The sequence below is a fragment of the Macrotis lagotis genome, chromosome 2, assembly GCF_037893015.1.
Source record: "Macrotis lagotis isolate mMagLag1 chromosome 2, bilby.v1.9.chrom.fasta, whole genome shotgun sequence".
Classification (NCBI taxonomy): Eukaryota; Metazoa; Chordata; class Mammalia; order Peramelemorphia; family Peramelidae; genus Macrotis; species Macrotis lagotis.
This window is the reverse complement of record NC_133659.1, coordinates 236,684,529-236,756,617: the sequence shown is the minus strand read 5'-3', so window position 1 is coordinate 236,756,617 and position 72,089 is coordinate 236,684,529. Positions and strand designations below refer to the sequence as shown.

Below are 72,089 nucleotides of genomic sequence, written 5' to 3'. Positions count from 1 at the left end.
AACATTTCATTGACATATATTGACTAGTGCCAAGTTAGATGCTGCTTGTTAAACAAGGTTAACAACACTAACTAGTTGCGATTTCAGCATGCATTATTAACTTGGCAAGACTAATGTAGTTAAAGATGCCACAGTCCAGAATGCCATACAACATTAGATCTATGGTGGTACCAGAACAATAACCTGTGACATTCAAGTTATTGGACTGCAGATGATTGAAAGTATAGCTGAGCATTAGGGATTTCTACCAGATAGCATGCCAAGTGCATATATAAATTTTTTGACACTGAATTGATCCTCCTTGCCATAACTGGCTGCAGATGACTGGTGACAAGGACAAATGATTGATGGACTAAGAGAAGAAACACAAACCAAAAACAGAGTGATACACTACTCATCTGAAGTTCCAGATCGGAGAAGGTATCTTACAACTGAGTCAATGATAGAAATTAGAGATGTGCAACAGAGTGTTATACTGGACTGTGACTGTTCTCATAAACTGAATCATAAAGCAAGTATTGTTAACCAATTCATACTGTTCAATAGTCATGAATTCTTTATTCCAAAATGATTTTGGAATATATCCTAGAAATGCATCCTTTTCAGATCATGATGTAATAACAATTACATGCAATAAAGGACCATGGAGAAATAGACCTAAAACTAATTGGAAACTAAATAACCTAATTTTAAATAAGGAGTGGATCAAAATCATAGAAAGAATTAATGATTTTATCCAAGACAATGACAACAATGAGACACAAACAAGGCAGTTATTAGAAGAAATATTATACCTCTAAATGCTTACATGAATAAAATAGAGAAAGAGGAGATCAATTAACTGAGCACACAACTAAAAAAATTAGAGAAAGAACAAATTAAAAACCCCAATTAAATACCAAATTAGAGGGGGTGGAGCCAAGATGGCGACAAGAATGGATCCTGTCATAGGCGATCTCTCATAAAACTCATAAGCTAAGGACTCTAAATTTTTGAGAGACAGAACCCACAGAGGGATCCAGTGAGACAGTTCTCCTACTCAAGGTAACCTGGAAAGGAGCAGAAAGGTTCTGCTCCCTGGGGTTGGAGGGGCACCCACCAGAGGGGTGGTCAACCAGAATGAAAGAACTTCAGGCTCCCGGAGGCAGACCCAGGGGAGTTTCCTGATCTACACCCCAGGAAGCATCAGGCACAAATGGGGGGAACAATGGGGGGGACCTCTGCCAGAGTGAGCATGTGAAGCCCAGCCCTCAGGGCACACAGTGAGCAGCCTGACCAAGGCAGTCCAGATCCAGGGAACAGAAGCAGGTGGAGCTGATAAACAGGAACCCCCAGGGCATGAGCCTATTGAACCTAGTGAGGGGAGTGAAGAGAGAGACTACCAAGCTCTGCCCCTGGAACAGGACTCTGGGGCTCTGAACACATTCAGATCCTGATTGCAGTCTAGGCCCCCCCATAGAAAAGCAGGGCCTCCCCACCTCAGCCCCATGGCAGAGGGGGGCGCATATGGTCATTCAGAGACCGGGAGAGAGGACAGAGACTCACACAATGAGACCCTTGTGGGAGTGTCCCAAAAGCTCAGGAAGCACCTCCAAACCAAGCCCAGGCTGGGAAAATGAGCAAGCAGAGGAAAAAAGAGGAACACCATTGAGAAATATTTTGCATATGAGCCCAAGAAGAATCAGAATACTCAGTCTGAAGATGAGGAAGCACAAGCTCCTGCATCTAAAGACTCCAAGAAAAACAGAAATTGGGCTCAGGCTATGACAGAGCTCAAAAAAGACTTTGAAAATCAAATGAGGTTGTTGGAAGAAAAACTGGGAAAAGAAAGGAGAGAGATGCAGGAAAAACATGAAAATGAAGTCAGCAGCTTAGTCAAAGAAATCCAAAAAAATGCTGAAGAAAATAGCATGCTAAAAACCAGCTTAGGTCAAATGGATAAAACAGTTCAAAAAGTTATTGAGGAGAAGAATGCTTTAAAAAGCAAAATTGGCCAGATGGAAAAAGAGATAAGAAAAATCTCTGAGGAGAACAAATCCTTCAGACAAAGAATAGAATTCAGGGAGATTGATGAATTTACCAGAAATCAGGAATCAATACTTCAAAACCAAAAAAATGAAAAATTAGAAGAAAATGTGAAATATCTCATTGAAAAAAACAACTGATATGGAAAACAGACTTAGGAAAGATAATTTAAAAATTATTGGAATACATGAAAGTCATGATCAGGAAAAGAGCCTTGACATCATCTTCAAAGAATTACTACAGGAAAATTGCCCTGATGTTCTAGAAACAGAGAGCAAAACAGAAATGGAGAGAATCCACCGATCTCCTCTAGAAAGAGATCCCAAAAAACCAACCCCTAGGAATATTGTAGCCAAATTCCAGAACTCTCAAGTCAAAGAGAAAATATTACAAGCAGCCAGAAGGACACAGTTCAAATATCGTGGAACTGCAGTCAGGATCACACAGGACTTAGCAGCACCTTACATTGGAAGCTCTTAGGGCTTGGAATATAACATACGGGAAGGCAAAAGAGCTTAGAATGCAGCCAAGAATCAACAACCCAGCAAGGCTAAATGTCCTCTTCCAGGGAAAAAGATGGACTTTCAATGAACCAGGGGAATTTCAAATGTTCCTGTTGGAATGGCCAGAGCTGAACAGAAGGTTTGATCTTCAGATACAGGACTCAAGTGAAACATAGAGATCTGAGCAGAAGGGGAAAATATGAGGAACTTGATGATGAACTGCATGTATTCCTGCATAGAAAAATGACACTGATAATACTCATATGAACCTTCTCAGTTAATAGGGCAGGTAGAGGGAGCTTTTATAGTTGAGGCACAGGAGAAAGCTGAATTTGAAGTTTAAAATATCATGTAAAAATGGAGTCAATAGGGGCGGCTAGGTGGCATAGTGGATAAAGCACCAGCCTTGGAGTCAGGAGTACCTGGGTTCAAATCTGGTCTCAGACACTTAATAATTACCTAGCTGTGTGGCCCTGGGCAAGCCACTTAACCCCATTTGCCTTGGAAAAAAAAACAAAAAAAATGGAGTCAATAGAAAAAAGGGAAATGTAATGGAAGAAAGAAAAAGAAGAGGGGGAATAGGCCAAGCTATTTCATATAATAAGATTTTTCTTTATTACAATGAGCTATTGCAATTATATGGAAGGGTGGAAGGCAAGGGGGAATGAGGGAATCTTTGCTCTCATCAGTTGGCTAGGAGAGGAAACAGCATTTATACTCAAGGAGGTATAGGCATCTGGAGTAAGAAAGAGGGGGGCACAGGGGGAAGGGGACTGATGTGAGTGATGGAGGAGAGGATGGAACATGGGGGGAGAGTAGTCAGATATAACACATTTTCTTTTTTACTTCTTGCAAGGGGCTGGGATTGGATGGCCTGTCTGGTACTATAGGGCCAGGTGGATGCTGGGCCTAAGGGGTGGTATGGGGGCTCAGGGCCTCTTGGCCCCAGAGCTGGGTATCTGTCTGCTGTGCCACTCAGCTACCCTACAGCAAAGTCAAAGGAAAGGGACAATATAGTACATGGTAGTGGAGAAATATGAAAGGAGGGAGTTGCGATCAACAATGGCAGTGGTGGAAAAATATGCAAGTAACTTTTGCCATGGACTTATCATAAAGAATGTGATCCACCCATGACAGTGTTGTTGGTGTTGGAACAAAGACTGAAGCACATTTTTTATTATTATTATTTTTTGGGGGGGGTGCAGGGCAAATGGGGCTGGGTGGCCTGCCTGGGGTCGCATAGCAGGGTGATTGTTGGGTGTCTGAGGCTGGATTTGGAGCCAGGTGCTTCTGGCTCAAGGGCCAATGCTCCGTCCACCACCAAGCCACCCCTACTATTACTACTATTTTATTTCATTTTGGGTCTTTTTTTCCCTTTTCTTTTTTTTGGTTTTTGCAGGGCAGTGGGGTTCTGGTGGCTTGCATGTCACAGAGCTGGGTGATGGTTAGGTGTATGGGGCCAGATGTGGGCTTGGGTGCTTATGGCTCCAGGGCTGGTGCTCCATCCATTGTGCCACCTAGCCATACCTACAATTATTACTATTATTTTTTTATTTTAATTTTTTCTCTCCCCTTTACTTTATCGCTCAAGCAAGTCTATATTTATGGGGGGGGAGGTATTTCATTTACTCCTAAACAAGAATATTTTATTAATGTAAAAAAAAACATTATTTGTACAAAATGAGAATAAATATTAAATAAAAATACCAAATCAGAAATTCTGAAAATTAAAGGTTAAATTAATAAAATAAAAAGCAAGAAAACTATTGAACTAATAAATAAAACCAATAGATGGTTTTATGAAAAAACCAATAAAATAGATAAATCTTTGGTTAATTTAATTTTAAAAAGAGAAGAAAACCAAATTACTAGTATCAAAAATGAGAAAGTTAAATTCACTACCAATGAGGAAGAAATTAGAGCAATAATTTGGAATTATTTTGTTTAACTATATGCCAATAAATTTGATAATCTAAGTGAAATGGATGAATATTTACAAAATATAAATTTTCTAGGTTAAAAGGAAAGAAAAATAGATACTTAAATAAACCTATTTCAGAAAAAGAAATTCAACAAACCATCAATGAACTCCCTAAGAAAAATTCTTCAGGACCAGATGGATCCACAAGTGAATTCTATCAAACATTGAAAGAACAATTGGCTCCAATTATATATAAATGAATTGAAAAAAATAGGTGAAAAAAGGAGATCTGCCCAATTCCTTCTATGACACCAATATGGTTCTGATACCTAAAGAAGAGAAAGAAAATTATAGATAAATTTCTCTAATGAATATGGAAGCAAAAAATTTAAAATAAAATATTAGCAAAGCTATTACAGCAAATTATCACTAGGAAAATACACTATAAGGAGGACCTATACCAGGAATGTAGGGTTGTTTCAATTTTGGGAAAACTATAAACATATCTAATCATATCAATAACAAACCCAACAGAATCATATGATTATCTTAATAGATGCTGAAAAAGCTTTTAACAAAATACGGCACTCAGTTCTACTAAAAACACTAGAGAGCCTAGGAATAAATGGAATGTTCCTTAAATGATAAGAAATATCTATCTAAAACCATCAACAAGCATTTTATGCAGCAGGAATAAACTAGAAGCATTACCAATAAGATCAGGGGTAAAACAAGGATACCCATTAATATCACTATTATTTAGTATGGTAATGGAAATATGAGCTTCATCAAAAAGAAAAGAAAAATAAATTTAAAGAATCAGAATCAATAATGAAGTAACAAAACTTCCCCTCTTTGCAGATAATATGATGGGATACTTAGAAATCCTAGAAAATCATTTAAAAAACAACTGGAAGCAATTCAAAACTTTTTGCAAAGTCACAGGATATAAAATAAACCCTCATAAATCCCCAGCATTTCTATATACTTCTAACAAGTTACAGCAGCAAGAGATGGAAAGAGAAATCTAATTTATAAAACTTCAGACAATGTAAAATACTTGAGAGTCTATCTGCCAAGGCAGACTCAGAAACTTTATGAAAATAAGTATAAAACACTTTTCACACAAATAAAATCAGATTTAGACAACTAGGCAAATGCGAATTGCTCATGGATGGACCAAACTAATATAATAAAAATGACAGTTCTGCCTAAATCAAATTGTTTATTTGGTTCCATACCATTCAAAAATCTTCCAAAAATTAATTTTGAGCTAGAAAAAATAGTAACTAAATTTATATGGAGAAACAAAAGGTCAAGAATATTAAAGGAATTAATGGAAAAAATGGGAAGGAAGGCAGCTTAACCATACCAGATCTAAAGTTATATTATAAAGCATCAGTCATCAAAACCATTTGGCACTGGCTAAGAAAAAGAGTGGCAGATTAATAGAATTGATTATGTTCAAAAGAGATAGCAGTATATGAATATAGTAATATACTATTTGAGAAACCGAAAGATTCCAGCTTCTGTTATAAAACTCACTCTTCAATAAAAACTGTTGGGAAAAACTGGAAGATAGGATGGCAGAAACTAGGCATAGACCCACATCTCATACCCTTTACTAAGATAAAGTCTAAACGGATGCAGGATTTAGACACAAAAGATAATATTATTAGCCAATTAAGAGAACAAGGAATAGTTTAACTGTCAGATCTATGGAAAGGGGAGCAGTTTATGACCAAAGAAAGATAGAGAACATTATAAAAAAAAACAAACCAGATAATTTTGATTACATTAAATTTAAAAGTTTTTGCACTAACAAAATTACTGCAACCAAAATTAAGAGTAATGTAGTAAAATGGTAAACAAAGGACTCATTTCTAACATATATAGAGAACTGAGGCAAATTTATTAAACAAAACCAAGTCATTCTCAATTAATAAAGGTCAAAGGATATGAAAAGGCAATTCTCAGACAAAGGAATCAAAGCTATCTATAGTCATATGAAAAATTGTTCTAACTCATTATTGATTAGGAAAATGCAAACTAAAACATTTCTGAGGTACCACTTCATACATCTCAGATTGGTCAATATGACTAGAAAGGAAAATGATCAAGGTTGGACAGGATGTGGGAAAACTGGGTCACTAATACATTGTTGGTGGAGCTGTGAACTGATCCAAACTTTCTGGAGAGCAATTTGGAATTATGCCCAAAGGGCAATGAAAATGTGCATCCAGCAATACCACTACCGGGTCTATATCCTGAAGAGATCATGAAAAAGGGTAAAAATCCCATATATATAAAATATTTATATAAACCCTTTTTGTAGTGGCAAAGAATTAGAAATTGAGGGAATGTCAATTAATTGGGGAATGACTAAAAAGACCTACAGGATTTCAGAAAAGTCTGGAAAGACTTACATGAATTGATGCTGAGTGAAATTAGCAGAACCAGAAGAACATTATGCACATTAACAATAACATAGGGTGATGATCAGCCATGATGGATTTGTTCATTTCAGCAGTACAATAATCAAAGACAATTTAAAAAGATTTGTGAGGAAAGATATCATCCATATCCAGAGAAGAAACTGTAGAGTTTAAATGAAGACCAAATTTTATTATTTTCAATTTTGAAAAGTCGTCATACATTTTTTTCATTTTTTCTCTCTAATGTTTTCTTTCTTCCATTTGGATCTGATTTTTGTCTCACATGTTCAATATCAATCTATGTTACGCATGATTATAAATGTATAGTTTATATCAGAATACTTTCTGTCAGGGAGAGGGGATAGGGAAGGGAGGGAGAGAGAGAAAAATTGTAAAATTCAAATCTTTGCCAAAGAAATGATTGGCAAAAGTTACAGTTGCATGTAGTAGGGGAAAATATTTAAATTTTCTTACAAAGGACCCTAGAACTTGTAAGATACCAATTTTTTTTGGTCTAAGATGGTGTCAGATGTCACAGGAAGTTTGGAACTTGTGTCAGAAATGTATAAAGGAAAACATTACCAACTCATACTGCATATTTGGAGAACATAAATACCATCAGGTCTTTGGAGCTGATGTATTCTGACTTTCCCTTTGGCTGGTGACTTACCATATCACCAAGTATGCACAAGCACACTCAACTTCAAATCAAAAAGAACCTATTGTTACTAAAGTGTTATGAAAAAATATTTTTAGTATATAAATTTCTTGCCAGTATCTGTTCTGACCAGGAAAGAAACTGAGAGCAGACAACTTATAGAAATGTTAATCTTGAAAGGTATTAAAAGGTCTGACTGCTCTTTACCACCATTCTTTTACTATATTTACTACATCATCACGATATTTATTAACAGTACTACTTTTTATTATTCAGGCTGTGGGTCAAGGAGACCTGTGTAGAATGTTTTAATGACTCCTTGTTGAACATGTTAGGAACTTTGAGACAGAACAAAACAGTGGAGTCAACATGTCTCTTTTCTAGCATATGCATACAATTCCACCTGGAATTACACTGTAAGCTTTAACATCATACTTGCTTATATATGAATGAGAAGCACATCTGTCATATTGACTCAAATTTTAATACCTCAAATGAAGGAGGAGTTATAACTTCTCATAGTCAATAATTTCTCAGTTGAGAGAAGCTGAGATGACTACTAATTAGCCATAACTTCAGTTCAGATTTGTGACAGAAACAAAAAATGTATTGATGGGTTGGTTGGTTGGGCCTTATCCTCTGGTATCAAAAAAGGCCAAAATGACATCACAGTGTTTGGGACAAATTACAAGTGTGTCTGGCTGTGGCTGATCAGACCTATATGAATTCAGAATGCTCTACCACAGGTTGGGCAAATGTAGAACAAAGAGACAGAATTCTTTGAAAAAGCTTTCACATTCCAGAACTCACAAGTTAGCTGACTAATAAGTTAACCTATTCAAAGTAAATGAGAGACTGGGAAACCTGCCTATTTACAAAATAGTTCCAGAGTCATGGAGGGGGCCCTATCAGAACTATTCACCAAAGAAACTATAGGATGCCCATAGGATAATTAGTTGGACTTTGATGAACTGATGAACTTGATAATGTTCAGGAACTCATCATTCTACAAGATGAAATCAACTCTGAAACTCATCCTTCTTAGCACCCCTGCCCCTATAGCCCCTCTTCCAGAGAGCTCCTCCAGGTCTTCCATCATTTAAAGAAGGTGCCCAGGATATTCCTCTAATCATTCCCCCCTCCCACCTAGACTTCATGATCTGGAGAAACTCATCATTCTGCAAGTTGAAATCAACTCTGAGTTCACATCTTCTCAGATTACTTTCCTTCCTAGCTACTAATACAGTCATCACCTCCTTCCCTCATTATATTGTAAGCTCCTTAAGGGCAGGGTCCATCTTATGCCTTTTTTTTTAATCCCCAGAACTTAGTTCAGTGCTGGGCTCTCATTAGGCACTTAATAAATGCTTATTGATTGTCTCTGAATACTTACCTTACCTACCCAAAGACTGAGAAAAAGAATTGTCTGCCAACTGTACAAAGACTTTTTAACCCAGCTATGGATGCTGAAAGTGTTGCATTCAAGTGAAGAAAACTGTCTATATTAATATAGGATAGGAAAATTGAACCCCAAAATAACCCCAACCCCAAAGTGCTACTTCTAGGGTTCAGCTTCAATCAGCTAAGCTTGAGCCAGTCTGGCATAGGTGCCAGCCCAGGTTTGAACAAATAAGTCTATAATGATCCTGATGGTCAGCCCATAGTCAATTTGCCTATTAGAACTGTCACTAGGTTTGTTTATGATGCTATGGATAAATCTGAAAATATAGCAACACATAACATATAGTAATACTAGAGATTGCTCATGTGAAAAAAGCCCTGCATATGAACATAAATATAGTATTGTACATGTATTGGGGTGAATGTGGTGTTCAGGTGGATTAGTGTCTCTGGTGTTAGGGCTATTTGTCCACCTTTGGCATCCATCTGACTCACCCAGCTCTCACTATGGCTCCAGGAAGCTGTATCACATACAACAGCCATAGTTGGTAAACTGTTTCAGCAGACAGAATAAAACAGGTTGAAGCTAATCCACAGCCCTCAAACCTGATGGTGAGCTAGGGGGCTAGCTACTCCATGCATGTGAAGACTTCCTTACCTGATGGAAAGGGCATATGAGAACACTTTGTTCCAAAGACCATGAAAGTTACCCGATACAAGCATTATGTAATGCTTAGAACTTGGAATCAAAAATTCCACCTCATCCTGAGCCATCTTGCCTTATATCCTGCCACTGGATTTGGCTGACTCTGGAAGAGAGAATGAGGCTGGTAGCTTTGTGCAACTCTAATTCATTTAAATACAATTCATGCACAAATTAACATCTATAGTTGGCAGAGATGGCCACTCCCCTCTCCAAAGTGATTGACTTCTTGGGATGATGGCTGCCTGGGGGTGAGGAGGATAGGGAGGTGACAGGATAATGGAAGGGATGGGGTGAAAGGGGGGAGTGGGGACATCATTATGTCCTTAGGCCTCTTCAAAAATGAGGGGCAAGCAACAATTACTGCTAAACATGTGGATTATTACATGTTTGAGTATACTTATTTCTTATTTTGCTGTCAGTCATATTATTTCATGCTAAAACAATGTGGTTTTTTGTAAAACTTTTTCATACATATTACTGCTTATAGTTAAGTTGTATTTTAGATATAGATCTATTGACAGTCTTTATACATTGATGTATTGACCATATTGATAGTCAATATAGATATTGATAGATATTATTGTGAATTTGAAGGGTATAGTAAGGTATAGCTTCAGACTTTTTAACACCAGATAGAACTTATTTTAGTGTGCCTTGGTCCAAAGGGATCTTGTCAGGAAGCACATATGTTAAGAAATACTTTTCCTACAATGCCTTAAGCCATCCTGGAAGTTGTCTGGTTCCTGGCTGGGTATGCCTATGTATATTTTGTGAAAATGTCAATCACCACCAGAATTTGATTTGTTCTCATAGTTTCTTTTTGTTGTTGCTGTTGTTCTGTTGTTTTTGTTTTTGTTTTGCAAGGCAATGGGGTTAAGTGACTTGCCCAAGGTCACACAGCTCAGTAAATATGTGTCTGAGGTTGAATTTGAACTCAGGTTCTCCTGACTCCAGGGCAGCAGTGCTCTATCCACTGAACCACCTGGCTGCCCCATGGTTTCATAATTTCTTTTCAGAGAGAAAAAGTCATTGGAAAAGCTTTTAACATCCATATGAAAGTATTCTATAAATCACTAACAATAAGAAATGAAAACTAAAACAACACTGAGATTTTATCTCATACCTCACATATTGACAAAGATAACAAAAAAGATGAAAATAGTCAATATTTGAGTTTTTCTAGTGGCACTATGTACAATCATTTTGATTTTTTGTAATCATGGAGCTATTTGGAGATTATCTTGTTATAGGTGATCAAAATCTAATTACTGCTAGACTGACTTCCAGTTTTCCCAGAATTTCTTGTCAAATAGTAAATTGAGGGAGAAGAGACTTGCTTCTCAGTCATGTCAGACTCCTTGCGACCCCACTTGGGGTTTTCTTGGCAAAGATACTAGACTGATTTACCATTTCTTCTCTCTTTAATTTTACAGTTGAGGAAACTGAGGCAAATAGGGTTAAATGACTTGTCCAAGGTTCCACAGTGTCTGAGACCAGATTTAAAATCAAGAAGAGGATTCTTCCTGATCCACTGAGCCACCTAGCTCCCCAGAATAATAACTACCAAAGCTGAGAAAAAGACCAGGAAACAGCCAAATCAGGAGCCGTTTTTTTTCTCCTCCAGGTGCATCCTTTTATCCACACATCAAGCACTTGTGACTCATATACTTGACAGAGGTAAAACACATATCAGTTCAAAGCTTCAGGTCATTTTTTCCTAGCTCATCTAGTAACTGGTCTTTCCTCTTCCCTGATCCTCTCCTGATCTCCCCTCCTCCCCAGTCTCCCCACCCGCTATCCCACTCCCCCCCCTGACTCTTCACCCCCCCCTTCCATAACCCTGTCACCTCCCTATCCCTCTCATACCCAGGAAGCCATCATCCCAAGAAGTCAATCATTTTGGAGAGAGCATTGACCATCCCTGCCAATTACAGATTACCTGCCACCCCAGGGCAGGCAAGACAACCTCACTAAAGCAGTAAGACACCTAGAAAAGACACAGTACACTGTCTGTGCAAGATTAAGTCACTGAAATCTATATGGAGCACAACCTCCCCTCTGACTTCATTTTAGAGAACCCAAGTCCCTGAACTCTAGTGCTCTTGGAATAGCAATGTACCCAAGGTCAGAGATATCAAATACTGCTGCAATACTTCCCCCCAACATTCTAGAGTACAGACTGAACTAGATTAAAATGTAATTGGGAAATGTGGCATAAAATATAAAATACAATAGGACATAGATAATGCTCATGTGTAATTTTCCAATATCCTTATTTTGGATTCAAGGGCCCTGTTTCTATTTGAGTTTGAAACCACTGCCTTAGATCAGCAGCCCTATTTCCAGTCTATATTTTATAGCCTTTCTTGAGGGAATCAATCATTGTGAAGAAGTGGTTCAACTTCCTCACTAGTACCACCAATTCATTGTCCAATTGCCACCAGTGGGCAAAAAAAGTGCCCAAAAGTTCCAGGAATGACTGTGTCCCCCAAGCCACTGGCCCTACCTCCAAGCAAGCTCCTGTTGCCATCATCCCAATAATGTCTGCTGTGGATATGAAACTTGGCAATTGCTTCTGCAGGGTGTGAAGCCCCTATCTCCTTAGCAAACACAGATACCACATACCCAATAAAAAAAGTTGAAGACATCAATGCTCTTGGCATACCAAAGTTTCAATATTAGAAACAGATAAAATTATCATTCGAAATGATATTAAAGATGTATCACTCTCTGCTTTGCAGCTTCACCCTAATGACCATAGGGCCTTTTCATCTGTCCTACAGCTTAAATCTCCTGAATATATAATATTCCCTTAAGATAAGGACCGTTTCTACTATTCTCATATCAGTATCCTCAGATATTCAGATATTAACCCCATGGCTTGTATATTTAGTAAATACTTTTTTAAAAATTAATTTCATTCTATATGTTCTTCCAGGATCTTCCTAAAGACAATGATATCAAGGCACTTGTCAATAGTTCATATCTCCAACTATTGTTACTCTTCCATAGGAACCTGGTAGTAGTTACCATGAAAGTTTAGTAAGTATACACATCACCATTTCCACATGTAGTGATGCATATGAGCTACTAGACTCTATAATGATATTATTGACTAAGTAAGTCTTTAATATGGTTTCTGAAATCATCCATCATAGAAAAAGGATCTTCCTGGAATGGACAAGAGTCAGTAAGCTGAATTCAAGGCAGCTTCTTGAATATATTCCATGTAAAATTCATGTAGTTTTTGCCTGGATCATCCTTTAATTCTTCAAGTAAAAGAGAATAACCAAAATCACTTTTTGAGAATTCTTTTCTGAGATTGAATCAGCACCAGTACACTTCAATGTCATTGTTATTGCTGAGTCATTTTTTACTTGTGTCCAACTCTTCTTAATCCTGCTTGGGGTTTTCTTGGCAAGGATATTAGAGTGGTTTGCCATTTCCTTCTCCTCCTTTTACAGAAGAGGAACTAAGACAAACAGGATCAAGTGACTTGCCTAGAGTCACATAGTATGTAAGTGTCTGAAGTAAGATTTGAATTCACAAAGAAGAGTCTTCCTGACTGCGGACCCTGCACTCTAATCCCTTGCCATCTATCTGCCTACCTGTCATTACTTCCTTCCAATCGCCTATAAAGCTCTATAAGGCTACATGGGTGGTCAGAGTTGGTTGGTTCTTGTCTTTCATTATGGAAGAAGATCAAAATGATATTACTGTGTTAGACATGAGTTACAGTGTGTCTGACAGCAATTGATCAGCCCAATACTCCCTCAGAGTGCTCTATCACAGGTCAGGTCTATGTGAACACCCCGAATGGTTACTCTAAACTTATCTATGTCACATTCCTTTTGAGCTGCTTCCACTTTGCCTTGCTCATAGAGCACAGCATTCTTTCTGAGGAGAGTACACCATGCTGCGTAGTCCTGTGCCAGTCTCCCATGCTACACAATTAATTCCAAAGTTCTTAAGAGAGACCTTCTGGCTATCCCTGCAGTGCTTCTTCTGACCCCACAGAGAGCACTTACTCTGTGTGAGTTCTCCATAAACTAGCCTGAATTTAAAATTCCTTTTCTCTAGACTAGCAATATTGATATTGAATGGATATATAATTATAGCTTAGTACCCCCCTCTAATGGGAGTAGAATAGACAGCCTCAGGGTGCCAATCTCTTGCCTTTGCTCCTGCCCAGAATCAAAGTCTCCCTTGGAGAAAGGTGGGAGGAGATTCTAAAGATAGCTATTCATGCCTCTCAATTGGCTGCATCTAGTCATTCTCATGTGGACACACATCATCTAATGAACAACACAAGTACACACCTTACATTAAAACTTGCAATGAAACCAGAAATCAAATTAATTTAAAACACACAATATGAATACAATATTTTGCTGTTTAAGGAATTCTTTTCTTTATAGTCAGGATTTCCTGGATGGATAATGTAAATTAAAGCCAAATAAATATCTTTATTAGCAATTTATTCATAATGTGAATGATAATTCAACTTTTTGTAGCTGAAAGCATTACAGAGACATCGAATGGCAAAAATCAAAAGATCTTTTTTGCATGTGTCTTCTGATTTTTCTCCCAGTAATACATTTTTCCATTCCTCAACTCAGTATTGCTTACCAACATGTAACTGCCAAAATATTTCATGTAAATACCAACAGCAATGTTAATTTTCATTTTATTTTTTAAAGTTCAATCCAATCCTCTATGCACCAGTTTCAATATTCATTTGTTTTCTTAAAACTGTATATATCTGTAATATAATAAGTAATCATTTTCTTTTTACCTGGGATTTTTTCCTACCCAACAATTTACCAAGTATTTAATGGCAAGAAAATTCTGTAAAATTCCACAGTGAATTACTTGAATTTACATATTGATGTTTGTCCTTCATTATTTTTTTTTTCATGCTAGATAGGCTGGGAATATTTATTTTCTTTAAACAAGATCATAAATACCAAAGGAACAAAGAGGGTTCCAGATGCCTGACTGTGTAGTAGGACAGAGTGGCTTGAGGTGCAGAGCAGGGTAGAGCAGGAGCAGCACCTAAGACACAGAATAGGCATGGCTTTTGGGAACCTCCCTCCAACACTAGGGAAACATCTCCCCTTGTGGTGGACAGAGTGAGGAGGGCTCAGCTGTGCTGCTTCTATGAAAGGAAACCCATGGAAACTACCCAGGCTGTGAAGAGGTGGATTGGGAAAGGCAAACACACACTTTGCACCATATCACAGCTCAATGGTTAACAACAAATGGGCTTAATCCTGGCTCCCTGGATAGGCTACACTTGTTCAAGCAAGGCTAGTTAGTGGTAGAGGGGGTGGCACTGGGGAGGCAGTAAAGCCCAGCCAAGGGGAGCTGGTGGGTGATTACCCTCCTCCAGGAAGAGAGTAATGTAAGACATAGCCAGAGCTCAGTGTATGGTGTGGGCAATCTGTTGGTACAATTTGGTCTGGTCTCAGACTATCTGAGAGGTAGTACATTACCCATTGTATGGATTAAGTAGAAGGTGGTGGCATAATGTGTTTGGACTGGGCCCTACCTGGGTGGCTCTGGTACATGCAGCATCCTCCCTCCCTGATCCCATGTACCTGAACCACACTGAGGATTGAGCCTAAGGCTGGGTTGCTATCACCCCTGGGGCAAAAGCACATTAACAGCCTCTAGGGGTGTGCTGAAAGGATCAAACCCCAGAGAAAATAGTAACCTGATTGGTCATTTTATTTGAAGGAAAAAAAGGCTCCTCACCCCTAAACATGGCAATTAAATAATTTTCATATACATTTTGGATGTCTAAGGCTAGGTCAAAGAAAAATTCCTTTTCATTACCCTTAACCTTCCCATTCCCAACCCAAGTGTGGCAAAGAGAGTTCCCAGCATTAAACTAGGTTACCCCTTGCCTCCACAAGACTGGAAGGGTCCAGTTAGTCTCCCCAATACTGGAAGCAAAAAGCTCAATTGGGGCTTCAGCCCAAGTGCTACAAAAGTGGAAACTCCACCCTACAACTGGTCATTTTGGTTTTGGAAATATGGTCCCTTTTGGGAAAAGGGAAATGGGGTGAGATAGGATGAGATGGGAAGGAGTCTTGCTTTGGAGCCCATAAGAAGTTTGGAATTGGGGAGATGGATACACATTTGGGGTCCTGAACAAAATGCTTTGTCAAGAATAGGCGAAGAGGTTTTACATGTGTTGGGGACACTAGTTCTATCAATGAGCTGATGTCTCATGGCTGGGCTGGACTGGGGACAAGGTGAGGAAGATACAGCTACATCACAGTGGCCTCTGGTGTGGTGTATTTACAATGGATCTTGGTGCTGAAGGACATCAGGACACTAACAGCCAGGGAAGGCACACTGAAATCCACCAATGGCCTCTGTAAACCTGTGACAAATCAAGAAATTTGCAACAGCTTCAGCTACCTTGTCAGGAGCATCTTCATGAACAGCATGGCCACACTGTGGAAGTACCTGCATCTGAAACTTTCCTTGCATTTGGCCAATTGTGAGATCTTTATCAAGTCTGTCAACACCTGCTAGAAGCAGTAGCTTAGGAATAGGGCAGCTAGGGAAGAGATTGGATAAACCTCTGAACCAACCATCCCAGTACTTTTCTATTTTTGCCAGTTCAATTCTCCAGGTGTATGGCTGGTCCTTCTTGGTCTCAGTATCATCCTCCTTCTTTCTTTTATTAACAGATTCACTTCCTTCTTCATCTTCTTCTTCTTCCTCTATGATCCCTTCCACCAAGGCTTTAGAGACTTCAGGACTCAGTGTTCCTTCACACTGTTTGACTTGGCCAATGATTGAAACTCGAGCAGATTCCAGATTCCGTATCTGGCCACTCTTTACACTCCATTCTATGGCATTCTCCAGGGATTTGAAGGTTTTAGGGCGTCCTCGTAAAAAGTTTTGCATGCTGTTTAGAGCATCCATTGCCGTACCTTCAACAACATCGATCACGCAGAGACCCAGTAAACTTGGTACCAAATTGGATGATGCTGTATGCACTGCAATGGCACCTCCCATACTGTGGCCAATCAGCATGATAGGAGGAGGAAGATCTCCATACATAGCTTCAACAACATTCCCTATATCCTTCGCCATAGTTTCTGCAGACAAATCTTCAGAATTCTTAACTTTTGTCTCACCATGACTCCTCAGATCCAGTGCCACAACCTGACACTGAATTCTGGTAATGATTGCTGCAGTGAACACAGCCCAAGAAAGGGCAGAATGGCCTCCTTCCTGCAGCAGCAGCAAAACTGGGCCTTCTGAACCACTCTTATAAATTCGCAAAGTATCTTTGCCACTTTCATTCTCCACCACTACATCTTCCATGGATTCAAAGTACTGGTTCCAGGAAACAGGAGAAAAGTCTCTCTTTCTTCCAGGGCCCATGAGCAGCTTGGCTCCTCTCTGGCCACCCCCGCCGCCTGGCAGCAGGGGCCGAGAGGGCAGGCGGCCCAGGTGCATGGTCTTCTCGAAGGCCGACATGAACGGAGAGGGAGGCCGGGGCTGTCGCGCGTCGCACCCGAGGGTCGCGGCCGGGACAGGGGGCTCAGACCAAGCCCGAGCGGCTCCGCGTAGTCCTCGGACGGCCCTCAGCCGCCGGCAGCGCCTACTCCCGTCCTGTCCTTCATTCTTGAAGAAGACCATGACACCAGGGGAGGTGATACTATGACAAGCACATGAATTGGATTTGAATGAGGGTTGCTGTGCTAAGTCACCAGTCTCACTTTCTCTTCCAGAACCATCTGGGTCCAGTGGCCAGTGGGATGACTGGAGATGGAGGGTTTTCCCAAGGTCACATAATTAGTGTCATATGTCTGAAGCTGGATTCAAATTCCTATCCTTCTGACTCCAAGGCCAGTGCTCTATCCACTGTGCCACCTAACTTCATAGACCAAATCACTTTTGTAATATAGATGTGTGTGGTTTTTTTAAGTGTTTGTAGAAAAAAATAGCTGTAGTGAATTGACATCATGATTGCAAAATAATGATTATCCAAAAGCAGGAGAAACAAACATGACTTTAGAACTAATAAGCTCAGGCAACTTAAGAGTCTTGATGAATTTGCAGCCTAAAAATGAATGAATGAAAAACAATGATTAAATGCTGCCTATGTGCTGAGCCTTATGCTAAGTGCTGACAATACAGTTACAGAAGTCAGACAGTCCCTGTCTAAATCTCCTATAGGAGCAGGGAAGGGAGTTATATTCTGATAAATCATAAAGATAGTGATTACAATAAACTATTAATATGTTAGATTATTAATGCAGTTTTTCAGGGGCAATGACAATAGTGATTTGCTAAAATCATGTAAAAAACAAGTAAAAAGCAGGAGTGAAAAAGGACAAGGCAACACCTGCTCAGCCAGTCAACAGCTAGACAGAAAATGACTCTGCTCACCTGTGTCCTTTCTTGAACTTCCTTCTGCTATCTTCTATGTACAGAATTTTGAAATGTTTCTTTTTCCTTCTTTTACTAATATTATCAATACCCATATTTCCTCAAAGCAATAATGGGAAATTAATATCTTTCTTACATCAATTTTGACCCTCAAGCAAGTGCACAATGTCATCAGCATTTTTCCCACCAATTAGATGGCTATGCCAAGATTGAAACCTAGGTTATACTAGGAATATCTGAATCTAGAATTCATATACCAACATTCTACAGTCTAGGGCTACTCCTTCAATTTGTCCTAACAGCTCCAAACTCCATGATTTAACTGATGTTCAGTTTCTATTTCTCTAAGGTTAATCTTGGTCACTATAATTTTTGATTGTCTACTTGCTTTTTTCCTTTTTCTTCTACATTATTGCTATTATAATATTTCATTTGTAATGGAAGTTGCAACCAAGGGCATGCTGTTATTAACTTGAACAAGCTCATGAGAGTTGATTATTAAATTTTCAGTGGGATCATCAGAAATTGGCATTACACTACAAATTTGTTAATTTGATATTTTGTTGATATTGATGATTTTGTTATTTGTTTTATATACATCCTATCCCTCCACATACCCCATGCCACCCCATGTTCACCTAAAAGTTACTAAACTTTTAGACATACTACTGGTTACATCCCATGGAGCATAAGCTGAATTGTCCTGACTGCTTCTAGCTGACCATGCGTGGTTTGGTCAATACTCTGGATACTTTAGGGTGATGAAACATTCCTTGTCTGTCCCTTAGTTGGTCCCTAAGATTGTGGCAGGGGAGGGACTTGAGTTTAAAAGAGGAGAAGCAGCCTCTGGAGCCATTTCTTCCTCTTTAAATTGTGTAGCAAACAGTTAATTCTCCTTGGCCTTCCCATGAAGAGTGGGGAAGGAGCTTCTTTCCCCTACCCTGGCAGAAACTTAAGTTAGTCTAAGATTTGATCTCAGTGATCTGGCTGCCATTTTTGTTTTGTATTTTCTTTGCTGAGCAGAGGTGGCTAAAGAACAATTTTGAGATGGATGTGTCTAGTCTTTGAGGCAATCTTGTGGATTTGAGAAATCTGGAGATCTTGAGTCTTTTAGTAGGCATTGGATTTTTCTCTTTATGTACACTACAGTGAAGATCACCTGGCAAGATAAGGACACTGAGACCCTTTCTTGAGCTAAACTGCCAAACATTCAAATTCTACTGCAGAGAATACTACTCCAATGAGCTAGTCACATTGTTCAAATGCCAAATGTATGTTTGCCTAAAAGACTATTTCACAGGGAACTCACACAAGGCAATTGCTCACATAGAGGTCAGAAGAAGTAATACAAGGACACTCTCAAGATCTCACTGAATAACTTTAGAATCATTTGTGAGACATGGAGGACACTGGCAAAGGACTGCCTAGCATGACATGCCGGCATCAAAGAAGGTATGAGCAAAGTAGAATTGCAACAACTCAAAAAAAATGTGAAATGCACAGATTTAGAGAAATCTCCACTCCATATGTTCATGTGGCTTACTTGTGCCCAATCTATGGTAGACCCTTCCAAACTCATATTGGTCTGATCAAACATCACTGTACTTTAACCTCAACATAGTGATGTTATTTTGGTATTTTTTGAGAATGAAGGACAACAAACAATAGTGCTTCATAGGGAAAATGTTGATCCCAATAAGCTAGTCTGACTTTGCAGAAGACACAAATCTGGAGGGAATTCTTTGCACAGGCTGAGGTGAAGTGTAATATGCCTTTTTATTATTTCTAAAAAAAGCTTCATGCTTGTTGCTATTCAGTCATCTGACTTTTCATGTCCACATTGGGGTTTTCTTGACAAAGGTACTGGTCTGGTTTGCCATTTCCTTCTCCAGTTTATTTATAGATGAAGAAAATTAGGTAAACAGCATTAAATGATTTGCCAGGGGTCAACAGTTAATAAGTATATGAGATCAGATTAGAACTCAGGTAGAAAAGTCTTCCTGAGTCCAGGTTGGTACTCTATGCACAGTGCCATCCAGCTGTCCTAAATGTTTTGCGTGTGTGTGTGTGTGTGTGTGTGTGTGTGTGTGTGTGTAGTGGTATAATTCTTTGTTAATTCACACCTATAAGAGCCTTTTGTGTTTAGTATTTCTTTAATGTGGAAGAAATAGATAGCCATCCTATAATTGTCCCAGATTGTACATAGAATTAATTTTCTTCTACTTTGTTGTTGTTCAGTCATACCTGACTTTTTGTGATCTCATTTGGGGTTTTCTTACAAAGATTCTAGAATGGCCATTTCCTTCCTTACCATTTCCTTTTCCAGCTCATTTTACAGATGAGGAAATAAAGCAAACAGGGTTAAATGACTTGTCCAGGATCACAGAGTTAAGGAGTGTCTGAGGCAAATTGGAACTCGGGAAGATAAGGCTTCCTGACTCTGGGCCCAGTATTCTAACCAGTGTGCCACCTAGCCACCAACTTTCTGCTTCAAGACACTCTAAAGCCAGACTTAAAGTAATTTGCTCCAGGCTCCAGGATAGGGCTTTTATTAATCAAAGACAAGAGTTAGACTTTTCTAATTTGAAGGTTGTTTCCCTAGGCTGGAACTATACATAAATCCAGAGCTGAGAGGACCTTTTAATGGAGAGGAAAAGGGCAAATCCAGAGATTGTTTCACTTGTTACACATTGTTTTCCTGGATCTACTTACTTCATGTTCCATCAGAATTATATATAAACCCATATGGAAAGAAGCAAACAGAAATTCCATTTTTTTTAATTTATTTTTTATTTAAGGCAATGGAGTTAAGTAACTTGCCCAAGGTCACACAGCTAGGTAATTATTAAGTGTCTGAGGCCAATTTGACTCCAGGGCTGGTGCTCTATCCACTGAACCACCTAATCTGCCCCAATTCTATTGTTTCTTGATGTAATGTGTTTGATTTATGCCCAAACCATCTAAGATGGAGACACCCATATAGGAAATAAAGCAACCTGCTTTTAGAAGATATTCTGCAATCCTCTAGCTCATGAAGTTGCCTCTTTAATAGGCTCTATAGCTAGAACTCCATATACATACATACATACATATATATATGTATATACATATACATATATATATATATATATATATATATCTTTAAATCTATCTGATTGAAGCACAGTTGCTTACTTTTTTCAAGTGGCATTCAGGGCTAAAGGACTAATTTAGTCACACTAGGAATTTTATAAAGTAATAAGGAAATTAGGGCCTGAGGGCCACCTTTCTCTCTTCTTAGGTCCTGTGGTCTCTAGAAATGGACTTGTGGATTTGCTCTTCTTTTCTTTGTTCTTCTCAGATCAACATATGGAGAGTTCCATGATATATGGGAGCCATGACGACCCTGGAGCCCAGAATTTCTAGCAAGATGGTGCAACTAGTCATGAAGGGAAACCTAAAAAGTCTACATCAAGTCAACAAGCTTTTATTAATTGTTTAGCTCTGCAGATACAAATAGAAGTAATCAACCCTTTCCTTCAAGAAGCTTATTTTCTAATAGGGAAAGCTAACACATAAAGGAGCAGAAAAGAAAGTGGATGAGGTAAGATGAAGGTAGTTAGTAAGAAGAGTTTATCAAGAAAGTCCTAAAGTACATGGTTGGTTCTTGTCCTTCATTATAGAAGAAGACCAAAATGATATCACTCTAAGACAAATTACAATGTGTCTGACTATGAGCTCAGCTTGGATTGCTCTACCACAGGTTAGGCACAAATAGTCCATGTGAACACTTGAGGTGGGTACACTAAACTTACAGATGTCTTTTTTCCTTTGAGCTGCTTCAATTCTGCCTTCCTCATAGAATGCAGACCCTTCACTGATGAGGGGCAATCCTGTGCCAGTGCCACCCATACTGTACAATCAATTCTAAAGTTCTTCAGTGAGACTGTCTGGGTATCTCAGTATCACTTCTTTTGACCCCCTTGTGAGTGCTTGCCCTGTGTGAGTTCTCCATAAAAATAGTCTTTTTTTGGCATTTTAAGAATGTGACCAGTCCATCATAGTTGCACTCTCTGTAGTAATGTTTGAATGCTAGGCAGAGTAGTTTGAGAAAGGACCTCAGTGTCTGCCAGGTGATCTTAGAAACTTCCTAAGCTATTTTAAATGGAAGCGATTTAGTTTCCTGATGTGCTGGTAGACTGTCCAGGTTTCACAGGCATATAGCAATGAGGTCAACACAATGGCTCGGTAGACCATCAGTTTGGCAGTTAATACCTCTTCTTGCCACACTTTCTTTTGGAGGTTCCTAAATACTGAGCTAGCTCTGGCAATGTGTGTGTATCTCTCTGGAAAGGGCACTGCTAAGCTAAGTGAACTTGTTCTCAGTACTCAAAACTTCTCTATTTGCAAAAATCAATGAAGCACCTGTGTTTCTTGGTGCTAATTTTCAAGTCAAAATTAGCATAAACAGCAGAGAATCGATCCATACTCTGTTGCATCTCAACTTCAGAGACTGCATTGAGAGCACCATCATCTGCAAACAGAAGATCATGCACCAACACTCTTCCACTCAGTCTTGGCTTGTAGCCTTTTCAAGTTGAAGAGTTTATCAATGTGGTAGCTGACCTTAATGCCATGTTAATCCTCAGTGAAGGCATTTGATAACATGGCTGGAAACATGCTAAAAACATGGGAGCAAGGGCACAGCCATTGGTGACAGGGAAACCTCGAGAGCATCATCTACTATCCAGAACCTAATACAAATGAACTTCTCTGGGCAACCAAATTTTGACATAATTTTCCATAAAGCCTCCTGACTGACAGAATAAAGGCCTCGGTCAGACCTGCAAATGTTTTATACAAACCTCCTGGAGTTTTCAAGCAGCAAACACCATATGGATTGTTCCTTGACCCTTTCTGGGAGGTGACCATCCTTCCAGGTGAGAAGACTCTGGCAAGAATCTTACCAGCAATGACTAAAAGAGATTCACCCCTGTGATTGTCACAGAAAAGTCTATTCTCTTTACCTTTATAGAGATGGATGATAGAGGCATCCTTGAATTCTTGGGGGGGAATAACCCAGTGGTGGGATTCAAATAAATTAACAACCAGTTCACTGAAATTAATATAAAATTAGGTATTGATTTTTTTTAGGTTTTTGCAAGGCAATGGGGTTAAGTGGTTTGCCCAAGGCCACACGGCTAGGTAATTATTAAGTGTCTGAAGTCGGATTTGAACCTAGGTACTCCTGACTCCAAGGCCAGTACTCTATTCACTGTGCCACCTAGCTGCCCCCAAATTAGGTATTGATTTTATTGAGCCAGTACAAACCAGCTGAATCCCACTATTAGGAAAGCCTCTTCATGCCATATAACCTGGACAATTCCAGTCAGTTTTTCGATGAGCAATGGACCTCCCCACTTTGTAGGTCTCAGCTTCGCCACTTGAAAGGAGCCCAACAGCATTCAGAACCTCTTCTTCAGTTGGACTTCAACTTGAGGTACGCTTATACTCTTTTTGTACCTTGATGATAAAGGTCTCCCAAGTCTTCATAAACTTTTTCCTTTGACTTCATCAGGATTTGTCATTGTTGGATCATAGGCACTGTTAATATGGCATGATGTTTTCCTGCAAGTGGCAATCTCATTGTCATGAGCCGTCATTCACTCCTTTTGGTAGAAATTCAAGCTTGTTGACAAGAATAGTTTTGATAGGGCAGCTAGGTGGCACAGTGCATAGAGAACCAGCCCTGGAGTCAGTAGTACCTGAGTTCAAATCTGGCCTCAAACACTTATTAATTACCTAGCTGTGTGGCTTTGGGCAAGCCACTTAACCCCATAGCCTTGCAAAAAACCTAAAAAAAATTTAAAGAATAGTTTTGATTATAAAAACCTACGGCAGTTTCACAATGCTCCCCTTCACTGTGTTCACTACAGAAAAATGTGAATCCAGAGCCAACTTGAGCAAGCTGGCCTTCATTTTGCCAGCCTTGTTTCATTCAGGGTTGCTATTTGGATGTGATACCTGCTGGTTCCCTTTCAACAAGAGTTGTTGGTCTTTCAGTCTATTGAATCATGTGTTGTCTATGAGTGTGTGCACCTATGCACCAATGGTGAATGGAATCTTTGAAGAAGTTTTTGTAGATTTTGGGAGGTCTTGACCACACTGTGGGATCCCTGCCTGCCACAGTAATCAAGCCAGGGCTGGGTAAGCAGACAATTTTTGGACACCATTTAGGGCACCCTGCACACAGGCAACCCCTTTCTCACATCAGTGCAATACTTAAAAGAGTTTCTGATTCTCACTGCTGCTTTCAATGGGAAAATAACCCTATGACCTGGTCTGCCTGTGTGCAGGGTGTTGACTACAGCTACCAGTGAAATCCACACCTGTTGCTTTGTCACTTGTCTGTTGCCACCAGACTTTGAGATAGAAATGGTAAAGTGAGGAATGAAGACTCATAAGAAATGAAGTCATAACTGGGCTGGGATTTTTCATTAAAATGAAGGCTCTGGGAGATAATAGAGAGAGAATAAATATTCCTTTGTAAAAGCCAATCTATTTAATTGTTAAATGGAACCAGGGTTTTTGGAACCCTAAAATTGGGGAAGTACAGATAGGGCTTGAGTCAATGAGACTCCCCAACCCCCAAGAGTACTGAAGAACCCCAGTGGAAAAATGGAAATGAAGCACATATGACTTTCAGGCAGTGGGAAGTCAGAATAATCACTTATATATAGAAAATAGCTTTAGTTCACAGACAAGGTTAGTCCTAGTCTAGCCTTCCTTGAAGAGATGTTATTTCCTTCACCTATGCAGCAACTCTACACACAAAACTGGTTTCACCAGCAGGGATACCAGCAGGAATCCAAGCAGAAATGCCCTTGTGGTGCAGTACTAGGAAGAGACACAAAAGGAACAAGCCAGTGAATAAGCATGGTTCCCAGGGCAGAATTTCAATAGGAGAAGAAAAGAGTGAGGCGTTCCCTTCTGTCTCCCCACCTTTCCCCCCATCCCCCTTCCCGGTCACTCCCACCCCCTGTCACATGCCCCATATTTAAGTGTGGGTTCCAAGTCGAATGCCATCATCCACTACTTTTCCTCATCTAACTGGTGTTCTTCCACTACCTCCACAAGGCTCTTAAGGGGCGGGAAGAGGTTGGGGGAGTGGCCTGGAGATAAAGCTGGAGAAGGGAGAGAGAGCCAAGCCACAAGGCAAAGCAAGTCAGACTGCCCACTGCTCTTGGGAGTTCTTGGGAGTGTCAGGCAAAGTGGCAGGGCAGCTCCTGACCTCAACGGCAGTTTCTAAATTAGGGGCTAGGGCAGGGCAGGCTCGGCTTGCCGGTGTCCTCCTAAGGCAGTACCGGATGCCCTTGTCTGTCCAAGTCACTGAAGAGAGTGGAATCCTCTTCTGTCTGGCGCCTTCCCTGGGACAGGGTTGGGAGAAATGCATTTTTTTTTCTCTCCACTTCCCCCAATCTTTTATTCATCCCACACTTAAATGGCTACTGTGTGCAAAGCCATGCTAGGCTGAAGGGTAAGATACAAAATTCACAGCAGTCAGCCCTTCCTTTCTGTGTTTATTCTTCAGCTACACTGGAGCACAAGGGAGAGAAAGAAGTCAGCTACCCGACTGCCCTGAGTTGTGGAGCATTGGGCCTTCTGGGGAAGATGACAGGGAGGGAGAGTCTTATCCTGGCATCAAAACGATAATTATACTGAAACTATTTCAAGTACTTCCCAGACCTCATGCCAAAAAGAAGACCTTTGACTATTTGGCCTTAGTTAAGCTACTTTATCTCTATGAGTCTGTTTCCTCATCTGTAAAATGAGGAAGTTGACTGAGATACCCTCTAAGATCATTTCTAACTCTCAAAGACTATGTTTATATATATACAAATCCTGGCTCTGCAGGGAAGGGGAAAAAAAGGAGACATGCCAGAGTTCAAAAGATGGGGACTTGGGAAGATTAAAAAAAGTTCTTAAAGCACAGTTCTGTTTTACTTTCTGATGAAGAATCTTCACTGGGACCTATACCCTCCAGGTCTAGGATGAAATATAATCTCCCCCATTTGTCATTAAAAAAATTGATGCTTTTTGTTTTCTACATATTGATTTCCATATATATTATATAATATATGTATATATGTCTTTCCTTAGCCACCCTTCAAATCTTCCTTTAAAGTAATGATTTTAAAAAAACAATTTGGCAAAACTAACCAACATAAGTACTGCAGATATGACTTTGTAACATTCTATACTTAAAGTTTTCTGCCTCTGACATAAAGGAAGATTCTCCTTGTCATTGAAAGCCCTTTACAGGGGCAGCTAGGTGGCACACTTGGGTAGAGCATCAGCCCTGAAGTCAGGAAGACCTGAGGTCAAATCTGGTCTCAGACACTTAACAATTACCTAGCTGTGTGACCTTGGGCAAGTCACTTAACCCCATTGCCTTAAATAAATAATTTTTTTTTAAAAGGAAGCCTTTTACAGTCTGGCTCCAGTCTACCTTTCCATTATTAGTACCCTGTTTTCCACCAACATTGGCCTAGTTTGGACCTCAGCATTCCTTTTTCCACATTTGTGTCTTTGTATAGGCTGTCCTCCATATCTTTGGCTCTTAAATTCCTTAGCTTCCTCCAAGAATTACTTAGCTCAGGTGTAACCTCCTATGAGAAACCTATTTTAGGCCTTCTCTAGTTGCTAGTTTTCTCTCTTCAAATTATCTCCTATTTACCTCTCAGTGTATGTATTATATACTCCTCCCCCTTCTCCCTTTACCTTGTATCTTTACCAATGAAATTGAAGGTCCAGTTTCTAGTCCTGAGTTAAATTAAATTGAGAATAAAGTAAAATTCTAGAGAATTAAGATGGGGGAGCAAGAGGGAAACAAAAGAAACTGGCAATATTTTTAAGTGGGAAGGAAGTAATGCATATTTTAATTACATACATAGTTCAGCATTTGAGTTCTTTTCTTAGCTAGATGTACATGAAGGAAAAATCATCAGAAAAGCACTATCTGAACAAATATAGATATTAGTTTATATTGCAACTCAGATGTCTCAGGATGTGTAAGAAGGGAAACATTTTCCAATGTGAAGTGTTATTTATGTGTTTTATCCAGATTTGGTGAAGATGAAAGTTACTCTTAGAGTGTTCAGAAATTAGTGTTATATAATCAAGACTTTGACTAGCTAAAGTTTTCTTCCATAAGAGAAAGCTTGTAATACCAGTTAAAAGATGATGGAAATCCCCTGCTTGTCATGCTTTGGGGCAGGGGGAGAGAAAACAGTTTGTGCAAATGAAAAAGACTAGATTATATGTTAGGAATCCGTGGTTGTCCCTGAAGGAAACACTGATTTCAGAAAAAAACAGAAGTCATGGGGATTTTACTGGATTTGTAAGCAAATCAGGGTGCACTGTGAATATAAAACTTTCTCCTTAAGTTCTTTACTTAATAGACAAGGGTCTTTTGTAATATGACATCTGTGACCCCTTCTCTATCAAGAAATTTACTTGTTCCCTTCCTGAAAACACAAAGATTATCATTAAAGAACAGTGTTTAATTATTGACACATTTCTAATAACAGCAGATGAAACAGAAGAAATAACTTGTATTATTTTAAGACTTTTTAAATCAAGAACGAATAGTTTGATTAGACAAACTATTATTCACCTTAAATGAAGAGTATCATCCTCTTTTTTATAGGCAAATCATTCTACCTGATTGTTTCATTTCCCTCTTTCCATGGTAAAGTAAAAACAGCATTTTAAGGGAACAGTTAGATAGAAGAACAGCATTATGAATGAGAGATGTGAACAGTTTTCTAGCAAAGTTTTTCAAAGACCATGTGATGGCAGAATATGGAATATTATAATGATGTCATTTTAACATAACATTGGTCAGAGTCATTTGGTGTGTTCTGTACTATTTATGGCATGTATCATAAAGTGATAGTTATTCATATACATCATTTTCCTTATGAGATTATAAGATCCTTGAGGGTAAGGTGACATGTATCTTTTCTTTTTGCAAGGCAAACAGGGTTAAGTGGCTTACCCAAGGCCACACAGCTAGGTAATTATTAAGTGTCTGAGACTGGATTTGAATCCAGGTACTTCTGACTCCAGGACCGGTGCTTTATCCACTACGCCGCCTAGCTGCCCCTATTTTTTTTTAAGATCATGTTTGCTCATAATAAATTCTCAGTAAATGTTGGTTTAAGTGAATACATGAGATTGACTTTGTATGTACCTTATAACTGATGTATTATTTTATAGCTACACCATCTTCAATTTTGCTTTTCTCAGATTTTGTACAATCATATTATATAATATAAAGCTTAATGGAAGAAAAGAGTTTAAGAGATACAAGCAAATGAAAAAATTAACTTTTATAGTACAGTTATACAAAGATTTCAGTGTTACTCATAATTAAATTTGTATCCAACCAAGAAAATAAAATCATAAATGATACAATTTTCATGATTAACATGAGTCATTGAAAGAGTAAATAATGTCTGAGTTGTGTTCTTAAATATTTAGCTAAATTAATCAAATATTCATTGAATGCATAGAATTAAGACATTGAGGTATACAAACCCAGTATAGTTTCTGCTCTAACTTTAGTTGGGTAGACAATATTTATTCAAAACAAATACTATTTATTATATTTCTTCTGTTTCCATGGCATTGTGTTTGGGAGATGAGTAGTTTAGATAAGATGCAGTCATTGTTCTTCATAAGCTTAAAATTAAGTGGGAAAGAAAATATTGCTTTAGATCACCAGAATGCAGACAACTCTTAAAACATCTATTGATTAATTGAAAGGCAGTATGGATTAATAAATGGAGTGTTAGACTTGAAGTCAAGAATAACTGAATCTGAATCTTGTCATTAGCTGTAACAAGCCATTTAACTTCTCAGAATGCTGATTTCCTCATCTATGGAATGAAGATAATGATAACAACATAGGATTGTTATGGTGTTCAATGAAATAATGTGTGTAAAATATTTTTTAGAATTTTAGGTGTTATTATAAATATCAATTAATACTATAAGTATAAAATCAAGTGCTTATGAGATCTGAGAAATATGATTATTATAAACCTGGATAGAGAAACAGAAATTCTTAAGGGTAATAGTAAGTGAAATTTTTCAGGACTTGACTTCTTTGGGGCTCAGTTAATGAAAAGGGTTTGGAGTACATGACCTTTGTCATCCCAGCTCTAAATTTCGGATCATATGTACATTTTTTTTAAGGTACCAACTGCTAGGGCAGCTGGATGGTTCAGTGGATAGAGCTGAAGACCTGAAGTCAGAAAGACTTGAGGACAGATACATACATTGTGTGACCTTGGCTAGTCATTTAACCACTTAAGCCTTAGTTTCCTCAGTTGTAAAATAAGTTGAAGAAGGAAATGGCCATTATCTCTGCCAAGAAAATCCCAAATGGGGTCATGAAGAGTTGGATATGACTGAAAAATGACTGAATATTATCACCAATCTATTCATTAAAATTATAGGGTTTTGATGAGGTTAAATTGACATCATTTAGCAGAATATGGCATGTTACATTTAATACTGTAGAATTAAATACTTCATATGCTTCTTAGGGAAAAATATGTTTAGAATTTAATTCAGTTCAGCCAACATAAACTTTAGGCAAGACATTCAGGTTATGAAAGGTTTTAAAAGCTAAACAGAGTGTTTTTATTTAATCCTGGAGGAAAAGGGAACCATTGGAATTTATTAAATGGGGTAGGTAGGTGATCAAAACTATACTTTAGGAAGATCAGTTTGATCAGCTGACTAAAATATGGATTAAAATGAAAAGTGACTTGATTTAGAAGACCAATCAGCAGATTATTGCAAAAGCCCAGGTATGAGGAATTCCCGCACAAGAATAATTATAATATCAGGAGAGAGGGTGGCATATACAGGAGATGTTGTGAAAGAATAGCACTTGAAAACTGATTTAATATGGTGGGTGGAAAAGAGTGTGAAGTCAAAGAAGACACCTAAATTTGGTTGACTAGGAGCATTACTCTTGACAGAGTAGTTGTGCATACAGGAGGATTTGAGTGGAAAGATAATGAATTCCATTTAGGATGCTTTATTTAAGATGCTTAAGAGACCAACAGTTCTAGATGCCTGAAATACAATTTGAGGTATAAGAATGGAGATCAGAAGAGAGCTTCCTGAGAGAGCAGACTATGGAACAACCAGTCATCTGCATAGAGATCATAAGTGAGACTATGGAAGCTAATGAAATTAGCAAATGAAATAAAATAGACAGGAAGAGAAGAGGAACCAAGTCAGAGTCCTAGAAACACTCACCACTGGCAAGTATAACCTGGACAAAGATCCAACAATACTGCCTAAAATAATTACTTATTTAGTATCATCCCAATCAAATACCAAAGGATTGCTTTAATAGAACTAGAAAAATATTGTGACAAAATTTATCTTGAGAAGCAAAAAAATCAAGAATAACAAGAGACTTAATTAAAAGGAACAAGGAAGAAAATGAGCCAACACACCTGATCTTAAATTATACTAAAGGTTATATTATAATCATCAAAACAATTTGGTCTATAGTAAAAAACAGATTGGTAGAACTAATGATTAGGTATACAGTGTATAGAAACAAATGAGTAAATAGAAACAAAACCAGAAAGAAATACTTAGTGTTTGATAAATCAAAAGATCCCAGAATGTATTTTTTGACCACAATTGTTGGGAAAACTACAAAATAGAATGGCAAAAACAAGGCACATATTCATCTCATGGCATATACCAAGTTGAACTCTAAATGGGTACATAATTTAGATATGGGTGCTATTATAAGCAAATCAGAGGAGCATTGAAGAAATTACCTGTCAGATCTATGGATAGGGGAAGCATTCCATGATCAAAAAAAGAGATAGAGAAGTTCACAGGAAGTAAAATGGTAATTTTGATTTTATATATATTTTATATATATATATATATATATATATGTGTGTGTGTGTGTGTGTGTGTGTGTGTGTGTGTGTGTGTGTGTGTGGTTAAATGTAGCAAAAATGAGAAGAAAAGCAAGAAACTTTGCAGCATGTTTCTATGATATCATGGGAATTGAATCAATTATAAAAAGAGCCATTCTCCAATTGATAATTGCTCAAAGGATATGAATAAGCAGTATTCAGAGAAAGAAATCTAAGACATCAATAGTCACATGAAAAAATGTTCTAAATCACAAATAATTAGAGAAAAACAAAACAGAGCAACTTTGAGGTTCTAGCTCACACCTATTAAATTGACTAAAATGACAGAAAAGGAAAATGAAAAATGCTGGAGGTGATGTGGGAAAAACAGGTGCACTAATAGGTGAAGTTGTGAATTAATCCAACCATTCTGGAAAGCAATTTGAAACTATGTTTCAAAAGGTGTTAAACTATGCGCCCTTTAACTCAGGGATACTACCAAGAATCCCTGTCTTACACACTAAAGAGATCAAAGAAAGAGTAAAGGGGCAGAAATATTTAAAGCAGTTCTTTTTTTGTGGTGGCAAAGACTTAGAAACTAAGGGGATGCCCATAAATTGGGGAATGTCTGAACAAGTTATGGTGTATGAATATATTAGAATACTATTGTGGTATAAGAAATGATGAAAAGCAATAGTTTCAGAGAAACCTGGGAAAACTGGTCTGAACTGATGGAAGAACTTGATGCAAGGAGAAAAATTTGTCATGCCATAATATTGTAAAGACTATCAACTCTGAAAGATTTAGTAACTCTAACTGATACAATGTTTCACCACAATTCCAAAGAACTCATGATGAAATATGCTATCTACCTTGAGAAAGAGACCTATTAGACTTGAGTGCAGATTGAAGCAGTTTCTATTTCTTTCTTTTTTCCCCTTAGAACATGATTATTGCAGAAATTTGTTTTATCTGTCTATAAATATTTGTAATGGGTTTCATTTATCTTGCCTAATCAATGGGTGGGAGAGTCACAGGTGAAGGGAGAGAATTTGGAACTCAAAACAAAAATTTTCTTTTTTAGGTTTTTGCAAGACAAATGGGGTTAAGTGGCTTGCCCAAGGCCACACAGCTAGGTAATTATTAAGTGTCTGAGACCGGATTTGAATCCAGGTACTCCTGACTCCAGGGCCGGTGCTTTATCCACTACTCCACCTAGCTGCCCTTAAAAACAAAATTTTTAAGAAATAAAAAAAAATAAAATAAAATGAAGGAATGAGATCTCTAAAGTATCTTAAGTTATTTGATCAAAGGCCAAACTTCCTCACAGAGTAATCACAGAAATCTTCTAATTCTGACACTCTATGATTCTAAGCTATTCAGTTTTTATATTTTCATCTTTAATAATAAAATTATGTATCCATTTGGACTGTATTGTGCAATGTGATGTAAGGTTTTGGACTGAGCTTAATTTCTGCCAGACTGCTTTCTACTTTTCCGAGCTTTTTTTGTTTTTGTTTTTGTTTTTGATGAGGCAAAGGATTCAAGTGATCTGCCCAAGGTCACATAGCTAGTAAGTATCAAATGACTGAGGTCAAATTTGAACTCAGCTCCACCTCACTACAGAGCCAGTCCTCTATCTACTACACCACCTTGCACCCCTCATGGATATTTTTTAAATCAAATAAGAAGTTATTTCCTAAGTAATTTATGATTCTCATTTGTAAAGTACTGAATTATTGAATTCCATTATTTCAGATTCTCTCTTTTCTAGTTTGTTTATTGATCTATTTTTTTAGTCATCAATAAATGGTTTTAATGACTGCTACCTTGAGGTCTGGAAATGCTTTTACTCCTTCATCCCTACCTCTTTTTATTACTTCTCTTAATAGTCTAGATTTTTTTTTTCCAAATGAATTTTGCTATCATTTCATTGAGTTTTATAAAACATCCCTAAGGTAATTGGCATAGCACTAAAATTGTAAATTAACTAGTAGTATTGTCATTTTTATTGTTATTGTCATGGCCCATCTATAAGGACTAAATACCCTTCTAATTCTTAAAGTTTGTTCTTATGTATTTAAGGAATATCTTATAATTAAATCTATATAATAACTTGTGTGCTTTAGTTCATCAATCTCTACATATTTCATGCATTTTGTAGTTATTTTGAATGGATTTCCTTTCCTATTATTGTCCTTGGGTTTTATTACCATTAACTACAAATGCTGTTGATTTTTGTGGGTTTATTTTATAACTTGAAAGTTTGCAGAAGCTATTAATTACCTTAATTAGTATCTTTTTTGATTCAATAGGACTTTCTGAATGAACTCTCATATCATCATAGGAATAGTTTCATATACCTTTTATATCCCTTAATTAATCTCCATGCCTTCAATTCATTTCTCTTGTCTTATTGCTATTGTTACTTTATCAAATAATGGTGGGAAGAATGAATATTATTGCTTTGTTTATTTGTTTGCTGGGAAAATCTGTAGTATAACTGCATCACATATGATGGTATTGGCTTTTGTTTTTAGATAGATACTTATGATATATTTTTTAAAAGGTCACTCTTTGTTTATGCTTTGTGTAATTTTTAGTACAAATGGGCATTGTACTACATCAAAAGGTTTTTGTGAATCTGTTGAAAAACATATGGGTTTTGTATTTTTAAAAATCCATAATTTTATTATTTTCCTAGTGTTAAACCATTTTGGTATAAATCAAACTTGGTCAACATGAATGATCCCTGCCTTCAAGGAATTTCCAATCTGATGTAACTCATTTATGTAATAAACAGAAAAGAGCCAGAGAGAGAGAGAAAGAGAGGGGGAGAGAGAATACCCTAGTTCTTTTATGTTCAGTTTAATAATATATAACTGGGACAGGTAGGTAGCACAGTGGATAGAGTACCGATCCTGGAGTCAGGTGGACTGGAGTTCAAATTTGACCTTAGACATTTAATAATTACCTTGGCAAGTCACTCAACTCTGTTGTTTTGAAAGAAACCCAACATATAACCATAGATGGCAGCTTCTGATAATTCTTTTTATTTCTTCTAGTTTGGTTATGATTTTACTTCTTCATTTGCTATTTTATTGACTTGATTTTGAATTAGCAAAGTACTGTAGCAAAGTACTGGTGCCAATTCTATTCCAACTGAGATTTACAAGGCAGGGGGTCCACTGCTAATACAAAACTGTCTGAAATCTTCTAGGTGACATAGCAAGAGGTAATCACATGGGAGTCCAAAGATGCCTCCATTGTCCATCTCTATGAAGGAAAAGGAAATAAGTTGTCCTGTGACAAACATGGCAGGGCGGGGCTGAAAGGGAGTCTTCTCTTTTACTCATTGCCAGAAAGATTCTTACCAGAGTCCTCTCTTACAAGCTGATCCTTCAACCTATACAGTCAAAAAGAGCCAAGAAATAGTTGATTTGGTGTTTGCTGCCCAACAATTCCAAGAGAAATTCCAGGAGCAAACCTGGTCTGTACATAACATTTGTCAATATGACAAAAGTCTTTGATATCGTCAGTCATGAGGGCTTGTGGAAGATAATGGCAAAATATAGTTGCCCAGAGAAATTTATCATACTTGTACACCAGTTCCATGTTAGCATGCTTGCATGGGTATTTTCCCAGTCACTAATGGAGTGAGGTAGAGCTGCCTGCCTGTGCCTGTGTTTTTTAGAATGATGCTTTTGGTGATATTGTAGAGCACCTTCAAGGAGGATGAAAACAGCATCACTGGTGGTAAATTATTTAACTAGGAAAAAGTTATAAGCCAAGACTAAAGTGGAGGGAGAGCTGGTGTGCAACATTTTGTTCACAGCACTCAATAAGTCTCTAAGGCTTGAGACACAAACAAATATGGATTGATTCACTGCCACTTGTGCTAATTTTGGCCTAATAATCAACACCAATAAAACAGAGGTTCTTGACCAGTCAGCACCACACCATTCTTATTTGGAACCATAAATTACAGCAAATGGAGAAATTTTGAAGCTGTGGATGAGTTCACTTACTTTGACAGTATACTTTTCAGGGTGTATGCACATAAATGATGAAATTAGCACATTACTAGAACTAGTGTTTGGAAGACTCCAAAGGAAAGTGTGAGAAAAAAGAGGTATTAGACTTCCTTCCAAACTGAAGGTCTATAGAGCTATAGGGCTGATCTCACTGTTATGTATGCCTGTGAAACCTAGATAATATTCTAGTGCCATGTCAGGAAATGGAATCACTTCCAAGAGTCTTCCTGACTCAAGACCAAGCACTATATCCACTACACCAGCTAGTTATGGTGCAAACTTAATATTGAAGTTATTAAAAAAAATTTTAATTTTTTTAAATTTATTTAGGGCAATGGGATTAAGTGACTTTTCCAAGGTCACACAGCTAGGCAATTAAGTGTCTGAGGCTGGCTTTGAACTCAGGTCCTCCTGACCTCAGGGCTTGTGGTCTATCCACTGTGCCACCTAGCTGCCCCAAGATATTAAAATTCTTATTAAATTATTAAATTCTAGTTAAAAATTAAAAGAGGAATAGATCACTCCTAGCCTTGCATAGGAGATGTATTCTTTTTTATTTTAAAGGGAAATGGCTTGTTTATTCAGAAAAACAATACAGTATGCATTTATTCATTTAATCCCCATTAAAGAGAGTTATACATCAGAAGTGTAGAATCAGTAGCTTAATAGGTACAGCTTTATGATCATGATCAATAAGTTCCTTATCAACAGTTGGGTAATGAAACCAGGGTCCATCCCCTCTTCCTCACATAAGTCTTTCTGTTTTCCAATACTTTAACTTCAGATCAAACTTTTCAGCTTCTATCTGAAACTGCTCTTTCTAAGATGCCTCCATTGTCCATCTCTATGAAGGAAAAGGAAATAAGTTGTCCTGTGACAAACATGGCAGGGCGGGGCTGAAAGGGGGTCCTCTCTTTTACTCATTGCCAGAAAGATTTTTACCAGAATCCTCTCTTACAAGCTGATCCTTCAACCTATACAGTCAAAAAGAGCCAAGAAATAGTTGATTTGGTGTTTGCTGCCCAACAATTCCAAGAGAAATTCCAGGAGCAAACCTGGTCTGTACATAACATTTGTTAATATGACAAAAGTCTTTGATATTGTCAGTCATGAGGGCTTGTGGAAGATAATGGCAAAATATAGTTGCCCAGAGAAATTTATCATACTTGTACACCAGAGGCATGGTTCTTTCAGAATTCTTTTCAGGAGGCTCATAAACATAACGTGTAAAGCACCTGGTTATAGGGTGCTTGAAGTATTCCCAATGTTCTGGAACCTAGCCTTCGGGGATTTCTACTAATTCACCTTGATCAATGAATAGATTCACCAATGTTATGCCCATTGCTACTGGAATACCAGTCAACAATAAATAAAATCTCAACAACTTCAAAAATCTCTTGTCATAATATTCAGAAGGTTTGATGACAAACATTTTCTTCCCATGACCTCCACTACGTCGGACTGGGGCCACGGGCCCGCGCTCAGGACACTACGGCTCAGCAAGACTCCGAGGCACAGCTGCAGCCCGAACTCACTGCGACTCAGGGCCAAGTCGGCTCCCATCGCTGCAGAGTCTGAAGCCCGCAGCAAGAGGCTCAGCGCCCTCTGTCATAGCGAAAGTATTCTGAACCAAACAAGAGAGAGAGGCAATTTGAAAAGTAATGTGAATAACTTTGATTACTTGAAACTGAAAATCTCACAATTGCATCTAGGATAAGAAGGGAAATTGTCAAATGGGGGAAAGTATCAAATTTCTTTGATTTGGTATCCAAGATAGATAAGCAGTTAATAAATATATAAATACACCACTAATAGTCATTCCCTAGTAGATAAATGGAAGAACATGAAAAATAGTTCTCAAAAGAATTATAAAGTATAAAATATTCACAACCACATGAAGGAATGTTCCAGATCACCAATAGTAAGAGAAATGCCTGTGAAAACAACCCTGAAACTTCATCTCACACCCTGCAAATTGTCAAAAATGGAAAAAATGGCAAAAATTGTAACAGTCAATATTGTAACAGTACAATACTGTAGAAGGATACAACTAATATATTGTTGATTAAGCTGTGAAATAGTACAACCATTTTAGAAAGCAATTTAGAAATAAGCAAATCAAGTGACCAAAATGTTCATATTCTTTGAACCAAAGACACCATTGTTAAATTCATACCCAAAGAAAGCCATCAAAAAGAAAGTTCCAATATATTTCAAAATATTTATGGCAGAACTTTTTGTAATAGGTAAGAACAGGAAACAAAGTATATGCCCATCAATTGAGGAAATAATTCAACAAATTATTATTCATGCACATAATAATGAAGAGGAGTTACAGATTGAAGATGTTTTCCAACTTTTTCCCCTCTCTAAAAAAATGCCATTTGTTATATAGAATGACTCTCTGAGAAGAGGTAGAGAAAGTAATATTTAGGTATTTAGAAACAGTATCAATAAAAATGAATAAAAATGTCTCTGCTGACTTTATCCTTTAAACTGCTCTTTCTAAGACTCACCAGTAAACTCTTAATTGCTCAATTTAATTACCTTTTTTCTCCACAGCATTGTTGATTATCCTCTTTTCTTTGACCTTTCTTTTCTCTAGGTTTTCAGGACACTGCCATCTTCTAACTCTTTTCTTAGTTGTCTGACTACTTAGCTTCCTTTACTGAATTTTTATCTAGGTCAGGTCTGCTAGCTGTGGGGACTCCCATTTTCTGTCCTTAGCTCTCTTTTTCTTTTCTATACTATTTCTCCTAGTGATCATTAGTGTGGTGACATTTCCAACAACCTGGACCTTTATCACCATGTGATTGTTCTATTGAAATAAACTTTGGTTAGCCTCCCTTAAGTTCTCTCCACTCCAGATGATTCTCCAGCAAGCTGTGAAGTGATTTTGGCAGAAGTAACCATATCATTCTCCTATTCAACAAACTTCAATGTTTACTATTATATCCAGGATCAAATACAGCATCCTGAGTTCATTTCTTAAAACTCTTCACAAAAAACCTTTCATTAAAGTTTAAATGAATGCAATTATTTTCTCTAAGTAGATGATTCCCTGCTTTATTTATTTTCCCCTAACTCCTATCCTGACTTCCAGTCTCCCATGTCCAATTGTCTATTGGGCATCTTAAACAGATGTATCATAGACCTCTTAAACTCAACATGTCCAAAATGGAACTCATTATCTTTCCTATAAAGCCCTCACCTCTTTCTAATTTTCCTACTGCTTTTCAGGGCATTTGCCATCCCCTGTTTCTTGATACTTTAATCTCAGATCAGCCTTTTCAGCTTTGATCTGAAGGATTGCCATGGTTCTTTCACAATTCTTTTCAAGCAGGGTTAAAACATAGATGTAACCTTCAGTTCTTCCTTTCACCTTCATACATCCTATCTAGTGCCAAGTCTTGTGGATTCTACCTCTGTAAAAATCTCTCATCTATGGCCCCTTCTTTTCTTTGACACTTCCACCACCCTGGTTTCCTTCCACCCTGGTTTCCTTCAAGTCTCAGCTAAAATCCTACCTTCTGCAAGAAGCCTTTTCCAGTCCTTAATGCTAATGTCTTTCTTCTGAGATTATCTCCAATTTTTCCTGTGTATATCTTGTTTGTACATAGTTGTTTGAATGATATGCTCCCTTCCTTCTGCCTCCCCACATCCATCTTCATCTTCACTTCATCTTTCTTCAAGACTCAAAGCATCACTTTTTGTATGAGGCTTTTCATGATTCCCTTGATCACTAAGGCCTTCCTCCTCATCTTGGATCTTGGATCTATTTTATTTATTTATTTATTTATTACCTCATATCTATTTTATATCTGGTTATATGTACCTATATATGTGCATAAAAGTCAGGGTTATTTTGCTTTTGTAGCTTCAGAGTCAAGCACAGTGCCTTTCATATTGTAGGTACTTAATAACTGTTTATTGATTGTTTATTCTACTGTCCCTGAGTCACTCAACTGCATTTGTCATTACTGTAGGGAGCAGTAGAATTGAAGTCAAGGCAAAATCCACTGGTTTTCACAGCTTGATCCAATAGTAAATATGGCAGAATAATGCAGAGTAGAAGAATTGGCTCAGATTTCACCTTAGGAAGAAGAAAAAGTCAGTAAGGAAATCTAGGAGCGGAATTAGGATGATGAGATCACTTAAATAAAAGGAGGCCCTACTGGATTGCATGACTTTTTGTTCATCCAAATATTTCTAATATCACTGGGACAGCTCTGACTCTGGTGTGTGACCCTGAACTGGATGCCTATAGTACTGATAAAGTGGAGAGCTTAGAGAAGTATTCGAAGAAGAAAGATGTGGAGTACCTGACAAAAATATTTTTTCATATGAATAGGGAGATCATATCAGGCTTGCAGTACATTTACTACACAATTTTAAAAAGTCATCAAGGGGGCAGCTAGGTGGTTCAGTGGATAGAGCACCGACCCTGGAGTCAGGAGTACCTGAGTTCAAATCCTGCCTCAGGCACTTAATAATTACCTAGCTGTGTGGCCTTGGGCAAGCCACTTAACTCCAATTGCCTTACAAAAAAAAACCCCAACCAAATAAAAAAAAAGTCATTAAGATTGACACAACTAATGGAGAGTTATAGACCTTAGGCAGAAGAATATGAATTTCTACAACTATGGAGAAGACTCCCAAGGGCATTGCTGGCTGACTTGTGGTGGCTATAGCATCAAGTCTAGATTCACAGATGTCCTGGGAATGAAACCTCACTGTCAAAAAGGAGTAAAAGGATTGAATTTATGACCCTAGATGGGGAGGCAAGGATGGAGGCAGTGAGGGAGAGGGGCTACCCCAGATTTTTTGACTACAGAAGAGCTTTACCTTTACTTTGAATCCTCTTCTTTCCACTTTCTTCTTCAACCCCCAGTCCCATGCCAAAATGTTGAGGAGGGATCCCTTAAACTCACCTGTCTTCTCACAATTCTAGCCTTTTTTCTTTGGCTGGAAGAATCTTATTTCTGTCCTCTTGGTTCCCTTCTAAATTTAATCATTCTTCATCATATGCTTTAGGTCAGAATTTTGTTCAAATATGGTTGCTTCAACCGAAGTCTAAATTTCTCTTCAAGTACTTTTTTCTTCTCTTGGGTCAAAGGAAAGGATTAGAGGTTATAGAATATGTTACACTGGGAGGCAAAGAAGCTAAGACTACAATCAAGAATCATCTACCTAGTGAAACTGAACATAATTCTTCAAGGGAACTAGAAGGCTATCAATGAAATAGAAGGCTTTCAAACTTTCCTGAGGAAAATACCAGAACTGAACAAAAAAAATCTGATTCTCAATATCATGGAAAATAAAATGGACATAAACTTTAAAAGGTTTTTATACCAAACAAACAAAAACAAAATAAAAGCCAATGCAATTAAAATGAAAGGAAACTAGTGAACTGGGGAAAATTCATTGCAAAAGGGGAAAAAAAATCCAACCTATGAACTAAGATAAAAAAATGCATGAAAACACTAATAAAGAGAAATGTAAATGAAAGTAGCCTCTGAAATCTACTTCACACCTAACAAATTGAGTAAAGATTGCAAAAAGAAAAATGAAAATTATTTCGGGGGGGAATATGGTGAAAACAGAAAAATTCCTTCCTTGTTGTTATGATTATGAATTAGTATGGTCTTTCTGGAAAGCAAAAGTCACAAAACTTGTATATTCTCTGACCTAGCTATACTTTTTATTAGTGATAATTCTAAAAAGAACATTCTCTTTGTTCAAGTTTGATATTAAGATGAAATGAGATATTTGAGAGTCATTGAACAGTTAACAAAAGAAAATTTAATTTGCCTTAATAGCAAGGGTACAGTTGCACTTAACTTCACTGGATTTAGTATCCCTTGTCTCCATATTGAAAACTGTTTGATCATCAGAGGAAGACATGATGAAGGATATCTTGACTTGAATGGTCTTCAGAAATCCACCAAATCTGAGGATATTAGACTTTCTTACTGGAGTTTTTTAGATGACCATAAAGTTATGTCAGGTAAAGCAGGTGTGAATTAAAAAAAACACTACATCAGGGAAATGCTGGTCCTATTATACCATTATTAGGTCTACACCTCCCCCCCCAATCAAAGAAAGTAGAAAAGGATTTATTTGGGCAAAAATATTTAAAGCAGCTCCTTTTATAAAGGTAAAATACAAACTGGAAAATAAGGGGAATGACTGAAAAATTGTGGTATAAAAATGTAATAGAATCTTATTGTGCTACAAGAAATTACAAAAGGGATGGTTTCAGAGAAACTTTAGAAACTTAAATGAGCTACTGCTAAGTGAACTGAGCAGAACCAACACAGTTTATAATATATCAGCTATACGATGAAGGAAAAACAACTAAAAAAGACTTGAGAACTCTAATCAATACAATGAAAAGCATTCCAGAGGAAAAATGATGAAGCATGCCACTCCTGACTGAGAAGTAACTAGCTTAAAATGCAAACTGAAACACATTTCTGGACATGGCCATTATAGGAACTTATTTTTCCTGATTACATTTATTTATTAAAAGGGTTTTACTTTTTCTTTTAAACTTTTTTTTGTTCAAAGAATAAAAAAAAGAAAGAAAAGTGGGTCACTGATGGACTTTTTAAAATCACTTTTTTAAAATCAGAGTATATTAGAAGGAAGGCCAGAAGGAATCCATGAAAATTACATATTGAATTTAATATATGCTTAAAAGGAGAAACAAACTCTAAATAATAGAGATTTGCTATTTCATTTTTTAATGTCTTATTATGCATATGAAAATATAATTTAACTTGGTGGTTTTTAGGTTCAGAATTTAAAAAACAATCTATTAAACCTCTATGTCAATGATTCCCAAATCTATCTTTAACTCTAAGTTCTTCCCTAGGTCCAGACTATAAGACTTCTCTATGTCCTGTTGGCACCTCAAATGTGTAACAAACTGAAATAATCTTTCCATTCCTAACTACTTATTTCTATTCATGATAGCAACTCAAAAATGTGGCATTATCATTGACTACTAAAATCCCCCTTCTCCATCCAATGAATTGCCATGTTCAATCAAGTCTACTTTTTCATGGTCTATCTAGTCTCTTCTTTTCCATTTCTCCTGCTACCACTATTCAGACCATTATCGCTAGCTTGAGCATGCTTGAGTAGCTTCAATTCTTGTTTCCAAGTATTTCAAGGAACTTAAGTCCATTCTGCACATTGCTTTCAGAGTAATTTTCTTGAAGCACAAATATATTTATGTGACTCCCTTGCTCAGACAACTTCAATTCAGATTTCTCTCAGTCTAGAATTCAAAGACTTTCACAAAATGACCCAATCCTATCTTTTAGTTTCTTCTTCTATTATTTTCTTCTAATTTTTATGCAGTATTATTTCTCAGTGTTCCCAAAATATGCCATGTGATTTTCTGCCATAGCATTGCTCATGTTCCTCTCTATCTGAAACACTTTCCCCTTCATCTAACTATTAAAATCCAAATCATTCTCCAAGTCCCAGCTCAAGAATTATCTTTCATGAATGTTTCTCTAATCCTTTCTTTTTTTAATTATTTTTTTATATTTAATTTATTTATTTTTATATTAATACAATAGTCTTGTTGTAAAAGTAAATATAATCCTCCCATCCCCCACAAAGATAGAGAAACCTCAAGAAAAATAAGGTGAGAGAAAAAAATAAAAAGTTTAGTTCACTCTAAGTTCAGATACTATTGGCTCTGTCTCTGGGATGGATTACATTCTTTATATAATTCCATCAGAGAAATTGCTTCAATATTTTTTCCCAAGTTGCTATTATTAGCTGTATTTCCCTCCACCCTATTCCTCCCCACTCTCATCTGTTCTATTCTCTCTCCTTTTATCTTGTTCCTCCTCAAAAGTGTATTGTTTCTGACTACCTTCTCCCATGATCTTCCCTCTCTTCTATCACCTACACTGCCCCACCCCTCCCCCTGTTCCTTTTCTCCCTTCCCTTTCCTCTCCTTTTCCCTCTAGGGTAAGATAGATTTTTAATCCTATTGAGTATGTATGTATGTATGTATGTTATTTCCTCTCTGAGCCACATCCAATGAGAATGTAGGTTTACTCAATACCCTCACCTTCCTCCCTTCTGCTTAATTGCAAAAGCTTTTTCTTGTCTCTTTTGAGTGAAATATCTTAGCCCGTTCTACTCCTTTCCCTTCCCTTTCTCCAAGTATATTCCTTTCTTGCCCTCTGACTCTTTCTTTATTATATATTATACCTTCATGTTCAGCTCCCTCCTGTGCCTTGTCTATATATGCTCCTTCTAATTGTTCTAATAAATGAGAAGGGTCATATGAATGATCAGTATAATTTTTCCATGTAGGAAAACAAGTAGTTCAACATCATTAAATCCCACATAATTTGCCCTCTCCATCCACCCCCTCTATGCTTCTCTTGAGTCCTGAATTTGAAGACCAAACTTTCTGTTCAGCTCTGGTCATTTCAACAGGAAAGTTTCAAAGTTCCCTATTTCATTGAATGCACATCTTTTCTCCTGAAAGAGGATGATCGAGTTTTGCTGGGTAGTTGATTCTCGATTATAATCCAAGCTCTTTTCTTTTCCGGAATATCATATTCCAAAGCCCTATGGGCCCTTAAACACTGCTAAATCCTTTGTAATCTTGACTGTAGCTACATGTAATTTGAATTGTTTATTTCTAGTTGTTTGCAATATTTTCTCTTGGACTTGAGAGTTCAGGAATTTGGCTATAATAGTCCTGGAAGTTTTTATTTTGGGATCTCATACAGGAGAATATCTGTGAATTCCCTCAATTTCTATTTTACTCTCTGCTTCTAGGATATCTGGGCAATTTTCCTGGAGAATTTCTTTAAAAATGGGGTCAGCTAGGTGGCACAGTGGATAGAGCACCAGTCCTGTAGTCAGAAGGACCTGAGTTCAAATGCGGCCTTTAATAATTACCTAAATTACCTAGCTCTGTGACCTTGGGCAAATCACTTAACTCTATTGCCTTGTAAAAACAAACCAAAAAATGAAATCTAGGCTCTTTTTCTGGTCATGACTTTCAGGTAGCTCAATATTTTTTTAGATAATTATTAAGTGTCTGAGGCTGAATTTGAACTCAGGTCCTCCTGACTCCAGGGCCTGAGCTCCATTCACTGTGTCACCTAGCTGCCCCAAGCCCAGTAATCTGTTTTGAAGGTCAGTTGTTTTCCAGGGAGATACTTCACATTCTCTTCTAGTTTTTCATTCTTTTGGTTTTGCTTGATTATTTCTTAATTTCTCACAAAATCATCAGCTTCCCTTAGCTCCATTCTACATTTGAAGGAATTGTTTTCTTCAGAGAGCTTTTTTAATCTCCTTTTCCATTTGGACAATTCTGCTTTTGGACTACTTTTTCCACTTGATCTAAATTGGTTTTAACATGTTTTTTTCTTTTTTTTCTTTTTGTTTTTTTTCAAGGCAATGGGGTTAAGTGACTGGCCCACAGTCACACAGCTAGGTAATTATTATTAAGTGTCTGAAGCTGGATTTGAACTCAGGTACTCCTGACTCCAGGGTCAGTGCTCTATCCACTGCGCCACCTAGCTTCCCCTTAACATGTTATTTTCTTCAATATTTTTTATATCTCCTTAACCAAGTTGCTGACGTGGTTTTCATGATTTTCCTGCAAGGCTCTCATTTCTCTTCCCAATTTTTCCTCTACCTCCCTTACTTGATTTTCAAAAATCTTTTCTGAGTTCTTCTATAGCCTGAAACCAATTCCTATTTTTCTTGGAAGTGTTGGATACAGAAGTTATGACTTTATCATCTTTTGAATATGTATTTTGATCCTCCATAGGACCAAAGTAATTATCTATGGTCAGATTCTTTTTCTTCTGCTGTTTGCTCATTTTCCCAGTCTAATCTGACTTTAACACACTTTCCCAACCTTTTGAGGGGTTTGGGGGATTCCACACCCCCCCCAAGGGACCTTAATTCTTTTAACATCTTGTGAGAAGCTCTGACTGCTCTCCTGATTTGTGCTCTGGTCTGTATATGATCACATGCACTCCCCACTGCCCTGGAGCTGTAAGGAGTATTTCTGCTCTGCCATGGGATCCCAGACTATAATCTGGATCTGAGTATGGGCAAAGCAACAGAATTCTGTCCCAGGGATAGTGGAGAGACCTCTGCAGTCTTCCCACACCCCCTTAACTATCATGGGTCGAGTGCTCTGGAAGCAGCTGCTGTGTGACTCCACAGGCTCCCGGGGCAGGTCTACAGAAGACTGACATGTCCTGGGCTCTGAACTCACCCTGGTGTGGCAGAGTTTTCCTGCTGACCTTCCAAGTTGTCCTTGGTGATCCCTGGGCTGAGAGGACTGGAAACCACCCCTGCTTCCAGGGACGCTAGAGCCCCCAGGGACCTAAGCAACATGGGAGTTATTCCTAGAAGATTGGACTTGGTTTGCTCTGGTTCCGGTAGACCAGTCTGCACTATGGCCCTTTCCAGTTCCGGTGGAACAGACCCTTCTGGTGGATCTTCCAAGTTGTCTTGGGTCAGAAAATTGTATCTCTCAGTCTTTCTGTGGGTTCTGTCACTCTAGAATATGGTTAGAGTAATAATTTTAAGGCATTTGGAGTGATCTTGGGAGAGTTTCTGAGAATTCCTACTTCCTCTCCATCTTGTCTCCATCCCACCCCACACAAACCTCCTTCCAATTAATTATTGTGGTCTACACTTTCTGGATCTTCATTAAACTTAGACCAATACTTTTTTTGTATTGAAAAAACCAACTAGAAACTAAGGAAGAATCCATCAACTGGAGAATAGCTTAACAAACTATAGGATATTATTGCCATAAGATATTATTTCACTGTAATAAATAACAATAGAGATTTTTTTTTGGCAAACCCGAGAAGTGGGACAGCTAGGTAATGCAGTGGATAGAGCTCTGACCTTGTAGTCAGGAGGACCTGAGTTCAAATTTCACCTCAGTCACTTAATACTTACTTAGCTGTGTGACTCTGGGCAAATTACTTAACCCCATTGCCTTCAAAAAAAAAGAGAAAGACCTGAAAAGAGTTATATGAACTAAAGCAGAATGATGTAAATAGAAGCAGGAAGATGATGACAATTTCATTATAAAGAAAAACAACTAAGAAAGACTTAAGAACTCTGATAAATGCAGTGATTAAGAATGATTCCAGAAGATTATACCCTAACAAAATATTAAATTTTGACACCTCTTCTGGGGTTACTCCCTCAAGTACACTCAAATGTTGAGTCCCCAAAGAGTTGACTAACATATTAGGAGTGAGATTTTTATATATGGAGACATCTTGAGGTTGAACATGACTGTACCCAGAATTGATGCACAAGGAAAAGACTGATTTCACAGATATCTAAGGAGGCCATATTAAGAATTTGAGAAAGAGGAAAAGTCAGTAGGAATATAGATTTAGTGGTAGAAGGGATCTTAGAGATAATCTAGCTCATGTGATCTACCTGTGATAAAAGGTGATCTACCTGTGACACCAGATTGAAAATGGTGTCACCCAAAGTCTTTAGACTTGAAGGCTAAAGAGTTGCCCATAGTTATAAAATATTTTCCAGTGTGTTAGATGGAAGCTGAAGAGGGTTGTATTATATTACTGCTGTAAACCTCTTTACCTTGAGACCACCCTATGAAAATCAAGGGAAAGGCTGCAGGGATTTTAGTCACTGCTGTCAGAAGACCCTGAAACTGGCAAGATTTAAACACTACCTTAGAACCCAAAGAACGTACAATTAGCTTTAGGGGCATTGTTCTAACATAAAAGTGGAGTTTTAAAGGCAAATAACGACAATATTCAACGAATTAGTATCCAACCTAGGTCTTTTGACTACAAAACTAGTGCTTTGCACTGCATCATACTGCCTCAAAAAATGTGAACCTAAGTCTTAAATATATAGATCAGCTTACAAATCTACCATCCATCATTAAACTAGATGGGACTGTCCTTCCTTCATCTCCTTCTTACCCCCCACCCCACCCCTAAGCTTCATGTTCTACTTCTGTGACTTCTTCAAGGGTTCCCATTAAAGTTCATCAGGAGCAGGCGGCTAGGTGGCACAGTGGATAAAGCACCGGCCCTGGAGTCAGGAGTACCTGGGTTCAAATCCAGTCTCAGATACTTAATAATTACCTAGCTGTGTGGCCTTGGGCAAGCCACTTAACCCTATTTGCCTTACAAAAAAAACCTAAAAAAAAAGTAATTCTGGACTTTATCCTTCACAAAATTTAATTATTGAAATATAAAGAACAGAAGTGTTATATTTTCCTGTTCATCCACATTGATATCGTAATATTTTATTTAAAATGGAATTTTATTTCTTATTCTCTTTCTCCGTTCTACCTCTTGAACTACAGAGGAAATGTTGCAACTGATAACATTTTTCAAGGTGCCTTTATTGTTAATGATGAAGATATTCTCTATTTTCTTAGCAGAGTTTAAGTACAATATCTTGTCAGGACACTCAACATTAGCTGAAGAAAAATACAGAGTTTAGTATACAATGAGAGGAGAGAATACTATAGAGATATCTCTGATGACAATTTTTTTCCCCAACTGATATTTTATTTTATTTTTCCAATTACATGTTATGAAAGTTTTCCAACATTATCCACATTCATATGCATATTTATGGGTTACATAATGCAAATAGTCTGGTGAACATTGTACTTATACATTTATGTTTAACATGTTTATAGATTAGTCATTTTCTGTATGAGGAATTAGTGCTAAGGGAAAAGAAAAGAGGACCATGAAATATGACAGAAAAATATAAGAAAATTTTTTTAAAAAAATCATTCAGATTCTGTAGGTTTCTCTTTGTTTTATTTTATTTGTCTTCCTCAGGATGTGGATAGCATTGTCCCTAACGGGTCACCCAGGGTTGTCTTAGTTCTCTGTGCTGCTGAGAGGAGCTGCATCCATCAAGGTCGATCAACTCACAGTGTTGTTAATGTGTACAATGTTTTTTGTGTTTCTGCTCCCTTCATTCAGCATCAGTTCCTTTAATTTGTTCCATCCTTCTTCTGAGTCTGATCATTCGTGGTTTCTTTTTTTTAATTTAATTTTATTTATTTAAGGCAATGGGATTAAATAACTTGCCCAAAGTCACACAGCTAGGCAATTATTAACTGTTTGAGTTTGGATTTGAACTTGGGTCCTCCTGACTCCAGGGCCAGTGCTCTATTTACTGTGCCACCTGGCTTCCCCCCATTCACAGTTTCTTTTTTTTCCTTTTTTCTTTTTTTTTTAGATTTTTCAAGGCAATGGGGTTAAGTGGCTTGCCCAAGACCACACAGCTAGGTAATTATTAAGTGTCTGAGGCCAGATTTGAACTCAGGTACTCCTGACTCCAGGGCCAATACTCTATCCACTGTGCCACCTAGCCACCACCCATAGTTTTTTACAGAACAAAAGTACTCCATACCATTCATATATCATAACTTGTTCAGCCATTCCTCAATTGATGGGCATCCCCTAAATTTCCAATTCTTTGCCATTACAAAAAAGAGCTGCTATGAATCTACAGAGCTAGAGTTATAGATGCTATTAATGCATCAGTTCATAAATCCAGATTGGTTTGGCTTGGAATGTTTAAGATTGGATTAAACTTAATTTTTTAGAACATAATTGCTTTGGGGTGGCTAGGTGGAACAATGGATAGAGCACTGGGCCTGGAGTCAGGAGTACCTGAGTTCAAATCTGGCCTCAGACTCTTAATAATTACCTAGCTGTGTGGCTTTGAGCAAGCCACTTAACCCCATTGCCTTATAAAAAAAAAAAATCTTAAAAAAAAACATAATTGCTTGGGTTGGGGCAACTCAGGTTTGAGTACTATTCTTGGTTACTATTTTTATGATCTGTTTATAGATGTCCCAAAATATTAGTGAAATTTTAACCTATTGAAGCTTTAAACTGTATCAGGACTTGTAACACCTTGTATACAGCATCACTGGATATGGTAGCCCTTGGCTGCAATCAATCAACAAGTATTTATTATGTCGTGCTAACTACATGCCAAGAATTGTGCTAAGTTCTGGGGATACAAAAACAAAAGCAAACAGCTTACATTTTAATGGGGGAGACAGCATATATAGATATAAATACACATATATGTTATTATATGCAGTTACTAGTCAACATCTTTGGGCTCCAAGGTACTGTTGAGACCTTGCCAATCTCAGTGTCTTCTGATAGCAATGACTAAAGTCCCAGCAGCCTCTCATTTTATTTTTAGAGGGTTACACAGAGGAAAGTAAGATTCAGATTTTTAAAATTTTTAGTTTTAAGAATTTTATTTATTGTACATTATGACACTGTAGATTTCATATATTATGAATAGGAAATATTGTCTGAGATAATTTTTTTATTGAGAACACAAAAGGTCTCAAAATTCTAGGGAAATACTAGAGAGAAAAATGTTTTGCATGTTACCAATTTTATTTTATATACTCTACTTTTTTGGGTTATTTCATAGTTACTGTATTAGAAAAAGTACCTAATAATCAGAATTAATGTTTTGTTATAAAGAACTGTATGCAGAAAAGCAAATATTCAGCTATCTCTCCTGAAAGATTATAGTTTTTTGGTGGTCATGGAGCCTACCTCCCTATTTCCCATAGGTTCAATATATGAATAATCATCCCATAAAAGTTGAGAATTGACTGTACATTTACAAATGATTACACACAAAAAAATGGACATAAGGCAGTTTGGGGAGTGTATTCTCTAGCAGCCAGAGGGATCAGGAAAGATTTCATATGGGACGTAGCATTTGAGTAGAATTTTGAAGGAATCCTGAGATGCGAAGGAGTGAAGGTAAGTAGAGCATTCTACACATGGGAAGCAAGCAAGTGGATAGGTGCAGAGAAGACAAATGGAGAATCATGTGTGGAGGATAGTAAACTGGCTAGTATGAAGAACATATGAAGAGGAATAATCTGTAAAAATACTGGAAATAAAGGAAGGAAATGAGTTTGTGAAGAGCTTTAAATGTCAATCAGACATTAAAACATTTAAGAATCATGTTTCTAATGAAAAGGAAAATTCCCAATGTTTTTGTGGTATAGCAGGGAGTTGGTCCCAATATAATACTTAATGCTTTTGTGCATTGCTCAATGCTATGTCCTGGCTCCACTTCTTCCACCCCTACAATTCTTCTCTATATTTACAAACATACTTTGCCTAGAGAGCAATGCAGTTACATGTGGTAATGTCATACAGAAAGCATATGTTCTATTTGCAGTCCTTGATATCACACATTCATTTTATCAGCACCATTCAAGCTAGTAGGAGAATGGTGAAGGAAGTCACAGCTGGAGCCCTTTCCAATTGAGAAACTTGCATTAATCTTCTTTAATTTTGAACGCAAGGGCTTCCATAGGTCTTGATGACCAGAACCTTCTGGATTTCCAAGTCAGGATAACCAACTGTAGACATTTGAAATGGAATACCTAGATTATCTGTTGTCACTAATTTGAAGTTGAAACTGAAGAGATATGATGCTTTCTTGGGTATCTATAGAAACTTTATTTATTTTCTATAGTAATCACAAGTTGTTGTTTTTAACTTTGTAGTCATCATTTACCACCAAAAAGACTGGCAATAGAATAACTGTATCAAGGTCTCCCAAGGATCTTGGAAGCTTAGACAACGCAATATAGAATATATCCTTTAACCTCATCACCAACTGTCTCTTTAAAATGAGTTCTGGAAGATTTTTTTTCTGACTAAAAAGTTTAAATTTTATCTAATACAAGTTCCTTTTAAATTCCTTACATTGTAGAAATACTGAAGTAAAGGGCTCCATTTTGTGACATTTCACAATAAATTCATTTGTTTTACCTCTAATTGGCTTATATACATTACAAAATTTTGTTTTTTCTGGATGTATTTTTATTGAATATTTTATTTATCTGAATAACCTGCAAAACACTTTTCGATATCTATTTTTTTTAAATCTTGAGTTTCAAATTCTCTACCTATCCTTATCCTGCCCCTTCCCTTAGACAGCAAGTAATTCAATATAGATTAAACATGTGTAGCCATGCAAAATACATTTCCATATTAGTCATGTTGGGAAAGAAAACATAGAACAAAATCAAGAAGAAGCAAAAAAGGAGAAAAGAAAAAGAAGAGGAATAAAAAGAAGAGAAAGGAGAAGGAGGAGGAAAAAAATAAAGTTTTAAAAAGTATGTTTCAATCTGCATTCAGAATCCATCAGTTCTTCCTCTGGAGATGAATAGCATTTTTTTATCATAATTCCTTCAGAATTATCTCAAGTCATTTTATTATTCAGAATAGCAAAGTCATTTACAGTTGATTATTATATAATATTGCTGTTTCTGTGTATTTGTGTATTGCATTGTTCTATGTGCTATGTACTGTGTTCTCCTTGCTTCTGCTAATTTCACTTTACATCAATTCATGTAAGCCTTTCCAGGTTTATTTAAGAGCATTTTATTCATCATTTCTTATAATATAATCATATTCCATCACTATCATATACACATTTTGCTCAACCATTCCTCAATTAATGGGTATCTTCTCAATGTCTAATTTTTTGCCCCATCAATTGGAGAATGGCTAAAGAAGTTATGGTATATGAAAGTGATACAGTACTATTGTTCTGTAACAAATCATGAGTGGCTGGACTTCAGAAAAGCCTGGAATTGATTGTTGAGGGAAGTAAGCAGAACCAAGAGAACACTGTACACAATAATAGCAACATTGTGATATGATCATCATTGATGGACACAGCTCCTCTCAGCAGTCCAATGATCAAGGAGAGATCTGTTATGGAAAAAGCCATGCATATCCAGAGAAAAGTCTATGGAGTCTGAATGCAGAGCAAAGCACACCATGTTAACTTTTTAAAATGTCTTTAAGTTTTTTCCTTTTTTTCTCATGGTTTTCCCCTCACCCTTTATTCTAATTCTTATTTCTCAACATGACTAATGTGGAAATAGCTTAAACATGATTATACATGTATATCAGTGGTCACTGCTATGGGGAGGTTGGAAGAAAGGGAAGGTGACAAAAACTCAAAAGTTTGCAGAACAGAAGTTGAAAACTATCTTTGCATGTAATTAGAAAAATAAAAATAAAGAGCTGCTATAAATATTTTTTTTAATATTGGTTCTTTTCTTTTTCTTTTAAACTCTTTAGAATATAGACGTAGTAGTGATATTGCTGACTCAAAGGATATGCACAGTTTTATGGTCCTCTGGGCATAGTTCCAAATTCCTCTAAAATAATTGAATCAGTTCACAATTATACTATGTAATAGTGTCTTAATTTTCACACATATCCTCCAGCAATTCAATAATTTTTCTTTTCCATTATATTAACCAATCTGATAGTTTTAACTTTATTGAATCCCTTAAATTCACATTTCTTGTTTAATTTTTTTATGTTTCTTTTGAGTTTATATTTTAAAGTCAAATTTTCTGTTCAGCTCTGGTCTTTTCATCAGGAATGTATGAAACCTTTGTTTCATTGAATATTCATTTTTTTTGTCCTGAAAGATTATATTCAGTTTTATTTTGGTAAGTGATTCTTGGTTGTAATCCTAGTTCCTTTGCCCTTTAGAATATCATATTCCAAATCCTTTGATCCTTTAATGCAGAAACTGCTAAAACTTGTTATCCTGACTGTGACTTTGCAATATTTGAATTGTTTCTTTCTGATTGCTTGCAACATTTTCTCTCCTTGACTGGGTAGCTCTGGAATTTGGGGATCTCTTTCAGGTGGTGATTAGTGGATTCTTCCAATTTCTATTTTGCCCCATGGCTTCATTTTCTTTTTAAATATATTTTATTGTATCTTTATTCATTTTATCAAATATTTCACAATTATATTTAAAATTTTTTTCACATTACTACAATAGTCATGTTGTGAAAGTAAACATAACCCCACCCACCAAGAAAGAGAAACTTCAAGAAAAATAGAGAGAAAAAAGTGTGCTTCAATCTGTATTCAGATACCATCAGCTCTGTCTTTGGGATGGATAACTTTATAATAATTCCATCAATTAATTGCTTCAATATTGTTTTCCCATAGTTGCTGTTGCTATCTGTATTTTCCTCCATCCTATTCCTCCTCACTCCCATTTATTCTCTCTCCTTTCACCCTCTCCTCAAAAGTGTGTTGGAACTTTTCTGGAGAGCAGTTTGGAATTATACCCGAAAGGCAACAAAAATGTTCATACCCTTTGATCCAGCAATGCCACTACTGGGGCTATACCCTGAAGAGATTATGGAAAAGGGTAAAAACTTGTACAAAAATATTCATAGCAGCTTTGTTTGTGGTGGCAAAGAATTGGAAATTGAGGGGATGTCCATCAATTGGGGAATAGTTTAATAAACAAGTTGAAATGACACATTACTGTTCTATTAGAAACCAGAAGGGATGGGAATTCAGGGAAGCCTGGAAGGATTTGCATGAACTGATGTTGAGCGAGATGAGCAGAACCAGAACAATATTGTACACCCTAACAGCAACATGGGAGTGATGATCATCCTTAATGTACTTGTTCATACCAACAGAGAAACAATCAGGCACAATTTGGGGGTATCTGCAACAGAGAATGCCATCTGTATCCTAAGAAAGAATTGTGGAGTTTGAACAAAGACCAAAGACTGTTATTTTTTTAAAAAAAGTTATCTTATTATGTAATTCTTCTATATCTCATACTTTATGTTTCTTCCTTAAGGATATGATTTCTTTCTCATCATATTCAACTTAGATAAATGCATACCATGGTGGGGGGGGAGGGAAGCGAGATTGGGGGGGAAATTGTAAAATTCAAAAAACAATAAAAAAAGATGTGTTGGATCTGTCTACCCTCACTCATGATCTTCCCTCTCTTCTATCCCCTATACCTTTCCTCCCCTCACCCAGTCCCCTTTCTCCCATCCCTTTCCTCTTCTATTTTCCTCTAGGATAAGATGGATTTCTATACCCAACTGAGTGTGAATGTTATACCCTCTCTGAGCCACTTCTGTTGAGAGTGTAGGCTCACTCATCCCTGCCCCCACATACACACTTTCCTGGCTTCTACTCCATTGCAAAAGTTTTTTCTTGCCTCTTTTATATGAAATAACTTATTCCAGTCTACCTCTCATTTCCCTTTCTCCCAGCACATTCCTTTCTTGTACATTAACTCCATCTTTATAATATATTCTACTTTCAAATTCAGATTTTGCCTGTGCCTTGTCTATATATGCTCCTTCTAATTGCCCTAATAAATGAGAAAGTTCATATGAGTTCCAGTATCATCTTCCCATGCAGGAATACAAACAATTCTACATTATTAAATCCTTCATAATTTGCCCTCTCCATCCACACTCTCTGTGCTTCACCTGAGTCCTGAATTTGAAGATCAAACTTTCCGTTCAGCTCTGGTCATTTCAACAGGAAAGTCTGAAAGTCCCCTGTTTCATTGAATGTCCATCATTTCCCCTGAAAGAGGATGTTCAGTTTTGCTGGGTAATTGATTCTTGATTGTTATCCAAACTCTTTTGCCTTCCAGAATATCATTTTCCAAGTCCTACAAGCACTTAATGAAGAAGTTGCTAAATCTTAAATTATCCTGAGAGTAGCTACACATAATTTGAATTGTTTCTTTCTGGCTGCTTATAATATTTTCTCCTTGACTTGGGAGTTCTGGAATTTTGCAATAATATTCCTGGGAGTCTTCATGTAAGATCTCTTTCAGGAGATGATCAGTGGATTCTCTCAATTTCTATTTTACCCTCTGCTTCTAGGCTCTCAGGGCAATTTTGCTGTATTATTTCTTGAAAAATGAAGTCTAGGCTCTTTTCCTGGTCATGACTTTCACGTAGCCCAATAATTTTTAAATTATTTCTCCTGGATCTGTTTTCTAGGTCAGCTGTTTTTCCACAAGATATTTTCACATTTTCTTCTAGTTTTTAATTTTTTTGGTTTTGTTTTATTATTTCTTGATTTCTCACAAAGTCATCAGCTTACCTTAGCTCGATTCTATATTTGAAGGAATTCTTTTCTTTTGTCTCTCCTTTTCCATCTGACCAATCCTGCTTTTTTATAAGGCATTCTTCCACCTTTTGGACTGCTTTTTAAAAAAAGATGTTATTTTCTTCAGTATTTTTTATTTCTCCTTCATCAAGCTACTGGCTTGCTTTTCATGAATTTCCCACAGTGCTCTCACTTCTCTTTCCAACTTTTCCTCTACCTCCCTAACTTGATGTTCAATATCTTTTTTGAGCTCTTCTAATAGCCTGAGACCAATTCAAATTTTTCTTGAAGGCTTTGGATATAGAAGCTTTGATTGTCTTTCCTACTGAGTGTGCATTTTGATCCTTCACAGGACCAAAGTAATTGTCTGTGGTCAGATTTCTTTCTTCTGTTGTTTGCTCATTTCCCCAGTCTATGACTTGATTTTAAGTTTTTATTAAGGTGGGGCTCTGCTTCCAAGGTGGAGGATTCACTGTCCCAAGCTTTTGAGGGGGTTTTGCAGCTGTCTTTAGGGACACCCTCCCCTACCAGGGACCTCAATTCCTTTAAGTTCTTATGAGAGACTCTGACTGCTCTCCTAGCCTGTGCTCTGATCTGTAGATGACCACAAGCATGCCCCTCTGCTCTGGAACTATGAAGAGGGTACCTGCTCTGCTATAGAAGTAAATATCTTTTTCCTGAGACAGGGGTCCAGACTGAAACCTGGATCTGAGCACATGCAAAGACACAGGATCCTGTCTCAGGGATAGATAGCAGAGAAACCTCTTAAAGTCTTCCCTGAACCTCTTACTCTCTGTGGGTTGAACACTCCCCAGTCCTGCTCTTGGTTTCTGGGGGCCAAGTCAGCACTGGGACCTGTGCTGGACTGGGCTCCCCTCTCACCTTTGGGAGGCAGAGTTTTCCCACTGAATTTCCAAGCTGTCCTTGGCAACGTCTGAGCTGAGAGGCCTGGAAAAAGCCACTGCTTCCACTGATACAGGTATCCCCAGGACTGTTCCTGCATGTTTGGAGCCAGTTTGCTTTAATGTGGCCCAGACTACACTGCAGCCCTTTCTAACCCCAGTGCAGATCTTCCAACTTGTCTTGGATTGGGAAATTGTTTCACTCAGTCTTTCTGTGGGTTCTGTCACTCTAGAATTTGGTAATAGTCATTATTTAATGGCATTTGGATTGATCTGGATGAGTTTGTGTGGAATTCCTGCCTCCACTCTGCCATCTTCAATAATTTCTTTAACAATGGTGTCTAGGTTCTTTTTCTGATCGAGACTTTCAGTTGGTCCAATAGTCAATAATTGTCCCAGGTCAGTTGTTTTTCCAATGAGATATTTCACATATCACCTATTTTTTCATTCTTTTGGTTTTCCTTTGCTGTTTATTAATGTCTCAAGTGTTATTAGCTTATATTTGCCCAATTCTATTTTTTAAGGCATTTTTTTCTTCATTGAGATTCCTTCTTTCCTATTTGATCAATTCTACTTTTAAGGAGCTCTTCAGTGAATTTTTGCACATTTGACTAATTCTGTTTTTTTTTAAGGAGTTTTTCTCTTCAGTAGATTTTAATGCCTCTCTTTACCATTTGGCCTATTTTAAAAAAAAAATTTGGAGGCAATTAGGATTTAAATGATTTGCTCAGGGTGTTAGTTTCTTCAGTACATTTTTTGTGCCTCCTTTGCCAAGCTGTTAACTCTCTTTTTATAATTTCTTACATCACTCTCATTTCTTTTCCCAATTTTTCCTCTGCCTCTCTCGTTTTTCAATATTTTTCAAGCTCTTCAAGGAATGTTTTTGGGGGCCTGATACCAATTCACACTTTGAAACTTTAGATGTAGCAATTTTGACTTTATTATCTTCTTTTGAGCTTAAGTTTTGATTTTCTCTGTCACTATGGTAAGCTTCTATGGTCACATTCTTTTGTTGTTGTTATTAGTTCATTTTCTGGTCTATTTCTTGACTTTTATATTTATGATAAAGTCAAGCTATGGTCTCTGGGCAAGCTTTTTTATTCAGCGGTTTTCAGAAGTAGTTTTGGGAGTCTGTGAATTTTCAATTCGTTCAAGGAAGTATGATCTAAAAAGTGTGTTTACTATTCTCCTGGATTGTACTCTGGTTTATGAGTAACTGCAAGCACTCTTTTCTACCCTGGAACTGTAAACAGGGTTCCTGCTCCCCTGTGGATGCAAAGCTCTCATATGTTAGTACTCCTTCTCACTCTGGAATTGCAATTCAGGACTGTAACCCAAATGGAATTATATGCAATGTATGCACTGCCAACAAAGGGACATCTGTAGTCTTCTTCTGACCAGTTGTCTGACTCCCTGTCTGTGAGCTGAATGGTTTGGAAACCTCAATTGCTGCCACTGATTCAGTCAAACTTGGGAGTTCAAATCCAACCTCAGACACTTGACATTTACTAGCTGTGTGACCTTGGACAAGTCTCTTAACCCTGATTGCCCCACATCCAGAGCCATCTTCAGGCATCCTGATTCATATCTGGTCAGTGGACCCATTTGGCTCTGGAGGAGAAAGTGAGGCTGGTGACTTAGCACAGCATTCCCTTCAATCAAATCCCATTCATGTGCTTGTCTTGGCATTATCTTCTTGATGTCATTTGAAAATGAAGGACAGGGGTGGCTATGTGGTGCAATGGATAGAGCACCGGCCTTGGAGTCAGGAGTACCTGAGTTCAAATCTGGCCTCAGAAACTTAATAATTACCTAATTGTGTGGCCTTGGGCAAGCCAGTTAACCCCATTGTCTTGTAAAAAAAAAAAAGAAAGAAAATGAAGGACAAACATTTTGGAGGGAAATTTGAGAGCTCCCAGGAGAGTCCCCACTTTTCTCTGCCATCTTGACTCAACTCCCATTTAAAACTTTTTAGCCCTGAAAAATTTCCCTGGGAAATAACTTATTTCTAAGATCAAGATATTTTGTCCTTTCTTCGAAACTTTGGCATATGTATTTTGCACTTTAGTTTCTTTCATTTTTTAAATTTGATTTTCTTTTATGTTCTACAAATTTATCTTACCCCTTTCTACTTCCCCCACATGCAAAAAAAGGAAAAAAGAAAGAAAAGAAACTTCAATCTTCACTTTAAGTCCATCACTTTGGATAGCACATTTCATCATGGAAATTAATCTTTAGAATTGTGGTTGATCATTGGTCTCTGTCTTTGGGATATAAACTTAGTAGCATTATTTCTGTGTCAGAGTAGATCTAACTTGCTTTCCAAAAAATGGTTGAATCAATTCATAGGTCCACTAAAAATGCATTAAAGTAGCTATTTTTCCTCCAGACCCCCAGCATATAGTATTATATCATATTCATATACTATAACTTGTTCATCCATTTCCCCAGTCGATGAACAGATTCTTGGTTTCTAGTACTTTGCCATCACAAAAAAAAGCTGCAATAAATATTTTTGTACAAATGGGTTCTTTTCCTCTTTCTGTTGTTGCTTTACAGTATAAATCTAGTAGTGTCATTGATGGGTCAAAAGGTATGTAAATTTTAGTAACTTTGGGAGCATAATTCCAAATTTTTTTTCCAGAAGGGCTAGACTACTTCACAGTTCTACCAACAGTGCATTAATATACCTGTTTTCCCACAGTCTCTCCAACATTTATCATTTTCATTTGTATTTCTCCAACTATTAGTGATTTAAAGAATTTTTCTAAGGTTAATGATATCTTGAAGTTCTTCCTTTGAAATTCACCTATTAATATCCTTTGATCATTGTAATTTTACTCAGTTCTGTATATATCTTACACTTGTCAGAGAAGCTTACAGCAAAAAAATCATTTTTCAGATGAGGAACTAAGTCCCAGAAAAGTTAAGTAACTTGCTTTAAGTCTCATGGGCAATAAGAGCAGAGCCACAATCTGAACCATGGCTCTCTGATTCCAGATCCAGAACTCTCCTCACTATACCACTCTTTACTCCTAAGAACTTTTCCAGGTCCCACAAATATATTATGTCTTTTGCCTTTAAAAAGTTTAAGAACTACCCCAGCAATTTAAAATGTAAACATCTTAATATTTTATTATGAAGTTATATTCAGAGCATCTTATAAAGATTTACTTTAAATTCTAAAAATCATGAAAATGTTCTTATTTTATTATATTACTTTGTGTGTGATAAATAGCCTTCTCTCTTTTATCTGTATCTTGAGGAACGTTTTGGCCAGAAGAGAATCATTTTATGAATGCAGTATGTAGATACAACTTCTTTATAAATGTAGCATTGTATTGAGTTGAAATTATAAGTAAGGAAATATAATGATTGTGGGTAAGGATATATGAGGGGATAGTTATTTGTCAAGCTTAGGACTTGAAAAAGAAAGCAAAAACTTTGCAAAAGACTCTCTAACCTTACTGTTATACTTTCTGCCTCTATGACATCATCCTCCATGAATCTGCCAGTGTTTTTAATATATTCAGCTAGGGAAACTAAGAAACACTGATGACAAGTAATTTATCAGGGCCATGTATTTCATCAAGGAAACAGCACCTGAATCTCATTAGTCTATTTAGTTTAGTTTCATTCATTCAACAATATTATATATATATATATATATATATATATATATATATATATGCTTTGTAAAACATTACATATATGTGTGTGTGTGTGTGTGTGTGTGTGTGTGTGTGTGTGTGTCTATTGGAGGGGTGGTTACAAATTGGGACGTTAATCTTCAAGAAGTTTCCAATTACACAGTCTGGGAGACAATAAGTATATATATATGTATATATATATATATATATACATATATATATATATGAAAGCTAAATACACATTATAAGATTACAATATCAGAGATGTCAGAGCAATATAGCATATTCTTGACTTGAATGACAGCATAAATGACCTGTTTATCAAATTGAAGCAATTGAAGTTTAAATGAATAACTGGATAACTATTGAATGACTAAATCAGGATCCAAGAAGTAACATTCAGAGATTAATATGATTTGATTAATCTAATATTATGAAATTTAATAATTTTAAAATTCTCTAAGTTAAAAACTCAAATTTCCAACAACAGGATGGAGAAGTAATGGTTAGATAACAATTCCTGTGATATGGTTTAAGGATTTTAGTGGAATTCAAAATTAAAATGTTAACAATGTGTGTCATGGTAAGCAAAGAAGGTACCATTTTCCTAGGTTGTATTCAGTTATTGTTGTTTATCCTTCATTCTCAAAAGAGGATGATGGCATAAGGAAAGTGATTCCATGACTTGAAAGTGAATGGAATTGAACTGAATTTCAGTGAGGGAAGGCTGTACAGTGTTTAGAACAAAATAGGAACTAGTTTTACGAAATTAACTCTCATCAAACCAGATCTGAATACTGTTCTCAGGTTTTGGCACCACATTTTAGTAAGGACATTGACAAATTTGGAACAGACTTTGAAACTCTGCCATAGGGGCAGCTAGGTGATGGAGTGAATAGAGCACTGGCCCTGGAGTCAGGAGGACCTGAGTTCAAATCCAGCCTCAGACACTTAATAATTACTAGTTGTTTGACTTTGGGCAAGTCATTTAACCCCATTGCCTTGCAAAAAAAACCCCTAAAAAAATAAGAAACTCTGCTATATAAGAATTGATTGAACTGGAGATGTTTATCCTAGTGAAGAAAAGACTTAGAAAGATTATATCTTCAAGCATTTAGAATGCTGTTACATAAACATAGAGATTAAACTTTCCTTGCCTGGTCTAAAAAGGCAGAACTAGAAGCATGAAGTGGGAATTATTTTAAGAGATATTTTCTCTCCATCTAAGGAAAAGTTTTCTTGTAACTGGAACTATCCAAAAGGGAGACAATTTGCCTTAGTTTGTTGTTTGTCCTTCAGGCTTGAATAAGACCATGACATCAAGGAACTGATGCCATTATAAGCATGTGAATTGGATTTGAGTGTGGGGGATGCTGTACTAAGCCAACAGCCTCACTTTCTCCTCTGAAACTATCTGGGACAGTGGCCAGATATGGTTCAGGACGACTGGAGATGGCCCTGTATGCAAGGCAGGTTTAAATGATTTGTCCAAGGTCACACAGCTAGCAAGTGTCAAGTGTCTGAGATGAGATTTGAACTCAGGTTCTTCTGACTGAAGGGTCAGTGTTCTATCCACTGTGCCACCTAGCTGATGTAATAAGGGCTCTCTCAAATATGATCTTCAATTGGAGGTTGGATGACCACTTTTCAGTGGTATTCTTGTTCTGCTAAAGGCTGAACCAGATGGTCTCTGAGAGTTTTTCCCATTCCCATTTGTATTTCACTAGCATGATTAGGTACTTGCCTGTTATAAGCAAATTGTAAAAGTTCATCTTCTTTTCCATTTCCATTCTTTATTCAGGATTCCCAAGACATAGCAAAACCATTCCCAGGTCTCCACCTCCCTTTTCTATATGATGCTAGAGTTTTGAAGGAATACATGTATTATCTCTCCATAATAGAATAGAAGCAGTTTATCCTTATTTTAGCTCCTTATAATTTTTCACTCATATTTAAGTTTTTAGGTAAGAGTGGTTAAGGATATTTTAATAGGGAAGATGGGATTTTAATTGAGTCTTAAGGATAGGAGTTAAGTAAGGAAAGCACAGAAAGGGTGGATAGAACAGTAAAGTAGAAAGTTTATTAAGATATGAATTTGTGCATGCAGTAGAGTAGTGAAAGATAAGGCTAGAATGAAAGACTAGAACCATATTTTGAAAGGCCTTAAATCTTAGACTTAGGAATATGGACCTTTTCCTTCAAGAAATATATTTTTTTTAAAAAAAAAGCCATTCCCCAATTGACAAATGATCAAAGGATATGCAAAGGCAATTTACAGAAGAGGAGATCAAAGCAATCCATAGCCATATGAAAAATTGTTCTAAATCATTAATTATTAGAGAAATGCAAATTAAAGCATCTCTGAGGTACCACCTCACACTTCTCAGACTGGCCAATATGACCAGAAAGGATAATGACCATTGTTGGAAGGGTTGTGGGAAATCTGGGACACTATTACACTGTTGGTGGAACCGTGAATTCATCCAACCTTTCTGGAGAGAAATTTGGAATTATGCCCAAAGGGCAACAAAAATGAACATACCCTTTGATCCAGCAATACCACTACTGGTGGTATTGAAGAGATGATGGAAAAGGGTAAAAACATCACTTGTACAAAAATATTCATAGCAGCCCTGTTTGTGGTGGCAAAGAATTGGAAATCAAGCAAACGTCCTTCAACTGGGGAATGGCTTAGCAAACTGTGGTATATGTATGTCATGGAACACTATTGTTCTATTAGAAACCAAGAGGGATGTGAATTCAGGGAAACCTGGAGGGATTTGCATGAACTGATGCTGAGTGAGATGAACAGAACTAGAAAAACACTGTACACCCTAACAGCAACATGGGGGTGATTGTTCCATCAGTGCAACAATCAGGGACAATTTTGGGCTGTCTGCAAAGGAGAGTGCCATCTGTATCCAGATAAAGAGCCGTGAAGTTTGAACAAAGTTCAAGGACTATTCCCTTTAATTTAGGGAAAAAAACAACAGATATCTTATTGTCTGATCTTGTTATCTCTTACACTTTTTGCTTCTTCCTTAAGGATATGATTTCTCTCTCTCATTACACTCAGTTTGGATCAGTGTACAACATGGAAACAAAGTAAAGACTGACAGATTGATTTCTGGGGGGGGGGGAAGTAAATTGGGGGAAAATTGTAAAACTCAAATAAAATCTTCAATAAAAAACAAAACAAAAAAGAAATATATTCTTTTTTAATTAAATTTTTTTCAGTCAGCAAAAATTCACCTTTCTCCCTCTCATGTATTCTCTCCTCTCCAATTAAGAAAGAAAAATAAAACAGTGAATCAAAATAAATCCCCTCATTGTCAATGTTCAAAAGAAAGTCTCAATCTTCTCTCTGAATCCAACTATCAGGAAAAGGATGACATATTTCATTGGAATCCCAAGTCTTTCCAAGTTGTTTGTCTTTATAGTATTGTTGTCAATGGATAAATTGTTTTCCTGGTTCTGCACTCTTTCCTGCATCAGTTCATACACGTGTCTACAGCTTTCTCTGAAATCATTCCCTTCATCATTTCTTGGGAGCACAATAATATTTTATTGACTTATATATCATGGTTTGTTCATGTATGTCACAATTGATGGACAGCCTCTCAATATCTAATTCTTTGACAATTCAGAAAAAGTTGTTATAATTATTTTTGTACAACTTTAAAATTTATTTTGTTTAAAACTAATCCTTCCCTCAATTTCACCTCTCTTTTCTCTCTTTTTCCTCCAGTGTCATGCTGAGTGTAATATTCTTCTCTACTCAATTCTGTGTTTATATATATATATATATATATATAATGTATATCTGTGTGTATATCTCTCTTTATATATATACATATATATAATTTGTATGTGTGTGTGTGTATCCGTTACTCCATTGATCAGTTCAGATGACCAGTGAGAGACTCCTTTCCCTCATTCTCACTAACATATCCTTGTTTATATAGACTTTTACTTGCACATACTATTTTTGTGATATAATATTGCTCATCCTTCCTCTCCCTTTCTCTTTCTTAGTGCATTTCTCTTTTCCATTTCCATTCTTTATTCAGGATTCCCAAGACATAACAAAACCATTCCCAGGTCTCCACCTTCCTTTTCTGACCCTATATGATGCTAGAGTTCTGAAGGGATACATGTATTATCTCTTCATAATAGAATAGAAGCAATTTATCCTTATTTCAGTTCCTTATAATTTTCACTCATATTTAAGTTTTTAGGTTTTCTTGACTCCATTTCCACTTGGGCAGCTAAGTGGCACAGGGGATAGAGCACTGGCCTTGGAATCAGTAGGACAGGTGTTTGAATCCAGCCTCTGACACTTATTAGCTGTGTGACCTTGGGCAAGTTATTTAACCCTGACTACTCTGCAAAGAGGCCAACTCCAGTTGTCCTAATTCCTATCTGACCCGTGGACCTAGATGACTTTGGAGGAGAAAGTAAGGCTGGTGACTTAAGACAGCATCCCCTCACTCAAATCTAATTCACGTGTTTGTCATTGCATCACCTACCTGAGATTGTGGTTGTCTTCCAAAATGAAGAACAAATATGAGCTCTGGTCTTTTCATCAGGAATGGGTTAAGGTCCACTACTTCATCAAAAATTCATCCCCCCCCCTTCTCCCTCATGGTATTTATATTATAGGATTATAAATTTTTCCAGGTAAGTTATTTTTGGCTGTAAGCCTATATTTTTTGCCTTCTAGAATATTGTATTCCAAACTTTCCATTTCTTCATAACGGTGGCAGCTAAACCATGTATGATCCTGACTGTAGTTCCTCAGAATTTGAATGATTTTTCGTGTTACTTGCAAGATCTTTCCTTTGATCAAGAAACTCTAAATTTTGGCTATAATTTTCCTAGATTTTCATTTTGAAGTTTCATTTGGAGGTAATTGTTACATTCTTTATGTTTTTACTTTGTTCTCTATTTATTTTGTGAAGTTTTCTTGAAATATGATGCCTAGGCTCTTTTTTTGATCATGACTTTCAGGTAACAGTGATTTTAAAATTATCTCTTCTTGATCTATTTTCATGTCAGTTGTTTTTTCTTTGTTTTGCTATTTTCTTTTACTTCATCAATATTTTTGTCATCTCATGAGCTTCAATTTAATCTCTTGTAATTTCTGCGGCACTTGTTACTTGAGCAGGATTTTGTACCTCTGGAACCAAGCTGTCAAATCCCTTTCAAATTTTCTTCCATAACTTTCATTTGTTTTTCATGTTTTTCCTCTAGTGCTATCATTTCATTTTTAAAAACATTAGCTTTTTAATTTATAATTCTTTTGTTATTTTTGTTGGTTCATTCTTCTAGCTTATTTCCTGATTTCAGAAGACTCTAAGGTTGGGCTCTACATGCTTATGGAGGAATGTCTGGGATGGTCCGTCCCCCTATTATTTTGGGTCATGTCATTTCAGGGTTTTAGGGATCATGCCAACTGGGGATCTAAAAACTAGTTCCTAAAGTGATACAATCTTTTTAAATGAAATTTTATTTTATTTTTTTCAATTACATGCAATGATAGTTTTTCAACATTTCCCCCCCACCCATGGCAGTGAACAATGTGCTCACTTCATTTACTCTACATCAGTTCATGTAATTCTTTCCATGCTTCTCTAAAGTCTGACCTCATGATTTCTTATAGAATAATGCTCAAAGTGATTGAAGGCAAAGGCTTATTTCTGCTCCCCTTAGTCTGATTCTTCAAGTTCCTGACCTGAGTCCATTTCTCAGTCATATACATAGGTTTGCCTCTGGTTGGGCTCCTGTAGTCTGCTACTGTACTTCAATTAGTGATCTGGAAAGTTCTGCCAGTTCAGTAACATAAATGCAAGTTCCCCTTTAGTCTGGGATTGAGTCTGAATCATTCTTCTGTTGGCTTCGGATTGACCTGGCAAGTAGACTGAGATCTGGGCTCTACCCCTGAGTTCCGAGTCAAACAGCTACTGCTAATTTCTTGCTCCTTGCTTGAAACACCACCTTGTACCATGAAAACTTCTTTGCTAAGGAGGTGCAGGTCCCCTCCACAGTGTACTCTGGATCTGTCACTTAGAACTTATTAGTGAGCAACAAAACTTCTAGTGTCTAACTGTCCCTTCTCCCTGCACAATTTTAAGCCCTTTATGTTAGACCTCTTCTTGACTTAATATATAATTTCCCTGTGCAGTGGAATGCCCCACACAGGTATTCATGAGCAGACCCATTTCTAGTGGTCTCTTTCTTCTTATGGGATAGAAATAAAATGCCCTTTTTCCTTGAATTTCCTTAACAGGATTCAGTCTAATGTATTTTCTAGATTTATTTGGAAGAATTAGGATTTTGAAGAGTTCACTGTACTTCTTGCTACTCTACCACCTTGGCTATGCCTCTTGATAATATATGCTTTAAATCACAAGGCTTTTAATTTTGCCAAGTTCATATCAAGAATACAATGAAATGGGAAGCTAGGTGGTGGAGTGAATAGAGCACCAGCTCTGGAGTCAGGAGGACCTGAGTTCAAATCTGACCTCAGATACTAACTAATTACCTAGCTGTGTGAACTTGGGCAAGTTATTTAACTCCATTGCCTTGCAAAAACTTAAAAAAAGAATACAATGAAACAAAGATGAGGTGTTACCCACTGCTCTGAATTTGCTTTGATTAAAAGTGAAAAAATGGAGGATTTTTATAATATTAATAGCCTATTTCTTATTTAAGTACCTTGTATTTTTCTTAACAATTTTTTTTAGTCTGAAGACTACCCTAATACAAGATCCTACTATAAAAAAATTCCCAATTAACAAATACATTGTGTTCTAAAATTTATGGAAACCTGTTCATTATTATTTTCTCTTAATAGCATATATAAACAGTGAACAGGTTGTCTAGGGCAGTGGTTTCAAACTCAAATATTGATATATAAGAATCTCTCTGGGCCACATTTTGTCTTACTTCTCAATTATATTTTAATAATAATATTAGATGTTAGATGACCTTTATATTTTTATAATATTTAATGTTATTAGATAACATTTATGTAGTATTTACTATGTGCCTGGTACTATGCTAATCACTTTTTTTCTCAATTTTACAGAGGAGGAAACTGAGCCACAGAGAGGTTAAGTGACTTATCCAGGATCACAAAGGTAGTAAGTATCTGAGGTCACATTTGAACTCAGATATTCCTGACTCCAAGTCTAGCACTTTATCCATTGGGTTTTACCATCACTCTATCCATATCTGTCACAAAAATGTTGAAGAGTTAACCTACTATATATGTAACTGCAGTTTTCAAAGTCTTCCTTTCTCTCTCCAGGAATATTTGGAACCAAATATCTTTCCTTAAAGAAATTTTTTACTCACCTCTCAAACAATTATTTAATATCATATCACTTAGCATTCCTCCTGTCATTCCAGAGTCTCATCTCTCATGCAGAAGCATACAAAAAATGTACCACACTCAGTGAATGTCCAATTACATTCAAGTTGGGGTAACAGTTTAAGGAACAAATCAAAAATAAGATTTTTCAAGCAGTTAAAATATAGTGTACTAGACAAAATTCAGAATAAATTATCAATTATGAAGATGTTTTCAAATTAATAACACACACACACACACACACACACACACACACACACACACACAAAGCTTCTTCCGGTCCCCTCTCCTTTTACTCAGCTGCCTCAAGAAAATCTCTTGCACAAGTCTTTTTTTTCTTTCACTCATTCTGTCTCTAATTCCTTCTCATTTTACTAATCATGGAGTAATTTTTAGTAATACTAGTTTATCTAGGAAGAGGAAAAACATTTTTAAATAGAGATAATAATGGTATCTGCCTCCAAAGGTTACTGTGAGGTTAAGTGAAATAATATTTATAAAGCACTTTGAAAATCTAACAAACTACATAAATGCTAGCTTGAAATAATAGCTAACTAGCTTGGCTCCCTAGAGACTTCAAAGAGAAAAAATTCCTTTGTTAAGATCAGGATCTGTTGTGCTTTGAATTGAGATCTTAGTTTGTTCCTATTAGAAGAGCTCACTCCCTTGTATTTTCTGATATATTCTAATCTGCAAAATGTCTCTAATTTCTGTTTTCTATTTGTGATAGTTTTTCATGTAATTGATATTTGGTGGGAAGGAATTAAATTGTTGAGTTTGTTAAGTATTAACTAAAGACTAGTCATCAGGTAAGTGGCTTTTCTTCTGAGATTTGTACTCATATAGCACAATTTTATTCTATTGCATACTCCTCTTGAAGATCAGAAACAAAAGAGCACACATTCAGCCATATCCTTTCTGCTGGTTCCCTCAGTCCCTCCTGGAGTGAGGTGGATCAGATATTAGAGATAACTATCAATGTCACCTACAAGCAACATATGAATTTTAACAACACAGGTAGACATACATGTCTTAAATGAGCACATTTATCTTTTGTTTTGTCTTTTGTCTTTACAACACATTTATTTTAGAACCCTTCCTTGTAACAAAATAAAAAGCAAACAAATAGAATCTGATGAAGTGATGGTAGTGAGACAGTGTGGTGAGTAGAAAAGGAACTTACTCTAGATATCTGGGGACCAATCCCTTCTCTGAGGCTTTAGTACCTATATAATCTCAGGTAAGTAACTTAACCTCCCTTAGACACAATTCTCTTATATGTAAAATATTGAATTAAATGGCCCCTGAGGCAACTTCAAGCTGAAAATCTATGATCCTAAGATCTATGAATATAACATTCAATCCTACCAATCTTTGCCTTTCTGCAGTAAAGATGATGGTGTCTTTCCATTATCTGTTATCCTGTATCTTTATCAGTTTTTCATTTATTCAGAATTTGGCTTCCTTATTTATATTCTATCCATTGTATATATTTTGTTTTGCTCTGCTTATTTCAACCAGTACCAATTTATCAAATATTCTTATTTTTTGATATACTTATATTTTTCACTTCTTATAAGTAATACCAATTCCATTACATTCATATACCATATGAATTTTTTTTAGTCATTCCCCAACCACTTTGTTTCCAATTCTTTGCTAGATGCAAAGAATATTTCAGTGAATATTTTGGTATATATTGCATCTTTTTATGTGTCTTTGACTTCTATTCTTACTTCTTTTTGTTTGTTTGCTTACAGTTTGGAGTAGGGGGGCAATCAGGGTAAAATAACTTGTTCAGGGTCACACAATTCATCTGAGTGTCCCACATCTGAACACAGATCCTCTGAACTCCAAGGCTGATGCTCTATACACTGTGCCATATAGCTGTCCCTAATCTTACTGCTTAATAAACTAATATAACTTATTTTGAGATTTAGTTCAGGCATAGCACACCATGGTGAAATTTCCTTGATGATTCCATTTTATATACTTGCACTGACTTCCTGCACTTGTAATTAATATATTACATAGTGATCAAGTACATTCTTATTTTGCATTTTAATTTTTTATGAGTCATTTGAATATATGTCATAGCCAATATATTAACCTCTTGACAGGTATGACCATGTCTTTATTTTCCTTGTATATACCCTAGCACCTAGCATAGTATTTTCTATCTATAAGTATATCAGTCCTTCTTTCCCAAATGACATTCTATTTCACTATGCAGCAGTTAACTATTCCTGTTTCTAGAAAATTTCATGAATTCTTAGGGGGGAGTATTTTGTGAGGCTTAAGGATGAGGATTTTTTTCACTGTGAGATGACAAAGAATCTCCTCATGGGTTCCAAAGCTAGTGGAGTTATTGACTCATTTATTTCAAACTTGTCCTGATTCTGGTGGGAAAGGTGAAGTTAATCCTATTCTTTTTTTAATTCATTTTTTTTATCTTTTAAAAAATAATTATACATTATTTTAACATTTATCTAATTCTTTTCCTTCCTCCAGTCTCTCTTCTGCACTTTGAGAAGAAATATGATATCAATTATACATGTGAAGTCATGCAAAACATTTCCTTATTAACCATGTTGCCAAAAAAACCCTCAAGAAAAATAAAGTAAATGAAAAAAGTATGCTTCAATCTATACACATCAGCTCTCTCTTTCTGGATTTAGATAGCATTTTTATTTTTGAATACTTTGGATTGTCTTGTATTATTTTATTGATCAAAGTAGCTAAGTCTTTCACAGCTGATCACTTTTACAATATTAATGGTGCTGTGTAAAGTGTTCTGGCTTTCTTCACTTCATATTAGATCAGTTCATGAAACTTTTCACACATTTTTCTGAAAACATCCCTTTTCTCATTTCTTATAGCATAATAGAGTTTCATTACCATCACATACCATAACATGTTCAAACATCCCCAATTAATGAGCCATGCCCTCATTTTCCATTTTTTGTCACCACAAAAAGAGCTACTATGAATTTTTTTTTGCACAAATAGATCATTTGCCCTTTTCTTTTATCTCTTTGGGATACAGACCCAGTAGTGTGATAATTTAATGAAAGTGTACATGCTGCTTTATAGCTCTTTGGAAATACTTCCAAATTAGTCTCCAAAATTGTTGGAACAATTCACAACTCCACCAACAGTGTATTAGCAACCCTATTTTTCTACATCCCCTCCAGCATCTGTCATTTTCTTTTTCTGATAGGTGTGAAGTGTTACTTCAGAGTTATTTTAATTTGTATTTCTCTAATCATTAGTGATTCAGAACATTTTTTCATGTTACTTTTGATAACTTTGACATTGTTTTGAAAATTACCTGTGCAAATGTCTCTTATTTTAGGAAACTGGTTTGGTTCTATATATATTGAGAAATGAGGTCGTTATCAGAAAAATTTGCTGTAAACTCCCTGCCCTCTAGTTTGCTGCTTTCCATCTTATTTTAGCTGCACTGGTTTTGTTTATGCTAAAGATTTTAAATTTCATATAATAAAAGATAACCATTTTATTTCCTGCAATTCTGTCTCTTTTTAAAACTTCTCTTATTCATAGATCTGACAGGTACCTAAATGGCTTCTATTTAGACCCTTTAGGTTTAAGTCATTTGCCCATTTAGATTTTAAATTTGTATATTGTGTGAGGTATTGACCTGGTTTCTGTCAGATGATTTTACAATTTTCCCAACATTTTTTGTTAAATACTAAGTTCTTATCCCCAAATCTTGGATCTCTGCATTTCTCAAATATTCTATTATTATTATTACCATTTACTACTATATATCTATAATCTATATCTATCCATCTATCTATCAGTGTGTGTAGTGAACTTAATATAGTTCACTTATCCACAGTATTTCTTATCCAGTAACAGATCATTTTGATAATATGGTTTGAAATCTGGTTTTTTTAAGCTACCTTCCTTAACTTTTTTCATTGATTCCTGTAAAATTCTTAACATTTTGTTCTTCCAGATGAATTTTATTTTTCTCCAAACTTTATAAAATAATTATTTAAGTAATCTGATTGGTATGGCACTGGATATATAAGTCAATTTAGATAGAATTTTTAGTGTACTAATGAGCAAATAGTATTATTTCTGATTGTTTAGATCTACATATATTTGTGTGAAGGGTGTTATAATTATGTTCATATAGTTCCTGAGTTTCCTGGCAGGTAGACCACCAAGCATTTTATGGTAACTGTAGTTAATTTAAAAATGAACTTTTGAGGGATGGCTAGGTGGCACAGTGAATAGAGCACCAGCCCTGGAGTCAGGAGTACCTGAGTTCAAATCCAGCCTCAGACACTTAATAATTACCTAGCTATGTGGCCTTGGGCAAGCCATTTAACCCTATTTGCCTTGAAAAATCCTAAAAAAAAATGAGCTGGGAGGATGGAGCCAAGATGTTGACAAGAACTGATCATGTCTTAGGCGCTCTCTCATAAAACTTATAAGCTAAGGACTCTAACTAAATTTTCAAGAGACAGAACCCACAGAGGGACCCACTGAGGCAGTTCTCCTACTCAAGGTAACCTGGAAAAGAGCAGAAAGGCTCTGCTCCCCAGGGTCAGAGGGGCAGCCCAGAGTGGAAGAACTTCAGCCTCCTGGAGGCAGCCCCAGGGCACTGGGAGCCGGGGCTCACAGCAGCAGGGGGAGTTTCCTGAGCTACACCCTGGGGGAGCACGGGGCACAAATTGGGGGAAGAGCATGGGGCCTCTGCCAGAGTGAGCACAGAGAGAAGCATGGCCTGCTCAGCTGAGTTCCAGGAAACAGAAACAGGCAGAGCCAGTAAGCAGGAGCCCCCAGGGCATGAGCCCATTGAACCTAGGGAGGGGAGTGAAGAGAAACTGCAGAGCTCTGCCCCTGGAACAGGATGCTGGGGCTCTGACCACATTCAGATCCTGATAGCAGTCTAGGCCCCCCCATAGAACAGCAGGGGAACCCTCCACCTCAGCCTCATGGCAGAGGGGTGCATATGATCATTCACAGACCAGGAGGGAGGACAGAGCCTCACACATTGAGACCCTTGTGGGAGTGTCCCAAAAGCTCAGGAAGCACACCAAAAACAGGCTCAGGCTGGGAAAATGAGCAAG

At 37.0% G+C, this 72,089-nt stretch overlaps 2 pseudogenes; both read right to left on the bottom strand.

Annotated features, from left to right (window-relative positions):
- Positions 1–15,680: 15,680 nt before the first annotated feature.
- LOC141511488 (protein phosphatase methylesterase 1 pseudogene) lies at positions 15,681–17,152 on the bottom strand (annotated as a pseudogene).
- Positions 17,153–35,651: 18,499 nt separating this feature from the next.
- On the bottom strand, positions 35,652–56,060 carry LOC141512113 (NADH dehydrogenase [ubiquinone] 1 beta subcomplex subunit 5, mitochondrial pseudogene; annotated as a pseudogene).
- Between the last annotated feature and the right edge of the window lie 16,029 nt (positions 56,061–72,089).